Genomic DNA, 70,455 nt, shown 5'->3' with positions numbered 1-70,455 from the left:
GGCAAGGGGCCGATCAGGCGATTGGAGGGTGATGGGGGTCTACGCCTCTGGCCGAGGCATCAGGCCTGGGCAAGGGGCAGAGCCAGCAATCGGAGGGGTCTGGGGGTCCCCTGCCCAGGCCTGACGCCTGGGCCAGAGGCATTAGGCCTGGGCTGGGGACAGAACCAGTGATGGGGGAAATGAGGGTCCCCTGCCCAGGCCTGACGCCTTTGTCAGAGGCGTCAGGCCTGGGCAAGGGGCCGATCCTGCGATTGGAGGGTGATGGGGGTCAACACCTGAGGGCTCCCAGTATGTGAGAGGGGGCAGGCTGGGCTGAGGGACACTCCCCCACACACACACCTAGTCTAGGCCCCTAGTCTATACATATAAAAGGCTAATATGCTAAGTGTCCATCTGACCTGTAGCTATGATGCCCACTGACAACCAGGGGGCAGACACTCAATGCAGGAGCTGACAAGCTGCAGTGACTTGGCAGCGGCGGTTCTCCAGCACCCACCCCGAAACCAGAGAGGAGGGAGCCTGATTCCTCGTGGGGCCATGGTCCTGGGTTATGTTGTTGCTGGGGCACTGTTGGCCCAGATTCTGGTTTACTGCACACTTGTGTTTGCATTCCACACCCTGTACAACAGCAACTTTGCACTCCAGGACCCCTTGGGGGATGTTGGAGAGCCGGTTTTGGCCTGATCCCCGCAGGCCGGGCCAAGGGACCTCACCTGCCAGAGGGACCCTGCTCACTCCTGAGTCGCCCTTTGAGCCGCAGCGCCACCTCAGGTGCAGCTGGCCAGGAAGGGACCATGGGAGGTTGGCTCCAGGGTGTGTCCAGCCCACCTCACCCAGTCCCGTCCTGCTGGCCACCTTCTAATTAATTTCCTTTCAGTGTGCATGAATCCATGCACCAGGTCACTACTATCTATATAAGTCCTTTGGTTAATCTCTTCCTACCCTCCCCTCTTCCCTCTGAGATTCTTCACTCTGTTCCATGCTCCCAGGTCTCTAGATCTATTTTGTTTTTCAGTTTATTTTGTTCATTAGATTCCACATATAAGTGAGATCATGTGATATTTGTCTTTCTCTGCCTGGCTTATTTTGCTTAGCATAATAATCTCCAGGTCCCTCCATGTTGTCTCAAAGAGTAAGAGATTCTTTTTTTATAGCTGCATAGTATTCTAGCATATAAATATGCCACAGCTTTTTTTATCCACTCATCTGATGGGCATTTGGGCCGTTTCCAGATCTTAGCTATTGAAAATACTGCTGCTATGAATATAGGGGTGCATATATCTTTTCTGAATAGACTAATAAAAACTAAAGAAATTGAAGCTGTAATAATAATAAAAGAAAACTACCAGCAAACAAAAGTCCTGGTCTGGATGGCTTCACAGAGGAGTTTCACCAAACATTCAAAGAAGAACTAACACCTATCCTCCTCAAATTATTCCATAAAATCCAAGAGGAAGGAACACTTTCAAGCTCTTTTTATGAGGCCAGCATTATCCTAATTCCAAAACCAGATAAAGACACTACAGAGAAAGAAAATTACAGGCCAATATCCCTAATGAATATAGATGCCAAAATCCTCAACAAAATATTAGCAAATTGGATCCAGCAATATATCAAAACGATCATACACCATGACCAAGTTGGATTTATTCCAGGGATGCAAGCTGGTACAATATTTGTAAACCAATAAATGTGATACATCACATAAACAAATTGAAAGACAAAAATCACATGATCCCATCAGTAGACACAGAAAAAGCATTCAACAAAATCCAACACCCATTTTTTAAAAAATATTTTTATTGATTTCAGAAAGGAAGGGAAAGGGAGAAAGAGATAGAAACATCAATGATGAGAGAGAATCATTGATCAGCCACCTCCTGCACACTCCACACTGGGGATTGAGCCCACAACCCAGGCATGTGTCCTGACCAGGAATTGAACTGTGATCTCCTGGTTCATAGGTTGACACTCAACCACTGAGCCAGTATGGCTTGGGCTCCAACACCCATTTTTGATAAAAACTCTCAGCAAAGTGGGAATAGAGGGATCATACCTCAACATATTAAAGGCCACATATGACAAACATCATACTCAATAGACAAAAACTAAAACTATTTCCCCTAAGAACAGAGACAATACAGGGATGTCCACTTTCACCACTCTTATTCAACACTAGAGGCCTGATGCACGAAATTTATGCAAGGGTAGGCCTTACAGCCCCAGCTGCCTCGCAGCCCCAGCCTCCAACCCTCATCGATCGCCCCGCTGGCTGGTGGCCTGGGCCTCCCTCTGCGGGGCGATTGTGGGGCGATGGCGGTCCCACCCACCCACCAATTGCATCTCATTCACCTTGGCTGGCCTGGCACCAGTGTGTGTCATAGCATGGTCATCTGAATGGTTGTTCTGCTGTTCAGTTGATTTGCATATTATGCTTTTAGTATTATAGATAGTACTGAAAGTCCTAGCCACAGTGATCAAACAAAAAGAAAAAGTAAAAGGCATCCAAATTGGAAAGGGGGAAGTAAAACCATCATTATTTGCAGATGATATGATATTGTACTGGTACATAGAAGACCCTAAAGACTCCACCAAAAAACTACTAGATTTAATAAATGATTTTGGCAAAGTAGCAGTATACAAAATTAACATCCAGAAATCAATGGCATTTTTTATACACCAATCATGAACTCTTAGAAAGAGAAACTAAAAAAAAAAAATCCCACAATGGGGCAGTGAGGGCCTGGGGCAGAGGACGGGGGCAGGCTGGACAGAGTCAATGGGGGGGGAGGGGGTGGAAAGGAGACATATGTAATACTTTCAACAATAAAGAATTATTTTTTAAAAATCCCATTTACCATTGCAACAAAAAAAATTAAGATACTTATAAATAAAAATAACCTGAAGCATCCATCTTATATAAAAACTGCTGTTTGAAATTTTAACCCTGCTATTTTGGCTCCTGTAAATGCTTGCTGGCTTAAATAAGGGAAATAAGACTACTCCCACTCCAGAGAGGCCAAAAACCTTCCCCAGACAAAGTTATCAGTGTTGGCGCCAGGCCAGGCCTTTGGTTGAGGTCTCAAAGCCCTAGCACATAGGGCTCTTTAAGAACTTGCAAACGGGACTGCAAAACCCCATATTTGGGAGACAAAGAAGGTAAAAAGATATAAATAGGGAAACTTCCTCCAAATTGGGGCCCAGAATTTGAAATACAGTTTTCTCTCAGCCCACGTGCAATAATAATAATAATAAGAAGAAGAATAAAGTGTAACTCCATCTCTCTAAGCGTTGCTTGGTTCTTCTCCGGTCTTCTGTAACAAACCAAGTAAAAGACCCATACTTGGAAAACTACAGGACATTGAAAAAAGAAATAGAAGAAGATACAAACAAGTGGAAGCATATACTGTGTTCATGGATTGAAAGAATTAACATCATTAAAATGTCCAACACATTAATATTTTATTTTTAATATATTTTATTGAATATATTTCAATATATATTTTTTTATAGAAAGGAAGGGAGAGGGATAGAGAGTCAGAAACATTGATGAGAGAGAAACATCAACCAGCTGCCTCCTGCACACTCCCCGCTGGGGATGTGCCCGTAACCAAGGTAGATGCCCCTGACCAGAATCGAACCTGGGATCCTTGAGTCCACAGGCCAACGCTCTATCCACTGAGCCAAACTGGTTAGGGCCCCATTAATATTTTAAAGCACCTACTATGGGCAAAACAATTCTCCAAAGCCTACAGGGAGTGAAGACAATATGACTGGAATAACAAAAGCAGTAAGACATTCTGAAGATGTCTTGGAAGGTAAAACAAACAAACAAACAAAAACAAACTGCAGTAAACCTTACATTGAGTTTTACTCTATTCTAAGGATAGTGACTTTATTGAAAAAACTACTGAGGGATACCTGGCCGGCATGGCTCAGTGGTTGAGCGCTGACCTATGAACCAGGAAGTCACGATTGATTTCCGGTTGGTGCATATGCCTGGGTTGTGGGCTGGATCCCCAGTGTGGGGTGTGCAGGAGGCAGATCAATGATTCTCTTCATCATTGATGTTTCTTTCTTTTTTTAAAAAAAAAATTGTTTTATTGCTTAAACATCATTGATGTTTCTATCTCCCTCTCCCTCTCTCTCTCCCTTCCAGTCTGAAATAAAAATATATTTAAAACACACACACACACAAAAAAACGTTATATTAAGTGAAAGGAGCCAGATTTTTCAAAGTGTGTATCTTTTGATTCCATTTATATGAAATGTCCCAAATAGGCAAATCCGTAGAGACAGAAAGTAGGTCAGTGGTTGCCAGGGGCTGAAGGAAGGGAGGGTGAGGGAGTGATGGCTAAGGGGTTTCTTCCTGAGGTGATGTGCTAAAATTGACTGTGGCATGGTTTTTCATAACTGAATATACTAAGAACATTGAATTGTGCTCTTTAAATGGGTGAATTATATAGCTTGTGAACAACACCGCAATAAAGCTGTTAAAGTCACTGCACTGTAGTCGCAGACATGGAAAGATGGTCAGGTAAATTACTCACACCCTATAAAACAGCAAACCAAGCCAGACCCTCACGACTCCCAGGAGCCATTCTGGGACAGGCCTCCCCCAAGCCTCGGCCTGACACCCGCCATCGGGCACCTTAGCTCCTCCTTCCGCTCACCCCCTCCAGGCATTCTGCGCTCTGTGGGTCGCCTCCGCGTCTGCAGCTCTCGCCCGAGAATCGGTTTGAGTAGGTTACCCATAAATGAGCAAAAACGGGCAGCGCGAGCCCGAAAGGCTTCACCGAGCGCCCCCAGGTGGCTGCAGGTCTCTTGCGTTACGTCCCGGCCCAGGGCCTTCCGCGCCTCAGGCTCCCACACCCGCCGTGGCCGCAAGCTGTACAGCCCCGTTCTCCTCGGCTCAGGGCCCAGCTCTGGGCTGCGACGGAGCGGGCGCGGGGCAGGGGCAACGCTTCGGCCTCTTTCAGTCCCAGGGCCTATGTTACAGCCCCAGGGCCTCTGTCTCTAACGGGCTGAGGAGACACTGCTCCGCGGGACCCGGAGTCCGAGCCGCCCGGACCCGGCTCCACGTGGGGCCACGCTGCGGCCAGAACCCAGGAATCACGGCGTCGCGTCGTGGGTCACTCGGACGCTGAGGGGAACCACGGTACCGGAAGATGCCCAACAGAATAGGGCGGCGACCTGCCTTCACGACCCTCGTCACTCGTCCCCTCCAGCTGATCCTATCAAACCAGAGTCCGCTCCAAATCGGGGCTCGGGCAGTGACAATCCTTAACGCTCATTTGCTGCTCGCGGCGATTGGCTCGAGGACGTGGCTTCCGATCGCGCCCAGTGATTGGGTTGCTCTCATCACCGACACAGCGACGTCCGCGCTGATTGGCCTCTTGGGCCAGCCTCCGGGACGCTGTTGCTAGGGAACGCGTGACAGGGGACCGCGTCCTTAGAGCCGGACTAGGCGTTCCGAGGGGTTTACCGGGCAATGAGCCGGCCTTGGCGCGATTCTACCTCGGCTCCTGTTCCGCTGACCCACAAGGCCCCCCAAAGCGCGTCCTGGACACAAAATGAACGGTTCCTGTCCTTAGAGGAGGCATTTCTGGGAGGCTGAGCACATGTATGGCATTTTTTACATGATAGAATCCTCTAACCCTGAGCAACGCTCCACACGAGGTGGGCAATGTGGTCCCTATTTAAGAAGAAGAAAATTGAGACTGGCTGACTGGTGCCCGCCTCTCTGGCTTCAAGTCCAGTGCCCTTTCTACTCACCTAATTAATCAGTAGAAGTTTCCCTTCTGAGCCGCACGGCCTCGGAGGAGCTCACAAACACTCCCGGATAAAAGGCCCTGACCACCGGCAGGACTTCACTGACTCACAGAAGCGCCCTCTTCCCTTTTCTCCATCGTCTTAAGGGCTGAGCACACAGCCAGAATCTTATTCTTTGTTGCTCCCAAGCATCTAATAACTAGTCATAAGAAAAAAAAACAACTCACACAATGTGCTGGAAATTGTGCAAAACTCTCCAAATGCATTACCGTTAATTTAATGCTTGAGGCAGATCCATGAGGCTGATCATCTCACTTTCCCAATGGGGGCGCTCAAGCCCAGGCCAATAAGAAAACTCTGGCAGTAACACAGCTTAATTGAGCCGGCAATAGAATCCAATGTATCTGACTTTGAAGCTCAAATTATCCTAACATTACACATACAGCTTCTCCTCGGCACAATTATTGTTCCAAAATAAGGAATGAAAAATTTTTCTTTGCTTTCCCCTTGCCCCTGTGTTCCAACCCTAACCTCCAAGTAAGAGACTCTCATTCCATAATTAACTTCCTTTACAATTATGAGGTACAGGACCTGTGAGCTCAGGCCTTGAAGTCAGGGGAAACTCTACTTCATGGTACCTGTATAATGCAAGCATGCTTCCTCACCTTGCCAATGTAGGTTTCTTCGTTTGTAAAATTGAGGTCATATTATCTACCTCACAGACATGTCATTGAAGTTTAAAAGAGTTAACTGTAAAGTGTGGGGCCTATGGTTGTTAATTCAAGGGTTATTGTCTGAGAGAGATGGAACTTAGCTCACAAGAGGGGTGCTGTTGGTTTGCAACCTGGGGAATCTGAAACTGGTTCCCATACACCGAGGGCAAGGAGAGACCAAAGAAAGAGGCAGACTACTCTAGACTGGTAGGTGGCAGGTTTAACAAGCCAGGGGACTTACATATAAGTCTTGTCTTGGGTGGCCACAAGCAGATCTCCTCCCATGCCCAACAGAGTCTTAAAAGTTTATATAGAGGCCTTAATAGGGTTCGGTCATGTAGATGTCAAGATGGTCTCAACAACATGTTGCTCCCTCAAGTCTTCATACTTGAAAATGGCTCCCATTGTGGGACCAGTGCGCAGAACATACATTTCAAGGATAGGGGAGGGGGGAGGAGCCGCCCAATTGCCCAGGTTGGGCTCACAAATCAACCAGTAGTCATGTTCTCTTGATGACCTCCTCCAACAGACGCTCCCTAGCATGTTCTATATCTTGAAGCAGTGATAAAACACCATAAGTATATCATTTTTATTCTTGGAGAAGTCTTGAAGGTTGGGGTATGGTTTTCAACCCCACCCTCTTCTGATCCTATCCCTTGGATAATCAAGTATCTTTTTCTTCCATATCCCTGGTGCCGGGGTCCCTCACTCTCCCAGGCTGACTAATCTAGACTTATGGGAGGATCTGGGTAATGCGTAACTTCTGGATCTAAGAACTGAGACTCAAGCCTGGAAGTGGCCTGGTGGCTGAGAGAATGGAACTGACCTAGAAAAGGTACTGAAATTGCAGTGGGTGCCAGGCCATGGTTCTTTGTCTCAGGGTGAGGCACCTGCCGTGGCACTGGTGTCTCCAAAGCCCAGTGTTTCTCGACTTTTGGTCCCTTCCCTCTGCATCTCTTCCCCTTGTTTTCTGCTAGAAGAGGTTAGGATCTCAGGACTTGGGCTGCAAGCAGTTTTAGTCCATGAGGCTTTTCACGGTTCTTAGAGGGTGAGGATGAGGGCAATGGGAAAATTCAAAGACATGAGCCAGAGCTCCCCTGGATAGTTGAGTAAGAGAGGCCCTCAAGTCCCCACAGCTGGCTCTTAGCCCCATAGCATCCTAGGAACACTGGCCCCTCACGAAGAGCCCATCTTGTGCATGGAGTCTGAGAGAACGCCTGTCAGGGGCTTTGTTCCTCACCTGTGATAGACCTCCCCCCTACTCCTTGCAAACAACAGGAAACCTCTAGGACAGCGGTTCTTAACCTGTGGGTCGCGACCTCTTTGGCGGTCAAACGACCCTTTCACAGGGGTCGCCTAAGACCATCCTGCATATCAGATATTTACATTACGATTTGTAACAGTAGCAACATTACAGTAATGAAGTAGCAACGAAAATAATTTTATGGTTGGGTCACAACATGAGGAACTATGCAAAGGGCCAGAAGGTTGAGAGCCACTGGTCTAGGAGCTCCCTGGGATCAGCTCAGGGGAAAAAACAACAAAAAAACAGGACCTTAATATCTTCAACCTGTAGAGAAGCTACTCTGACATTCTTTATATTTCAGGTTTATAAGGGTCCAAGATTAGTAACACATGAGTATTACTAAGAGTGTAGCTGAAAAGCTAAGAAATAAGGAAAAGCCCACTAGATTTGAAGCTCTTTTAAAAAAATGTTTTTATTGATTTCATAGAGACAGTAAAGGAGAGGGAGAGAGAGATAGAAACATCAACGATGAGAGAGAATCATTGATGGGCGGCCTCCTGCACACCTCCCCACTGGGGATTGAGCCCGCAACCTGAGCATGTGCCCTCAAGGTCGATGCTCAACCATTGAGCCACACCAGCTGGGCCTGAAGCTCTTTTTAATGAGTGGCACATTAAAACTCTGATCTTCACCTTGAAATGATTATGAATGTCAACCAGCCTTGCACTCTCCCACTCCAACCAAAGGATATGTACCCCGAGCTCCAACACTTAAGTCATCTTTGGGCCCCTTTCCAAAGAGTTCATGTTTTGTTGAGAATTCCCATTTACGAAGCACTTTGATCCTTTGCCCCTCATTAGCAAGGGACTCAATCTCTCTGCCTTAAATTTCTTACATGTTAAATGGGGGAAATCATTTCTTCCTCTTAGGGATTTTGTGAAGATTAAATGAGATAACGTGATTAAAAGTCCTCTGTAGAAGCAATGAGGTTCAGTATGTGTTGAACAAAATTTACTTCCCTTCTCTACCCCCACAAATGACACTCTCTCTCCATAGCATTCACAAGAGAAAGAATGCTCAAGGGCTATTTTTAGAAACCTGTGGTATTATACTCCCCAAACCTGGAAGTAGCCTGGTAGCTGAGAGAATGGAACTGACCTAGAAAAGGTACTGAAATGGCACTGGATAGTTGCTGCAGAGAGAGCTCTCTGTAAGTGGTGGGCCCTTGAGGCCTTTCAAAATAGTCTGACTTTAGGCCGACACAGAGTTGCCTCATCTCAACAGACTCTCCTGGGCCCTGCCTTCTCTGTGGGATCCCCAGCTCCAGAGGATCACACAGGTCTACTTTTTGTTTTATCCAAGAGCCAAAGGTGCTTTCAGATTCTGGGGAAGAAGCAATGAGTCAGAGATGGTGTAGGAGTCTGGAAAGGGGGCAGGGCGCAACTCAACAAGGTGTCATTAGAACCATTTTATGTTAAGGAAACCGAGGCTCAGAGAAATTAAATGGTTTGGCCAAGTGCACACCACATGGAAGGGATGGAGGCAGAATCCGCATCCAAGCCTGCCTGACATCAATCCCTAAGCACTTAGTCTGGACCCAGCCACCATTACCAGACCTCACCTCACCTTGGCTTTATGTACTACTTTTCTCTTATAATTATTTTGTGAATAGCACAATTATATTGCAATGGCTTTTGTGTTAAAAGTATCAGTTTGCTAAACGCATGTAAAACATACCATTGTTTTAGGGTTCTGTCTTTTTCATTTTTAAAAAATATGATGGCAGCTTAAAAAAACACACAAACCAGACAAAAAGGTAATAGCGAGGCCCTCTCTCACCTTTATAAAAGGCCCATGTCGGCCTCGGGCGGGGGTGAATTACTAGCATGTCGCATGTGCCTTACTAAACCAGGCACAGTAGAGCGCCTCTCCTTGGCACCCAGGCCCGCCCTTGGTAAGCTGGGTGCTGGTCCCCACAGTTGCGCTGGTGGATTGGACATTTCCAGTCAATCGCCTAAGCCAGGCGCGGTGATTGGGCCTGGAAGGGCGAGGAGGTTTGAATGGCGCCTGCGTGGGTGTTACCTGCAACCGAGCCCTTAGTGAATCTCATGGGGCAAGTGACCTGGATGCCAGGAGGAAAAGCCAAGCAGGAAGGCGCGTTCGGGGGAGCCTGCAGGACTCCGTGTGCGAGTTTGGCACTGACAGATCCTCGATAACAGTCAGTCTTCTCCTGTAAAACAGGGGTGTTGATCCCCCAAGAGCATTGTGAAAAACACCTACAAAGACTAATCCTTGGGAAGTCAAATAAAAATGTGTGAAAGTGTATATGGAATGTCCAGAATAAACCAATCTGTGGACATAGGGCCAGGGAAAGGGCCCCATGGGGAGTGACTGCTATGGATGTGGAATTTGTTATGGGGGTGATGAAAATGTTCTAAAATTAGATTGTAGTGGTGCTGATATACAAAAGGCCTTTGAATTGTACATTTCGAATAGGTGAATTATGCCCTATGTGAGCTCTATCTCAATAAAACTTTTAAAATGTGTGAAAGTTCTTTGTAACCTCACTAAAAATTTGGGGAGCTCTACATATCACAAAATTTCCCCATGTATTATCCGATTTTGTCCATCCAATCCTTTGAGGTGATCATCATTAGAAAGGAACACACATAATTGCAGGGCAGAAGGGACAGTGAGAAATGCCCTAGATACAGTGGTTCTCAACCTTCTGGCCCTTTAAATACAGTTCCTCATGCTGTGACCCAACCATAAAATTATTTTCGTTGCTACTTCATAGCTACAGCTATGTTGCTACTGTTATGAATCGTAATGTAACTATCTGATATGCAGGATGGTCTTAGTGTGAAAGGGTCATTCGACCGCCAAAGGGGTTGCGACCCACAGGTTGAGAACCGCTGCCCTAGACGATTAGGAGAAGAGACAGGAGATTCCACTTGAGCTGGGCCTTTAAGGATGGTAGAAACTGGACAAATGGAACACAATGATGTCCTAGAAGATGGGAAAGCATCGGATATGTATCACTGTAATAATTAGATGTCTGGCTCTAGCATAGAGCATTTGAGGAAGAATTTTCACAAATGTCTGTTTGGGTAAGGTCATGCTATACAAAATGAACATGATACCTGACAATCCAACTCTGACGTTAATTAGCATTAGTAAATCACTAACATCTCTGAGCCTCAGTTTAATTACAGTTCCTACCTTGCAAAGTTGTTGTGATACTTAAATAGCACTGTTAGGGGTTAAACTGTGTCGCCATAAAGACATGTTCAAGTCCTAACCCCTCGTACTCTCTGAATGTGACCTGATTTGGAAATATGTCTTCATAGATTTAATCGAGTTAAGATGAGATCACACTCAATTACGGTGGTCGCTAATCTAATCCGACCAGTGTCTTTGTAAGAAAGAAAAGGAGACACACAAAGACAGACAGGAGGAGAGCACCAATGACTACAAAGGAAGAGAATGGTGTAGCCAAGGAATGCCGGGGACTGTTGGCTACCACCAGAAACTAGGAAGAGGCAAGGACGGATTCTATTCAGGGTCTCAGAGGGAACATGGCTCTGCTGGCACCTTGATTTCGGACTTGCAGAACTATGAGAGAATACATTTCTGCTGTCTTAAGTAATCCAGTTTGTGTGCTTTGTTATGGCAGCCCTAAGAAACACATACACTTAGCATATGGTAGGCACTGATACATGTTTCCCTGAGAATTGAACTAGCATTTTGGTCTGCACACTGTAGGCAGCAGGGAGATAGTAGGTGTTCTTGAGCAAGGGAGTTATATGATTTTAAGATTTGGAAGAGGAGAACCTGGAGGTAAACATAGGGGTTTGGCCCTGGGTGGGTGGATCAGTTGGTTAGAGCATCGTCCCAATATGCCAAGGTTGCGAGTTCGATCTTCCATCAGGGCACATACAAGAATCAACCAGTGAATACATAAGTGGAACAACAAATCTCTCTCTCTCTCTCTCTCTCTCTCTCTTTCTCTCTCTCTCTCTCTCTCTCTCTCAAAAATAAATAAATAAATAGATAAATAAATAGAATAGGATTTTGCTTTAGTTCATCCACTTGAGAGTAAACAGGGGGTTTTATCTCAGAGTAAGTATTAGAAATGCACAGGAAGGTCCTTTCCAGAACCTTCTGTAGTCTACTGTGTTCTAAAGGAATGACATGGTCTGAGAAAATTCTTTTATATCTCAACCCAGTAAGCCACTCTCTTGAAATTAGTCTGGGGAAACCAAGAGTTGGGTCCTAGATCCTATTTCATGGTTTTCTCCCACTTCATTTGCACTCTGCCCTGGCCAGGTAGCTAAATCTCTCTCACTCTCCCTTCCTCTCTCTCTCTAAAAATCAATATAAATACATACATACAGCCGAAACCGGTTTGGCTCAGTGGATAGAGCGTCGGCCTGCGGACTGAAGGGTCCCAGGTTCGATTCCGGTCAAGGGCATGTACCTGGGTTGCGGGCATATCCCCAGTGGGAGATGTGCAGGAGGCAGCTGGTCGATGTTTCTCTCTCATCGATGTTTCTAACTCTCTATCTCTCTCCCTTCCTTTCTGTAAAAAATCAATAAAATATATTTAAAAAAAATACATACATACATACATACATACATACATAAATAAGTTTCTGCTCCTTTCCTTCAACTAACTTCCTTCTCAAGATGGAAGGATGATTGATACTTTGTCTTTTCCAAGACTCTCCAGGGCTGGAGAATGCAGTGGGGGGTACAATTGCTCCCTCATTTCTCCTACACCTCACCCTCTGCTTTGATTCTTTCTCACTGCCTTGACTTCGTTGTTCTATCTGTGCTTCATTGCTCTGCTGTCACTGGTTACTTGACTGCATCTGATTTTTCATCACCTGTCCCACCTAGAATGCAGCCATGTGCCCTGGCTCACACAAACACACTGCAACCCAGCTTCTGTCCCTATATTCCACTAAAACAACTCTCTCCGAGTCCTGCGAACCTCATTAAAACACTGCTACTTTCTTCCGATGGCTTCTGAATCTTTATTTATTTTGTTGATTTTGGTTTTTGTCTTTTTTATTACATCCCTCATTTTTTGAAGTGCATTTCCCCAAAGTTCAGGCATTCAACCTCTTTCCCTTGGTTTCAACTGACATTATATCCCCTAGGCCAGCGATTCCAGACGGGCAATGTCGAGAGACACTCTTTGGTTGGCACAAGGAGCGGGCAGGGGAGGGGGACAGGGTGGGGATGTGAGTGTGCTATCGACATCGTATAAGCTGGGGATACTTCTAATAAATATCTTGCAATGCACAAGACAACTCCTCACAACAGAGAATTGTCTGGTTCAAAATATCAATGGTACTGAAACCCTCCTCCTGGCCGACAACTCTAACTGGCTGCTAATATTTTCATATGGTTGTTGAACTGCAAGCTTGCTGTTTTTTCTACATATTTTAAATGACTGTTAACTACACTTCACTCCTGTTACTGGTTTATCAGACCTAATGCCTGTTATCTGAGTCCTTCCTTTTCCTGGCTTTCCCCTGCCAGTCCCAACAGTCTCCCATGCACTAGTAGCTTAGGATAAGTCAGCTAAAAAAAAAAAAAGGCAAAGATTCTCTTTTCAAGAAGCTTACATTCCAAAGGGGAAGAATGAACAATTTCTAATAATCATAGATACAGTGAAACCTTAGTTCTCAAATTTAATGCATTCTGAAAGTCTGTTCAAGAAATGATTTATTAAAAAACTGATTCATTTTTCTCCATTAGAAATAATGTAAGTTGAATTAATCCATTCCGGACACATAAATGATTCCGTTTTAACCTTTCTTATATACAGTACATCTCTAGTGTACTGTTTAATCTATAAATAAACACTTTAAAAACAAAAAGGACATGAAATGTAAATGAAAATTTAACCAAAAGGATATCAAATGTACAGTAAAATAGGAAAATGTATGTAAACACCAGAACTTACCTTTAATGTTGAGAGCTATTGATGACTGACTATGAAGAGGAGAGATGGAGGGATGTTATCATTTGGAAGGGGAGTCCCCTTCTATAAACATGTCAGATAGCCCAGCCGGTGTGGCTCAGTGGTTGAGTGTTGACCTATGACCAAGAGGTCATGGGTTGATTCCTGGTCAGGCACATGCCCAGGTTTCAGGCTCAATCCCCAGTAAGGAGCGTGAAGGAGGCAGCCGATCAATGATTCTTTCTCATCATTAATGCTTCTACTTCTCTCTCCCTCTCCCTTTCTCTCTGAAATCAATAAAAATATATTTAAAAAAAAACAACATGTCAGGCAGCTGTTCTTCTGGGATTCTTTCTCTCTTTTGTCTCTTTGGTCCACTTGCTTCAGGCTCACTGGGCCTCTGTCTCGCTAAAAACCTATCTAACGATGTTTGTTTTGCCTGCATTTTGACACCTGCCTGAAGTGAAACACTGCACTGTCATTGAACAAGTTTATTGTAAGGTTTGCTACTTCTTGTCAGGGTGATATTTCCCAATAAAACTTGGCATTTCTCCCCATTTCCCAGGCATTCCCTGGATTAGCGAAGTAGGAATATCTGCCCTCTCCTCCTCCTCCTCCTCCTCCTCCTCCTCCTCCTCCTCCTCCTCCTCCTAAGAGTGCTCCTCAGCCGCTGTCGGTGGCTGCTCCCTCTGAAGGTCATGAAGTTCCTTGGTGGTCAGCTCAGTGCTGTGGTCCTCATCAACTCCGCCCCATCATACATACCCGCTCCCAAATCCATCTTGCATAGGAGTTGCTAAATCTTCACAAAGGATCATTTTAATTTTGTCTTGTCTTTCCTCAAAAACATTTACTATGAAACACAGGGGCTGACATGTATGTAAAGGTTACCATTGAGGCATTGTTTATAATTCTGAAGGATAGAAAACAACTTAAATCAATAGGAGAGTAATTAAAGGAACTATAGTATAGCCACACAAGGGAAAACCTAGGCAGCTGTAAACAATGCAGAAGTGCTCTATACACTGCTAAGGAACGAGTTCCTAGATATAGTAAGTGCAGAGCAGAGCACTATATGTAGAATAGTATACCTCCTGAACATAAACCAGCCAGGGAGGAGAACGGATATGGGTATTTGCTTTTCTATGCCCAAAGAAATTCTAGAGGATAGGTAATAATCTAATAATATGATTTCCACCCTAACCGGTTTGGCTCAGTGGATAGAGCGTCGGCCTGCGGACTGAAGGGTCCCAGGTTCGATTCCGGTCAAAGGCATGTACCTTGGTTGCGGGCACATACCCAGTAGGGAGTGTGCAGGAGGCAGCTGAATCGATGTTTCTCTCTCATCGATGTTTCTAACTCTCTATCTCTCTCCCTTCCTTTCTGTAAAAAAATCAATAAAATATATTTTAAAAAAATATGATTTCCTATACAGGGCCAGGACTGAATAGAAAATTGTTTTTAAAATGTAAACCATATAACTTTATTACATAATAAAAATTAAATTTTAAAAGCCAATATAGCCCTCACAGGTTGTCGGCCTGTAGACGGAAGGGTCCCAAGTTCGATTCTGGTCAGGGCACATGCCTGGGTTGCAGGCTCAATCCCCAGAAGGGGGCATGCAGGAGGCAGCCAATCAGTGATTCTATTTCATCATTGATGTTTCTCTCTCTCTCTCTCTCTCTCTCTCTCTCTCTCTCTCTCTCTGTCTCTTCCCCTCCTCCCTTCCTCTCTGAAATCAATAAAAATATATATTTTTAAAAAGCCAGTATAGTTTCTTATTTCCTGCAACATACATTCACTCATTTGCTTACTTATTCATTTAACAAATCTTTATGGAATCAAGCCCCCACTCTCCCCCACTATAGTACTTTTTCCTCTTTGTTAGCTGACCCTCACTGAGCCTGAATAATCTTTTCACCTCCCATTTATTTTTTTAAAATATATTTTTATTGATTTCAGAGAGGAAGGGAGAGGGGAGAGAGGGATAGAAATACCAATGATGAGAGAGAATCATTGATTGGCTGCCTCCTGTACGCCACAATCTGGGTATGTGCCCTTGACCGGAACCAAACACGGGACCTTTTAGTTTGCAGGCTGACTATCCACTGAGCCAAACCAGCTAGGGCTCCCATTTCTTTGATGATCCCTCCCCAGTTGCTGAACTGAACTCTATGCCCTAAATCTATGGCCCCAAACCTATGGCTTTTCTCAAACTATTCCAAAAAATTCAAGAGTAGGGAAAGGTGCCAAGCTCATTTTAGGAGGCCAGCATTACCCTGGTTCCAAAACTAGACAAAGACATTACAAAAAAATTATAGCCCAATAGCCCCAATGAACATAGATACTAAAATCCTCAACAAAATGTTAGCAAACTGAATTCAGCAATACATTAAAAAGATCATAGAGCATGATCAAGTGGGATTTATTCCTGGGATGCCAGGTTGGTTCAATATCTACAAATTAATTAATGTGATATACCACATAAACAAAATGAAGCACAAAAATCATGATATCAATAGATGAATAAAAAGCATTTGATAAATCCCAGCATTCACTTACAATAAACCTCTCAGTAAAGTGGGAATAGAGAAAACATACCACAACATAATAAAGGTCATACATGACAAAACCACAGCTAACATCATACTCAATGGAAAAACGTTAAAAGCATTTTCAGGAAGAAGACGAGGATGTCCATTTTCACCACTCTTATTCAACATAGTACTGGAGGTCCTAGCCACAGCAATCAGACAAGAAAAAGAAATAAAAGTTATCCAAATTGGAAAAACAGAAACTGTCACTATTTGTAGATGACATACTATAGAGAAACAATTATAACTAATAAATTCAGTAAAGTAGCAGGATACAAAATTAATATTCAGAGATTGGTTGCTCTTATTTTATTTTATCTTCACCCAAGGATATTTTTCCATTGATTTTTAGAGAGAGTGGAAGGGAGGGGGAGATACAGAGAGAGACACACATCAACTTGTTGCTCCCGCATGTGCCCTGATCAGGGCCAGGATGGAGCCTGCAACCAAGGTATGTGCCCTTAACTGGAATCGAACCCAGGACCCTTCAATCTATAGGCTGATGCTCTATCCACTGAGCCAAACTGGCTAGGGCTGGTTGCACTTTTATATAACTAGAGGCCTGGTGCTCGAATTTGTGCATGGGTGGGGTCCCGCTGGGCTGCCCCATTGGGGTTGATTGGGGGCAGGGGCCGAGGGTGGTTGGCCGGCCAGCCCCGCTCCCATCATGGTTGGGGGGGCATATCAGGGAGCAGGGCCGGCCGGGGGAGGGGCCTGGAGAAGACCCATTGAGTTGGAGCTGAGCAAAGGCCCCAGGCTTCCCAGGGAGGATGGCTTCAGCAAGGAAATAGAAACCACCAGAAGGCTCTGCAAACAGGCCCTGAGCTCCCTTTGGCCAAGTGGACTCAGAGCTGGTGTCTCTGTGTGCACATTAGACACAGCCTGGCACTCACCTTTGTCTGTTGGTCAAACCCATTGTATGGAAAAACTTGTTTCCCTTCTTCTCTTTGGGCCCTGACAACAAATACGGGCCAATTGGAAGACCCAGGCCCCAGTGGCAGAGCCAGGCCCCACAATCACCCGGAATTTAGGCCTAAAACAACTGGGTAGCAATCTCCATGGAACAGAACACACTGTTTTAGAGTCTTAATTCTCCCCTAAAATGTGCCCAGCTGCTCCTCTTTAGCCGGGATAGACTGAACTAAGGAACCAAAGACCGAGTTTCCTTTGAGGTGGGATCCACTGGGAGCCGGCTGGTGGCAAGGCCCCTCACAGGCGGCTGCCTTCCCCCCAAGCTCAGTCTGCTCTGAGCCTGTCTGTTTCTGATGGTGCTGGGTCCTGGGCTGCTGGTCAGGTGGCAGGTCCACAGGGGTTCTCTCTGCCACCTTCCTGGCCTCCGGAGCAGTACCCTCTGGCCCAGTGCACCAAGCGACTGCCACTAGAGCCAGGACTCGGAGAGCGAAGGAGCTGGTCCACGCCGAGAGGGACCCACAGGTGGCCAGGCCATGCCTTCCTACCCTGCTTCTCAGTCTCGCTCATGTGGATCAGGCCAAAGCCCGCTGCCTGAGACTGGAGTCATGTGGGGAGGGTCGCAGCGGGGAGAGGGATGCCCTGACCTGCCAGCTTTGGTGACGATCATCTAGGTGCCCAGCTGATTGAATTCATCCCACAGAGCCTTCATCTCAAGCTACACACTCACACTGGTCATCTTCATGTTCTTCTTTACCAGGGCCTTGCTGGTAGCCTCGCAACTGGCCCTGGGCCCTCAGGCTCTATAGCAGTGCTGGTGGCAGCCCCCGTGGCCGGCACATCATAGCAACTGGTTGTTCCAATCATTCTGCTATAATGGTTGCTGGGCTTTTATTATATAGACTAGAGGCCCAGTGCACAAAAATTCATGCACTTGGGGGGTCCCTCAGCCTGGCCTGCACCCTCTCGCATTCCGGGACCCCTTGGGGGATGTCCACCTGCCGGCTTAGGCTCACTCCCCAGGGGATCAGGCCTAAGCTGGCAGTCAGACATCCCTTTGGCAGCCTGGGAGCCCTAAGGGGATGTCCAACTGATGGCTGGCCTAAGCCACAGTTGGATATCCTTAGCGCTGTCGCAGAGGTGGGAGAGGCTCCTACTACTGCCACTGCACTCGCTCGTAGCCATCAGCCCAGCTTGTGGCTGAGAGCTGCTCCCCTGTGGGAGTGCACTGACCACCAGGGGGCAGCTCCTGCATTGAGAGTCTGGGCCCTGGTGGTCAGTGCACATCATAGCAACTGGTCGTTCCACCATTAGGGTCAATTTTCATATTGCCCTTTTATTATATAGGATAGCAAACTATCAGAGAGAAAAATTAAGAAAACAATCCTAGCCCTAACCAGTTTGGCTCAGTGGATAGAGCGTCAGCCTGTGGACTGAAGGGTCCCAGGTTCGATTCTGGTCAAGGGCAGGTACCTTAATTGCGGGCACATCCCCAGTAGGGAGTGTGCAGGAGGCAGCTGATCTATGTTTTTCTCTCATCGATGTTTTTAACTCTCTATCCCTCTCCCCTCCTCTCTGTAAAAAATCAATAAAATATATTTAAAAAAAGAAAAAGAAAACAATCCTATTTACAAACCTACATCAAAAAATAAAATACCTAGGAATAAATTTAACCTATACTTGGAAAATTATACAACATTGAAGAAAGAAATTGAAGAAGATACAAATAAATTAAAGCATATACAGTACTCATGGATAGAAATAATTAGCATTGTTAAAATGCCCTTACTGCCCTGGCTGGTGAGTAACAGCCTGCACACTGAATGGTCACAGGTTTGATTCCCAGTCAAGGGCACATACCTGTGTTGCAGGTTTGATTCCTGGCCCTGGTTGGGGTGTGTGCAGGAGGCAATCAATCAATGTGTCTGTCTCACATGGATCTTTCTTTCTCTCTCCCCCACTCCTTCCCTTCCACTCTTTCTAAAAACCAATGGGAGAGGCCAAGATGGCGGCATAGGTAGACACCAGAGAATGCTGCCTTGAACAACCACTTCAAGGATACAACTAAAAGACGGAACGGACATCACTCAGAGCCACAGGAGGGCTGGCTGAGGGGAGGTTCTACAACTGGAAGGAAAGAGAGAGGCGTGCCGAAACTCAGAGGAGGCGCAGTACGGAAGTAAAATATTAAGGTGCAGAGGTACGTGCGGAGCGGGTTGGCGGCTGAGGGCGCAGTTGTTGTTTTCAATCAGGAGGGAGTCTCAGGCTCTGGGCTCCAGTTCCAGGCGAGTCTCTGGGGACCCAGACTCAAATGGGAGAAGCGGGACTGTCTGGCATCGGTCAGAACACGAGGGCAGCTTTCTCCCCGAGGTACTTGCAGCGGTCGCTGGGACACTGAGAGGCAGAGCCTCTGGGGACAGGGCTGAGAGCAGCCATAACTGCTCGCTCCACCCAACCTGTTGATCCCCTGGGACCCGCCCCGCCCAAGCCCTGCACAGAGGAATTTGCTGGTTAGCCTCAGGCAAAGGCTAGATTAGCACCTCCCTAGAGGACAGAAGCTCTCCCACTGCAGACACAGCTGATTCTCACAGCCAGTTGGCCTGGAGGTCAAATACCCCCCAGTGTTACCTACAACAATCAAGGCTTAACTACAACAAGACTGCGCACAAAGACCACTAGGGGGTGCACCAAAAAAGCATAAAAAATACGGAGACAAAGAAACAGGATAGAAATAGAGGAAGGCAGAGAGAAACCAAGATGGTGGCATAGGTTAACGCCGGAGATTGCTGCCTCGAACAACCACTTCAGAAAAACAACTAAAGACGGAACGGATATCATCCAGAACCACAGGCAGGCTGGCTGAGTGGAAATTCTACAACTAGGAGGAAAGAGAATATCATACCCAGACTCAGAGGAGGCGCAATGCTGAAGTGAAATACTCAGGTGCAGAGTGCGCGCGAGCGGGCTGGCGGCGGAGGGTGCGGTTGTTGTTTTCAATCGGGAGGGAGTTTCAGACTCTGAGCTCCAGATCCGGGCGAGTCTCTAGGGACCCAGACTCAAACGGGAGAAGCGGGACTGTCTGGCTTCGGTCGGAACTCCCTCTCCGAGGTTTGCAGCGGTTGCTGGGACTCTGTGAGGCAGAGCCCCTAGGGATGGAACTGAGAGCAGCCATAACTGCTCGCTCCTGCCCGCCCTGTAGATCCCCAGGGACCCGCCCCGCCCAAGCCCTGCGCAGAACCATTTGCCGGATAGCCTCAGGTAAACGCGAGATTAGCACCGCCCTAGAGATCCAGCACAGAAGCTCTTCCACTGCAGACACAGCGGACTCTCATAGCCAGTTAGCCTGGAGGTCAAATCACCCCCATATTGCCGACATCAATCAAGGCTTAACTTCAACAAGACTGCGCACAAAGACCATTAGGGGGTGTACCAAGAAAGCATAAAAAATGCGGAGACAAAGAAACAGGACAAAACTGTCAATGGAGGATATTGAGTTCAGAACCACACTTTTAAGGTCTCTTAAGAACTGTCTAGAAGCCGCTGATAAAGTTATTGAGATCCTCAAGAAATCTAATGAGACCCTCGATGTTGTGATAAAGAACCAACTAGAAATTAAGCATACACGGACTGAAATAAAGAATATTATACAGACTTCAGCACTGCGCCTCCTCTGAGTCTGGGAAATAAAAGTTTGGAATAAGACTGAAAGTCGTGAGAACCCAGATGGCGGCATAGGTTAACGCCAGAGTTTGCTGCTTTGAACAACTACTTCAAAAGTGAAACCAAAAAACGGAAGGGACATCACCCAGAACCACAGGAACGCTGGCTGAGTGGAAGTCCTACAACTAGGAGGAAAGAGAAATGCATACGGACACTCAGAGGAGGCGCGGTGCTGAGGTCAGGTTCTGAGGTGCGGAGTGCGCGGAGCGGGCTGGCGGCGGAGGGCGCGGTTGTTGTTTTCAGTCGGGAGGGAGTCGCAGACTCTGGGCACCGGATCCGGGCGAGTCTTTGGGGACCCAGACTCAAACGGGAGAAGCGGGACTGTCTGGCTTCGGTCAGAGCGAGTGCAGCTTTCTCTCCGAGCTTTGCAGCGGGTGCTGGGACTCAGAGAGGCAGAGCCCCTTGGGACAGGACTAAGAGCCGCCATAACTGCTCTCTCCGGCCCACCCTGTTGATCCTGTGCGACCCGCCCCGCCCAAGCCCTGCACAGAGGTATTTGCCGGATAGCCTCAGGCAAAGGCTAGATTAGCACCTCCCTAGAGGACAGAAGTTCTCTCACTGCTGACACTCATAGCTGATTCTCATAGCCACTTGGCCTGGAGGTCAAACCCTCCCTGGAATTAGCTACAACAATCAAGATTTATCTATAAGACTGCGAACAAAGACCACTAGGGGGTGCACCAAGGAAGCATAACAAAATGCGGAGACAAAGAAACAGGACAAAATTGTCAATGGAAGAAATAGAGTTCAGAACCACACTTTTAAGGTCTCTCAAGAACTGTTTAGAAGCTGCCGATAAACTTAATGAGATCTACACGAAAACTAATAAGACCCTCGATCTTATATTGGGGAACCAACTAGAAATTAAGCACACACGGACTGAAATAACAAATATTATACAGACGCCCGACAGCAGACCAGAGGAGCGCAAGAATCAAGTCAATGATTTGAAATGCGAGGAAGCAAAAAACATCCAACCGGAAAAGCAAAATGAAAAAAGAATCCAAAAATGCGAGGATAGTGTAAGGAGCCTCTGGGACAGCTTCAAGCGTACCAACATCAGAATTATAGGGGTGCCAGAAGATGAGAGAGAGCAAGATATTGAAAACCTATTTGAAGAAATAATGACAGAAAACTTCCCCCACCTGGTGAAAGAAATGGACTTACAGGTCTAAGAAGCGCGGAGAACCCCAAACAAAAGGAATCCAAAGAGGACCACACCAAGACACATCATAATTAAAATGCCAAGAGCAAAAGATAAAGAGAGAATCTTAAAAACAGCAAGAGAAAGAAACTCAGTTACCTACAAGGGAATACCCATACGACTGTCAGCTGATTTCTCAACAGAAACTTTGCAGGCCAGAAGGGAGTGGCAAGAAATATTCAAAGTGATGAATGCCAAGAATCTACAACCAAGATTACTTTATCCAGCAAAGCTATCATTCAGAATTGAAGGTCAGATAAAGAGCTTCACAGATAAGGAAAAGCTAAAGGAGTTCATCACCACCAAACCAGGATTATATGAAATGCTGAAAGGTATCCTTTAAGAAGAGGAAGAGGAAGAAAAAGGTAAAGATACAAATTATGAACAACAAATATGCATCTATCAACAAGTGAATCTAAGAATCAAGTGAATAAATAATCTGATGAACAGAATGAACTGTTGATTATAATAGAATCAGGGACATAGAAAGGGAATGGACTGACTATTCTTGGGGGGGAAAGGGGTGTGGGAGATGTGGGAAGAGACTGGACAAAAATCGTGCACCTATGGATGAGGACAGTGGGTGGGGAGTGGGGGCGGAGGGTGGGGCGGGAACTGGGAGGAGGGGAGTTATGGGGGGGAAAAAAAGAGGAACAAATGTAATAATCTGAACAATAAAGATTTAATTAAAAAAAAAAAGAATATTATACAGACTGCCAACAGCAGACTAGAGGAGCGCAAGAATCAAGGCAAAGATTTGAAATGTGAAGAAGCAAAAAACACCCAACCAGAAAAGCAAAATGAAAAAAGAATCCGAAAATACGAAGATAGTGTAAGGAGCCTCTGGGACACAGCTTCAAGCGTACCAACATCCAAATTATAGGGGTGCCAGAAGATGAGAGAGAGCAAGATATTGAAAACCTATTTGAAGAAATAATGACCGAAAACTTCCCCTACCTGGTGAAAGAAATAGACTTACAGGTCCAGGAAGCGCAGAGAACCCCAAACACAAGGAATCCAAAGAGGACCACACCAAGACACATCATAATTAAAATGCCAAGAGCAAAAGACAAAGAGAGAATCTTAAAAGAAGTAAGAGAAAGAAACTCAGTTACCTACCAGGGAATACCCATACGATTGTCAGCTGATTTCTCAACAGAAACTTTGCAGGCCAGAAGGGAGTGGCAAGAAATATTCAAAGTGATGAATACCAAGAACCTACAACCAAGATTACTTTATCCAGCAAAGCTATCATTCAGAATTGAAGGTCAGATAAAGAGCTTCACAGATAAGGAAAAGCTAAAGGAGTTCATCACCACCAAACCAGGATTATATGAAATGCTGAAAGGTATCTTTTAAGAAGAGGAAGAAGAAGAAAAAGGTAAAGATACAAATTATGAACAACAAATATGCATCTATCAACAAGTGAATCTAAGAATCAAGTGAATAAATAATCTGATGAACAGAATGAACTGGTGATTATAATAGAATCAGGGACATAGAAAGGGAATGGACTTACTATTCTTGGGGGGGAAAGGGGTGTGGGAGATGCGGGAAGAGACTGGACAAAAATTGTGCACCTAGGGATGAGGACAGTGGGGAGGTAAGGGCAGAGGGTGGGGTGGGAACTGGGTGGAGGGGAGCTATGGGGGGAAAAAAAGAGGAACAAATGTAATAATCTGAACAATAAAGAATTACTAAAAAAAGAAAAAAAAAGAAAAACGAATCCAAAAATATGAAGATAGTGTAAGGAGCCTCTGGGACACAGCTTCAAGCGTACCAACATCCAAATTATAGGGGTGCCAGAAGATGAGAGAGAGCAAGATATTGAAAACCTATTTGAAGAAATAATGACAGAAAACTTCCCCCACCTGGTGAAAGAAATGGACTTACAGGTCCAGGAAGCGCAGAGAACCCCAAACAAAAGGAATCCAAAGAGGAACACACCAAGACACATCATAATTAAAATGCCAAGAGCAAAAGACAAAGAGAGAATCTTAAAAGCAGCAAGAGAAAGAAACTCAGTTACCTACCAGGGAATACCCATATGACTGTCAGCTGATTTCTCAACAGAAACTTTGCAGGCCAGAAGGGAGTGGCAAGAAATATTCAAAGTGATGAATACCAAGAACCTACAACCAAGATTACTTTATCCAGCAAAGCTATCATTCAGAATTGAAGGTCAGATAAAGAGCTTCACAGATAAGGAAAAGCTAAAGGAGTTCATCACCACCAAACCAGTATTATATGAAATGCTGAAAGGTATCTTTTAAGAAGAGGAAGAAGAAGAAAAAGGTAAAGATACAAATTATGAACAACAAATATGCATCTATCAACAAGTGAATCTAAGAATCAAGTGAATAAATAATCTGATGAACAGAATGAACTGGTGATTATAATAGAATCAGGGACATAGAAAGGGAATGGACTGACTATTCTTGGGGGGGAAAGGGGTGTGGGGGATGCGGGAAGAGACTGGACAAAAATCGTGCACCTATGGATGAGGACAGTGGGTAGGGAGTGAGGGCGGAGGGTGGGCTGGGAACTGAGAGAAGGGGAGTTATGGGTGGGGGAAAGAGGAACAAATGTAATAATCTGAACAATAAAGATTTAATTAAAAATAAATAAATAAAATAATAAATAAATAAATAAAAAATAAAAACCAATGGGAGAAATATCCTTGGGTGAGGATTGTTTTTAAAGTCTAACAGAAAGAAAAGGCAAGGCAAGAAAAGAAGAGAAGAGAAGAGAAGAGAAGAGAAGAGAAGAGAAGAGAAGAGAAGAGAAGAGAAGAGAAGAGAAGAGAAAAGAAAAGAAAAGGAACCATACTACCCAAAGCAATCTATAGATTCAATGCAATCTCTATAAAAATACCAATGGCATTTTTCACAGAACTAGAACAAATAATCCTAAATTTTACATGGAACCACAAAAGACCCCAAATAGGCACAGCAATGTTCAGAAAGAACAATAAAGTTGGAGGTATCATGCTACCTGATATCAAACTATACTACCATGTCATAGTAATCCAAACAGCATGGTTTCGGCATAAAAAGACACATAGGTCAATGGAACAGAATAGATGCCCAGAAATAAACTCATGCCTATACGGTCAATTAATCCATGACAAAGGAGGCAGGCATATAAATGGGGCAAAGACAGTCTCTTCAATAAATGGTTTTGGAAAAACTGGACAGATAAATGCAAAAAAAATTAAATTAGACCACTTTTTCACACCATATACAAGAATAAACTCAAAATGAATTAAAGACTTAAATGTAAAACCTGAAACCATAGAACTCCTAGAAGAAGATATAGGCAGTAAATTCTTTGACATTGTGTTATGGGTTGGCTCAGCGAGATAGACCACCGACTCAGAATTTAAATTTAAGAGCCTTTATTAAGCTGGCCAGCTGACCACAGCGCCTATCTCCCCCTCTGGGAGCTTCGGAGCATGTGGCAGAGATCAAGGGTGCAGTATGATCCTTTATAGCAAAACAGTGTTAGAAAAAAATAGAAAGCATTCCATTAGCTGTTCTTTAGAAGTTCACAGAAAGTTCATAAGCACAAAGGGGGTAAACAGAGTGACACCTGGCTGGAGCATATCATAACACATTGTTTTTCTAAGACAATCTAGTAATTTTTCTTCTATGGTTCCTAACCCTGACACAATCCTCCATACGTCAGTCCCCCATCCCAGCACATTCTGTAACATTCTGTAACCCTTCCATGCCGCAGTCCCTCACCCTAGCAATTGCTCTTAATATTTTTTTTTCTGATATATCTCTGTGGGCAAGGGAATCAAAAGAAAAAAATGAACAAATGAGACTACATCAAACTAAAATTTTTTTGCACAGCAAAGAATGCCATCACTAAAATGAAAAGACAACCTACCAAATAGAAGATGTTCACCAAGGATACATCCAATAAAGGGTTATATCCAAAATATATAAAGAACTCATACAATTTAACACCAAGAAGACCTGAATAGACACTTCTCCAAAGAGGACATACAGATGTCCAGTAAACATATGAAAAGATGCTAAACACCACTAATCAGCAGAGAAATGCAAATGAAAACCACTATAAGATTTCACCTCACATCTGTCAGAATGGCTATCTTTAATAAACAAAAAAACAAAAAGTATTGGCAAGAATATATGTGAAGAAAAGGGAACCCTTGTAGACTGTTGGTGTAGTCGCTATGGAAAACAGCATGGAGATTCCTCAAAAAATTACCCAGAAATGAAAAAACACACACACAGTAAAAATAGAATTACTTTATGACCCGGCAGTTCCACTTCTGGATATTTATCCAAAGAAATCCAAAACACTAATTCAAAAATATATGTACCCTTATGTTTATTGCAGCATTAGTTAACTGACCAAAGATGTGAAGCAATCTAAGCGTCCATCAATAGACTATGGGATAAAGAAGTGATACATGGCCCTGGTGGGGTAGCTCATTTGGTTGGAGCATTGGCCTGATACACCAAGGTTATGGGTTTGACCCCCCCCCCCCCAGTCACGGCACATACAAGAAACAAGCAATAATGCATGGATGGGTGAAACAACAAATGATCTCTCTTCTCTCTTCTCTCTTCTCTCTTCTCTCTTCTCTCTTCTCTCTCTCTCTCTCTGCCTCAAATAAATAAAATGAGTGGTACATATACAGAGTAGAATATTGCTTAGCTATCAAAAAGAATGAAATCTTCCCATTTGCGACAACATGGATGGACCTAGTGAGTATTATGCTAAGTGAAATGTCAGACAGAGAAAGACAAATACCATATGATTCACTTATATGTAGAATTTTTAAAAAATGAACCAGCCCTAACCGGTTTGGCTCAGTGGATAGAGCGTCTGCCTGTGGACTGAAGGGTCCCAGGTTTGATTCTGGTCAAGGGCATGTACCTTGGTAGTGGGCACATCCCCAGTAGGGGGTGTGCAGGAGGCAGCTTATGGGTGTTTCTCTCTCATCAATGTCTCTCACTCTCTATCCCTCTCCCCTCCTCTCTGTAAAAAATCAATAAAATATATTTTTAATAAATAAACAAACAAACTAATAAAACAGAAACAGAATCATAGATACAAAGAGCAAACTGATAGTTACTTGCCAGTAAGCTACTTGTCAGTTACTTACTTGAGTTTGGGAGGCTGGGTCATAAAGGTGAAGGGATCAAGAAGTACTAATTGGCAGTTACAAAACAATCTTGGGGATGTAAAGTAACAGCATAGGTAATATAGCCAATAATATTGTAATAATTATTTATGATACCAAGTGGGTACTAGGCTTATCCAGGGAATCATTTTGTTAATTATATGGATGTCTGACCACTATACTATACATCTGCAACTAATATAATATTGAATGTCAACTAATTGAAAAAGAAAAAATTTGTCCCTTGTCCTCCATTTTCAGAATGCCCCATGGACATTCATGTAGGTGAAAACAGGTTATCTGAATACAAAACCTAAATTCATGTTATATATGAACACAAACTTAGAAGTCCAGTTTTAAGCCTGACCTCTTCCAGAAAGATGGCACCTGTACAATGAAGGAAGACTGGAACTTTACCAAGAATTATTAGTCATTTTGGCAAAGCATGACACAGAGGCCACACTTGAGTGTGAATCACCAACACAACTCATCTGTGACAGTCTGCATTAGTAGCTGCTGTATTCAGGAAATCCTATATGCAGGTGAAAACATATGACTAATTCAGTGTGACCACTTCACTAAACCTTAGGGCAAAGCCCTGCCCAAGCATTTACATATTGAGATAGAAATTTTAAAAACAAATGTGATACAGAAAAGTGTACAAATCCTAAGCATTAGCTCAATGAATTTTCACAAAATGAACACACTCACATGATCAGTACCCAGATCAAGAAACCAAAACAGCTGAACCGGTTTGGCTCAGTGGATAGAGCGTTGGCCTGCAGACTGAAAGGTCCCAGGTTCGATTCCGGTCAAGGGCATGTACCTTGGTTGCGGGCACATCCCCAGTAGGGGGCGTACAGGAGGCAGCTGATCAATCTCTCTCATCGATGTTTCTAACTCTCTATCCCTCTCCCTTCTTCTCTGTAAAAAAATCAATAAAATATATTAAAAAAAAAAAGAAACCAAAACATTTCTAGTATCCTAGGTTCTCCTCGTGTGCCTTCCAGTCACTACCCTTCCCAAGGACAGCCACTAGTCCAATTTCTAACGTTATCATTTTGCCTCTTTTTTGAACATAATGCAAATGGAATCATAAGGGGGGTGTGTGTGTGTGTGTGTGTGTGTGTGTGTGTGTGTGTGTGTACACACATTCTTTTGTGTCTGGCTTATTTTGCTTCTTAAAATTCATTCATATTGTTACCTGTAGTTGCAGTTTTTATTCTAAGATATGTATAATATACTATTGGTATGCATTTTTAAATAAATTACTTTATTTGTCCTTTAAATCATAGTAAGATCTATATTGATTATTCTTTTTTAAAAAATTATTTGAGAGAGAGAGAGAAAGAGAGAGAGAGAGACATCCCTGGACCTCCCAGGGCACAGGATGATGCTCCAACCAATTGAGCCATAGTGGGGCCAGGGCAAGAGTTATGTTGATTTCTTAAAAGTAGGACTGTAGATGGTTACTTCACTATTCATTTTTTCATAATAGTAAAAGTAGCATTCAGAATATTTATTCTAAAAAGCATGCATTAGTTCTGATAGGTTGATGGACAAATTACATGTATTTGAAGCCTCCTGAATTTTGCCCTCTGAACCTTTGCATGGTTATGATGACCTATGTAGTGCCCCCCCCCTCCCCGCCTCTGACCTCCTTTCCTTCAATTATCAGATGATTCTTCACTTTCTCTGGGAAGTCTTCTCCTGTAACTCTGCTTATGTGCTCTTTTGTGAAGCCAAATATAAGTTGAGTTTAACATTTCTCTCACTACACAGTCGTTTCTCTCTGAAAACAAGGACTCTCACTTGTCTTGTTCACCATAATATTTTGCCTGTCATATTATTGAAGTTCAACAAATGTGTTGAACAAAAAATGGACGCCTCAGCCCATATTTAGAGCCTCCTTGACCACCCGGAGCCTTTGCCATCCCACATGTAGCCCTCTTTCTCTGCACAAAAGGTCACAGCTGTGCGTGTTTTGTGTGTGTCATGGACCTCCCTGCCCCAGCCCTGCCACTCCAGCCCTGAGTACCACTTCCCTCTGCCTTCCCAGCCTGTAATATTAGACACAGTCACTTCCAGAAAACTCCACCTGGACTTGTTTCTGAGTGTTGTCTAGAGTTGGCCTCCACTTGAAACCATACACATCAGGAATTGCCTTTAGGCAACATGGAATTTGTCCAGCTCAACTTCTTCCTCTTCAGTCAAGCCAGCTGTCTTCACAGGCACCTCCTGCACTCACTTTTTATTCTTTCTCAGGTATGATAGAACATCCGAATGCCTTTAAGGAATATGTCTGCAATGTAGACTTTAGTCCTCTTTCAAAAATGGCTTACTTCTTAAAGCTCTTCATAGCAATTGGGGTAGGAACTTTCAAGATTCAGATATTCCATTTGATTTAATGCTGAAACACAAGTATTTTTGTTGGTAATAGTATAAGTCTAGGTCCAGTCAGAAGAGAGAGAACCTATATAGTAATTCCAACAAGGACAAGTTTAATACAAAGAATTATCAGCTATAATAGGTAATTAGAGAAATGAGGGATTGGGTTGTGTATTTGTTTCTTAGGGCTGCTATAACAAATTACCACAGGTTGGGTGGTAGCTTAAGACCACACAGATTTATTTGCTTGCTGTTCTGGAGACTAGAAATCTGAAATCTATGCATCAGCTGGTCATGCTCCTTCTGAGATCCTGGCTAGAATCCTCCCTTGCCTATTTCTACTTCTGGTTGCTGGCAATCTCTGGCAGTCCTTGGTTTGTAGATGCATCACTCGGATCTCTGCTTCTGTTGCCACACGGCATTCTTTCCATATGTCTCTGTGCTTGTCTTCACATGGCATTCTACTTTCTACATGTCTGTGTCCACATTTTCTTCTTCTTATAAGAACACCAGTCACTGGAGTAGGGCTCACCATAAACCAGTATGACCTCATAGAATACATCTGAAAAGTTCAGCTTTATTTACAAATAAGGTCACAGCCACAGGAACTGGGGATTAGAACATATCTTTTGGGGTACACAATTCTGCCCACTACAGATAGGAGGAAGTAAAGAGAATTCTAGAGAATACAGTAATATCATATATAGGAGCAGCCATTACCCCCCCTGCTGAGATATAGCACCAAGAAAACGCCTCTACCTGGGCGTCCCTAGGGCTGAGATCCAGATCTTTTTTTTAAAATCCTCACCAGAGGATACATTTTGTTTTGTTTGGGTTTTTTTTTTAATTTCTTTTTAGAGAGAGGAAGGGGGAGGAAGCAAGAGAGAAACATCGATTGATTGTGTCCCACATACACCCTGACTGGGGATTGAACCCACAACCTGGATATGTGCCCTGAATAGGAATCAAACCTGCAACATTTTAGTGTACAGGATGATGCTCCAGCCAACTAAGCCACCTGGCCAGGGCAGAGATCCAGAACTTTTTGGAGAGAAGACAGGTATCACGGAAGTGCCACTCCAGTGTAACTTGCTGGAAATCTTCCCTCTAGGGCAGGGGTGGGGAACTTTTTTTTTTTTGGCCAAGGGCCATTTGGATATTTATAACATCATTCTCAGGCCATACAAAATTATCAATTTAAAAATTAGCCTGCTGCAAGAAATAAAATAAAGATTAACCTGCTATATCTGGTTAAACATTTAACCACCTCACCCCTAATGCCTTGGCAGGGCCAGACCAAATGATTTCCGGGGCATATATGGCCCGTGGGCTGGATGTTCCCCACCCTGCTCTAGGGTGTCAGGGAAAGCTGTTAATGGAAAGGTGTCTCACCAGAGGCACCCACCACAAAAGTGTCCAAGGGGAATACCAGGGGGAGCTGCTAGCCATTGGGTGCTGTTGGCCACTACGCCCTGCAGGAGCCTGGGACTGGAGAAGCTGCCTGCACTGCAGAAGCTGGGGCCTGGGGAACCCACTTGCACTGCAGGACCTGCCAATAGGGCTCACTGGAACCAGGAAGCAAAACCCTTTCTTCCAGCAATGTCTCCCTAGCTGACAAAACTTAATGATTCCAGCTAGTGAAGAAAAAAGTATTTAAAGGGCCCAGATCCATTTGTCACAGAGAGGCAAAAAGAATAAATTCAGCCGAAACTGGTTTGGCTCAGTGGATAGAGCGTCGGCCTGCAGACTGAAAGGTCCCAGGTTCGATTCCGGTCAAGGGCATGTACCTGGGTTGCGGGCACATCCCCAGTGGGAGATGTGCAGGAGGCAGCTGATCGATGTTTCTCTCTCATCGATGTTTCTAACTCTCTCTCTCCCTTCCTCTCTGTAAAAAATCAATAAAATATATTTTAAAAAAAAGAATAAATTCAGAGTTGAGAGATAATAAATTGATAACCGGCACAGTGACATATCACTGTTTCAGATAAGCAGCTCCCTTCACCCTGCTTGACTTTTTCTCCAATCCTTCAAACCTTCTCCCCTTCCCCAACATCCTCACTTTACCAGTTCCTCCAAACTTGACCCTGGCCTATCACATTTCTCCCCCACCCCCCATAAAAATGAAGGCAAAGACGGAACTGGTGGTGGGCTCTCTAGACTGGGGAAGAGACAGCGTTAGACCATGGGTAGTACTAGGTTTTTCAGATAAATTCTAACAATTCGAAGTAGCTGACCAGAGTAACTGCCCAAGGGTGGGTCTTAAAAGCTCCTCAGGCCCTGGCCGGTTTGGCTCAGTAGATAGAGCGTTGGCCTGGGGACTGAGGGGTCCCAGGTTTGATTCCGGTCAAGGGCATGTGCCTTGGTTGCGGGCACATACACAGTGGGGAGTGTGCAGGAGGCAGCTGATCGATGTTTCTGACTCTCTATCCCTCTCCCTCTCTGTAAAAAAATCAATAAAATATATTTAAAAAAAAAAAAAAAGCTCCTCAGGCCATAGCTGGTTTGGCGCAGTGGATAGAGCATTGGCCTGTGGGTCCCGGGTTCAATTCCGGTCAAGGGCACATGCTTGGGTTTTGGACTCCATCCCCATTAGGGAGTGTGCTGGAGGCAGCCGATCAATAATTCTCTCATCATTGATGTTTCTATCTCTCTCCCCCTCTCCCTTCCTCTCCGAAATCAATAAAAATATATTTTAAAAAAATAAAAGCTCATCGGCAGAGGAATTAAATTGGGCAGGAATGTGCTGACACCTGGCTAGGCTGAGTACTTGAGGATGGAGAGGGCTGAAGCTGAGGTAATCAACAGAGCTAATGGCACTTTTGTATCTACACTAATAAAAGACAAAGATGTAAATTGACTGTCCCTTTGTGACGCCCACAAGCCAATCAGGAGTGAGTATGCAAATTAACCTGACAAAGATGGCAGGCCTGTGGGCAGTGCACACACATGGAGCAGCTGGGGGCGGGGCGAGACGCTTGTGTCGTCACCATGGTGATGACATGGGCATCTCACACTGCACCAGCCGCTCCGGGCCTCTGGACAGTGTGGGAAAGGTGGCTCTTGGGCCACAGCGAAGGCGATGCAGGCATCCAGGGGAAGGAAGGCCTATTCTTGCATGAATCTTTGTGCATCAGGCCTCTAGTAGCCTATATAATAAAAGAGAAACATGTAAATTGACCGTCCCTTCGCTATGCTCACCAGCCAATCAGGAGTGAATATGCAAATTAACCCAACAAAGCTGGTGAGTTAATTTGCATACACAGGTGCCAGGCAGAGTGAAGTGGGAGAGCCGGCAGCTTGGAAGGACATGGCTCCTTCGGTCGCTCCCTTTGGGGGACGTGGCTCCCTCGGTCGCCAGGCAGAGAGCAGAGCAAGAGAGCCAGAGGCTTGGGGGGCCGTGGCTCCCTTGGTAGCTCCCAGCGCGGGGAGCACCAGGAATTCTGGGAATGGTAGTTCTGATGGCAGCCCCAGGACCAGAAGTGGAAGCCCAGAGCATGGGGAGCACCAAGAATACTAGGAATCGTAGCTCTGGTGGCAGATGAATCTCCTAGACCAGTGATGGCCAACCTTTTGAGCTCGGCGTATCAGCATTTTGAAAAACCCTAACTTAACTCTGGTGCCGTATCACATATAGAAATTTTTTGATATTTGCAACCATAGTAAAACAAAGATTTATATTTTTGATATTTATTTTATATATTTAAATGCCATTTAACAAAGAAAAATCAACCAAAAAAATGAGTTCGCATGTCACCTCTGACACGTGTGTCATAGGTTCGCCATCACTGTCCTAGACACTAGAGCAGGGGTGGACAAACTTTTTGACTCGAGGGCCACAATGGGTTCTTAAACTGGACTGGAGGGCCGGAACAAAAGCATGGATGGAGTGTTTGTGTGAACTAATATAAATTCAAAGTAAACATCATTACATAAAACAGTACGGTCTTTTTTTTTTTTAGTGTTATTCATTTCAAATGGGCCAGATCCGGCCCGCCGGCCGTAATTTGTCCACGGCTGCACTAGAGCAAAGTGAGCCTGGAGCAAGTTACTGTTGCGGTGGGGGATGGAGGAAAAGCAAAGGTGAGAGACATAAGAGTGTCTAGGGAAAATTAAAGGGAAGATATCCTAAAACTTCCAGAAAATCTCCACCAATGAAGCAAAGAAAAAAAAAATGCCTCTATTATTCTGTGAGCAACAAACCAAGCTGGGTTAGGGGTCTCAGACAATTCACTCATATAATTGCAAAGATAGACAGAAACTACCAGATTGGAGAGGGCTCCCCTGAGGGCTCCCAGATTGGAGAGGGTGCAGGTCCGGCTGAGGGATCCTCCCCCCCACCTCCGTGCAGGAATCTTCATTCACCAGGCCCCTAGTAGGGATATAAATGCCAAACTCTTAGGGACAGGTGAGAGAAGTTAGCTTGAAATGCAGGCACACAGGGCAGGGGTCCACTGGGAAACAAAGGCAGGTGAAACATAGGCAGGGGCAGACACAGCAGTGTGAGCAGCCTAATCACAAAAGCCAACCAAGCAGAACTAATAACATTTTTCTGGACTCAAAGTGGGAGGCATAGGAATCCAGGGAGGGTCTGCAACAATAAGGTGAACTGACTTATAAGAACAGGGAAAGTTCAGGTCCATTGCTGGGCAAGAACAATTGAGGGAATCAATTAGGTGACGACAAGGGTAGATATAGAACAGACTTGTAGCAAATATATACCCTAGACAAGGCTTTAACAGGCAGCCCATTATTGCCCACCCCCTACTCATGTGGGGAGTGTGAATCTGCTGGTAATAAAATTTCCACTTTTGCTTAAATCTTCTGGTCCATGGAGCTCATTCTTGGGAGTGGTGAGACACGACCCCAGGGGGATAGGGGGGACCTTGGCTCACCATTCTGGTTATCACAGGCACTTATCTATCCCCAGGACATAGCATATAGGAGGCATTGACATTTTGTTGCATGGTTGATGCAAAAAAGAGCAGCAACCCAAATTCATCTCAACACCCTAAAGCCACATCCTAACCAGCCCACCCTAGCTGATCTGGAGATCAGGCTAGAGCAGCGGTTCTCAACCTGTGGGTCGCGACCCCTTTGGCGGTCTTACAACCCTTTCACAGGGGTCGCCTAAGACCATCCTGCATATCAGATATTTACATTATGATTCATAACAGTAGCAACATTACAGTTATGAAGTAGCAACGAAAATAATTTTATGGTTGGGTCACAACATGAGGAACTGTATTTAAAGGGCCAGAAGGTTGAGAACCACCGGGCTAGAGGCTTCTGTAGAGAAACGTACTTAGCAGAGCAGCCGGCTTGGGAGGACAAGGCATAGGACACTCTGAGAGGGAGAATAGGTGGTTTTCATCACCCTCTTTTTACCTGTAGCCTGAGACTTAACTTATTTATCAGGCACACTGAGATGTGTCTTCTCACTTGATCTTGATCTTCCAAGACTATTTTGAAATAAGGCATGGCAGGGTTTATTGTTCTCATTATACTGAAGCCAGGGAACAGTTAAGCAGGTGGGAACCCAGTCTAAAGGGGCCCAGAGTTTCTGAAGAATGATACACTTTAGTGCCGACAGCCAATATTCAGCCACATCGCCTGGCTGCTGGAGACTGTGGGGCCTCTGGCTACACCGTAGAGCAGTGGTTCTCAACCTTGGCTGCACATTAGAATCACCTGGGAATCTTTTTAAAATCCTGATTTCTGGGCCTCATTCCCAGGTGATTCTAATGTGCAGTCAAGGTGAGAACCACTGCCGTAGAGTGTGTACACAGGTGATGGGTAAGATAGTTGTTTTTGAAATGGTAGTCACAAAGAGGGCCCAAATAAGATCTTGAAGCTATGAAGGCTGGTAATTGTGGGCCTGGGCTGGGAGCCAAGACACCAGAGTCTACTTTAGACTTCAATTTGATGAACTCCAGCACCCCAGTTAGGGTTATAGGGCTGTGCCCTACCTACCAGCTTACTCAGTCCCAGGCCCTTTCTTTAAGACCACCTCCTTTGCCCTTGAGTTCTTCAGGAGATGTAGAGAATGAAAACTCAGACCTGGCAACTTTTCTTGCCTTGGGGCCTGGGAAGTACCTATGTGTTTAAGCAATTAAGTGAGAGAGAAGGATCTCCGAGCATCACCAGACTGCCAAGGAACATCCTCTGGTACTATGCAGCCAGTCTCGATCCAGGGGGAGAGAACACTTCTAGCTGAAAGAGCTGCCGCCTACTTCTACCAGAAGCCTTAGAATGAATTCCAGAGGGCCCAGCAGGCCATTAGAGAGCCGCCATAGTCCTGGAAGAGCTACTGACGAGTCCTTGATTATAGAGTTGGAGAGCTTTCACTTTCCACACCAACTCTCGCTAATACTGCTCTTTCTGTGTCATCTTTTGTCCAATTACTTTTATCATTAAATCCCATAAGAGAGAATCCTGCTGAGATGGGGAGGCACCTCAGGGCAAGAGAGCGTAGGCTTCAGGCTCTCTTGTATAAAGAAAATCAGGCCGGGCAGCTCGGCTGGTGAGGGCCTCCTCCCCGTACATCAACCTCGCAGTTTGATCTCTGGTTAGGGCACATACAAGGAGCAACCAATGAATGCAAAACTAAGTGGAACAACAACAACAGAATAGGTGTTTCTCTCTCTCTTAAAAAACCGATTTTAAAAAGTGTACTGGTTTAGACAAGGGAGTCCTGGGAAGGAGAACTAGGGGAGGCACTGGCTTTGGTTAGGCGGCGAGAACGCCTTCACAATGCAAGGGCCAGGACTTACCCACCTCCTCCCCATCACCGGCCCGCTCGGGACAGAGGTTCTATGGTGCAGCCTCTCCAAGCAGCGGGATTACCTCCCCGATCCCTTACTAAGAGCCATGTGCACGCCGCCTCGGCCGGGCCCCTTTTGAAAGAGGGCTCACGGGAGCCCGGTCCTTAGAGGAAAGAGGCCAGACCCCTCAGCGCACGCCCAATAGGTCACTGGTCTCCTGCAAAGACGCCCCTGTCCGGAGCCCTCTGCGCGGGCCGCAGAAACCCCTTTTCCTGAAGAGGTGCACAACACTCGGGTAAATTAAGCTCAGCGCCCCCAGTCTCCGCCCCACTTTGGCTCAGCTCGGTCTCTCCAGGACCCCGCCGAGCAACGGAGCCGGAAGGGGCGCCCGTCCTCGTCTCCGGCCCTCACCACCTACTCCAACCTCTTCCCAGCGCCGTGAGAACCCGGTTGAGGGACCCAGGATGGGACCAAACTGGCCTCGACGAGCCTCTCTAGGAAACTGGGAATTTCACCTATCGTTCGCACTCAGTTCACATTGATTGGCCTAACAGCGAAAGGACCGGAAGGTGCCCTCAAAAAACGTGGCGGCCAGCTAGCTTCGCTACGGTTGTCTCACTGTCTCAAGAAACCTGGCATAGGCTTCCGCCACCGCCTGGCCCTCAGAAGGTGACGCCACGCGGCTCACTCTGGTTCCTCGAGAACGACGAGATCTGCCCTCGAACACAAAAGCCGCGCTGCCACGTTTGGCTGCGCACCCCGGGAGGTGATGGCTTTCAGGTGGCTTCACGGGGTTTCTCACCACCCAGCAAGGCGCGGGCCGGCGATTGGGCAGTGCCCGGGGCTCCGCGAAGAAGGCCCTCGGCGATTGGGCGGCACTGGGTTAGGCTAGTTTTAAAGGAGCCGCAGGTGGGTGCCGTCGAAGACCCGGGTTCGGCGGGAGGCGGCGGTAAGCAGTGAGCGGGGGAGGGCACCGAGCGGCTGCAGAAAGGGCGGGAGGAGGGAGGGAAGGAAACTTTTGAACCTTCTGGTCCGGGGCTGGGGAGAGAGCTGGGCGGGGACCCGGGGAGGGGGGAGGAAGGGGGGAGGGAGGGGGTCTGTGGGCGGGACCTCCGGGATTGGAGTGGAGGGGCATCTGCTGGACAGCGGGTCCCCGGGGATCCTCACAGAGCTGGCGATGCTCAAGTTCGGGCCGCCCTGGAGTGGAGCTTTGCTGAGCCGAAGCTCCCGGGGCGAGGACCCTCCCGCGGCGTCTGATTGGAGGAAACGCGCTGTGGGATTCCTTCCGCTCGGATCCAGTGGAGGGATCTGGTGGGAGGGGAAGCGTCGGTGTGTGGGAATATTGCTTCGGAGTCCTCGGCCACTCGCTGGCTGTGGCTGGGGATCGGGAGGAAACAGCCGCTCCGGACAGGATCCCAGCTGACCCCGGGGCGGAATGGGGGTGGGGGCCGTTCTCGGGGCAGAATCTACGGGGACAAAGGCCCCGGGAGGCTCGCGCCGTGGGAGAGCTGGGGCCGCTACAATCCAGGTTCTGGCGGCAAGTGCCTAGCAGTGATCCTTTGACTGCGGCGGCGGCGGCGGCGGCTGTGGGAAGACGGACGCTCCGGACGGCCGACTGGGGGCGCTTTTTCGCGCCCCAAGTCTTCAGCCCCGTCGGCTACCGAGAACTGCTTACTACCATGAAGGGCGGAGCCCCAGGGAAAGGGCTGGCCCTCACTCCCCGTTCCCCCGCTCCCCACCTCCCACCCCAGGCTGCAGCCTGGGATCCCCCAGGGACTCCCCGGAGCCGCCGCTTCCCCCATGGACTTGCCCGGGGACTCCAGGTGAGAGCGAACCCTGCCAGCGTGCCTTGAGCTCGGGAAACGGGGAGCCTGGTGACCGTACAGGGGAGACCACGAAGCCAACGACAGGCTCAGCGGCTGTCCTCCGCTTCTCTCGTCCTGCAGCCCCCCTGGCCAGCCGCGCCTGTGCCGCCAGCCCCTGACTCGAACATCATGGGGAGCCAGAAGCCCGAAACGGCCGAGGCTACAGCTCCCCGTGGCCCCTTCACCCCTGGAAAAGGCCTCTCGGCGGGTCCTAGCCGTGGTGCTGGAAGATGTCATGGCTGCCCATATGGTGAGCCCCTTGAAAGGGGAGGCTCCCCTCTCCCTGGGGTCCCTTCTCAGTACCATCAAGCCAGCTCACCAGTGAGGAGGATGGAGGCGCAAACACCTCTTTCTCACACTCATTCATTGCTCAGGCAGCCTCCCTAATGCTAGAGTGTGCTTGGCTCTCTAACTCCAACCTCAAGATGGGCAGGGTCTCCAGGGCCCATTCCCCACCACCAGCCAACCCCGTTGGGCTGGAACCACCTCCCTACAACTCTAAGAGTGATAAACCCTCCTGCTTTCTTCCGAGCCCGACTTCTAGGCAAACCTTAGGCAGCAGACAGATCATTTGCTCCACTGCACAGAGGAAAACTGAGGTCCCAACAGGGCAGTCACTCGCCCAAGATCACTCTCTTTTTTTCATTTCTTTAAACAGCTTGGGTGAGGTTACCTAGATCCCACACCAGCAGCTCAGAACACTGATATTTGGGCCCAATTCCATTTAACTTACCTCTTTGGAGCTCTTGAGTGAATATTAGCCACAACCTCTGTCAGCTTTGTGGCATAGGACACTGCCAGGCACAGGGAGGCCCTGTCCAGTTCAACCTCATTCCATCACCTTGCTCTTGGTGTGTGTGTGTGTGTGTGTGTGTGTGTGTGCTTTTAATCCTCACCTGAGGATATTTTTCCATAGATTTTTTTTTTAAAGAGAGAGACATATTGATGTGAAACACATTGATTGGTTGCCTCCTGCACAAGCCCCAACCAGGGCCTGGGCCGGGGAGGAGCCTACAACCAAGGTAGGTGCCCTTGACTGAAACCAAACCCAGGACCCTTTGGTCCGCAGGCCGACGCTCTTATCCACTGAGCCAGACTGGCTAGGGCCATCACCTTGCTCTTGACACCTCCTCTCTTAGGTCCCCCTGGTGCCCCAAGAGGAGAGCTCCACCCCACCACACCGCAGCAACCATTGGGATGCTGTTCACCACCAGCTGCCTGCCTCGCCACCCCAACAGGCGATGTGGTCATCGCAGGCCAGGTGAGCAAGGCAGGATGGGGTGAGCTGGTGACGTAGCTGAACCGCTCTGACCTTTGTGGTCCCTTTCTAGGCCGGCCTATCCACTGCACTTATGCCGAGAGCCCTTGAGCCGCACCAGCCGGCCTTCTCCCACCCTGAGGTGTCCGTCAAAGACAACCTCTGGCCCAGAAGAAGACCCTTCCCAAGAGGTGGACCGGGCACCCCAGCCTACTCTGGTGGTGATGCTGGAAGACATTGTCGGTCCCAGACCCCCAGCTGAGGTATGGGAACGTACTTCCGGTAAGGATGCCAGGGGTGCGGCTGGGGCAGGCGCTCCAGTGAGGGTAGAAGACAGGAGAGTTGAGGCGGGGGTAGATTTTGCTCAGAGAAAAGAGGACAGCATTTTAGGTGGAAGATACTGCTTGAGCAAAGACCAAATGGAAAAGTCTTTAGTGTAACCCAGGCAGGCATCTGGAGGCTGAGAGTTGGGATGTGGGAAGCTCAGGAGGCTTCCCTGCCTCCCCACCAACATCCCATGTTTCTATCCAGGACTTGGCGGACAAGACTTCCAACTTCATCGTCCCAGCGAGAAGGTGAGAGGGCTGGGGAAGGAATTATTAAGATACCCAGACAACAACCATTATACAGGCAGCCAGAACTAGGGTATTAGCATTTTCTTGTTCAGTAGTTCCATGTAGCACCCTCAGTAGCCTTAAGGGACAGGGGAGGTGCTGGCGAGGTGGGATCTGGATCTGGGAGCTTCCCCAGCCTTGACCTTGCCCCTTCACCCCAGAGCTGAGTCCATGATGATGATTCACCAGACAAAGCCTCCGGCCAGGGACCTGGAACCCCCCTTCCAGCCATCTGCCCTGCCTGCAGACCCTCTGGAGAACCCATCAGCAAGTAAGGACAGAGACAGGGATGAGGTGTGGGGCTCTGGAAAACCCTAGCTGAGCTTCTCAGAGGGGCTTCACCCCCTCCCAGGGCAGAGCTTGGTATGTGAAGAAGGGATTTTGACCTCAGAGGCCTGTTGTCCAACTCCTAAATGTAGGGGTTTTTTAGGAATAGGCTTGCTCTGTGGGCAGTTTGGTGTTTGGGGAGGGGCCGAAGTTACTAAACGGGTTTAGACACCTGCAGCTGAGGAATGCCCACCTGTGACCCTCTCCTTTCCTCAGCCCCAGATCCGGCTCTGGAAGCCCCGTCGACCCCACCGCCGTCCAGCCTTTTACGCCCTCGCCTCAGTCCCTGGGGCTTGGCTCCCCTCTTCCGTTCTGTCCGCTCCAAGCTAGAGAGCTTTGCAGACATCTTCCTCACACCCATCAAAGCCCCACAGCCCCCACCCCCCTCACCCCCCATGAAGTTGGAGTTGAAGATTGCCATCTCAGAGGCTGAGCAGTCCAGGGCTGCTGAGGATACTGCCTTTGTCAGTCCCCGCCCCCCTATCCGCCAGTGGCGAGCCCAAGCCCACAATCCCCCAGCGTCTCCTCCGAAGCCATCTCTGGGCCGAAGCCACTCCTGCCCTGACCTGGGGCCTCCTGGCTCAGATACCTGCAGCTGGCCCCCTGCTCCACACCACCCAAGCCGGCCCCGGCCTCGACGGCACACTGTGGGTGGTGGGGAGATGGCTGGAGCCCCGCCACCCCCTCGACCCTGTCTCCGGAAAGAGGTCTTCCCTCTTGGAGGAGTGGGAGGCTCTCCTCCCCTCGGCACATCTTGTTCGTCCTCTGCATCCACTTCCTCCTTCTCTGAACCTGCAGAACCCAGGTAGTGCTCTCAGTAAGCCCTTCAATCCCTGGCCACCGCCTGGGCCTAGCCTCCTGCCCTGGTGTCCCATGGGCAGGAGATGGGGATACCGCTATGAATATTTTCTGTCCCTGAGCCTTCATCTTCTCTGTAGGTTGGGCTCGACCAAGGGCAAGGAGCCACGGGCCTCAGAGGACCAAGTGCTTTCCGACCCCAAGACCAAGGTAGGTGTACAGATGAGGGGGAGGGGCTAAGTGGGAGCCTGTGCCCATACTGCACTCTTACCCTCTGCCCCGTTTTTGCAGACCATGGGAAAGGTTTCTCGATTTAGAATACGCAGGACACTGGCCCGTCCTCAACTAAACCTGACACCAATGGGGCTGCCTCGACCGATCAGGTGAATGCTTACTGTATATGGAGCTGCCTTGGCCAAACAGATGTTGACTCACATTCCCTCAAGTGTGGCTTTGTCTCCTCCCAGGGAGCACAGTCCAATCTGGTGGTTTGTGCTTAGAACTGTCTGTCTGCCTCAGGCAGTTCTCCTGGCATCTGACATGTCCCGGAAACTCAAATACAGACCAGGCCCTGCTTCTCCCTTCTCCAGGCGCCACTGGTCCCAGGTTTTTCAGTGGCCTCTGCTCTTTGCTCCCAGGTTGAACAAGAAGGAGTTCAGCTTGGAAGAAATTTACACCAACAAGAATTATCAGTCACCTACAACCAGGAGGTGAGAAACGGTGAAGGCTTGGGGGTGACAGAGGGAAGGCTCGAACCAGAGGCGTGCTGGTAACCAGCACCTCTCCCTGCCTGGTCCAGGACATTTGAGACCATCTTTGAGGAACCCCGGGTGCGCAATGGGACTCTGATATTGACCAGCTCGAGGAAGCTGCGGCGGGCTATGGAGTTTCGGGACAGCAGCCTTCCTCGATCCCGGCGGCCGTCTCGTGGGGTCCGAGCTGCTGCTGGCAGGACCCTTGCTCCCAACTTGGCCCCCGGCCCAGATGTGGGACCCCTGCTGCAGCAGCGGCTGGAGGAGCTGGATGCCTTGCTCCTGGAAGAGGAGGAAATGGATTAGGAAGCCGCCCCATCTGACCTAGGAGCTCCATCTGTTTATCTGTACATCCATCCTGGAGGGAAGGGAAGCCTCTGAGACCATTTTATTTTTTTCTCTCTGTATTTCTAGTAAAGTTTTTGGTATGTTTCTGATTGCTTTGTATGTTCCGAGTTGAGTCTGAAATTGATTGGGACTATTGGCATGATTGGCACTACTTCGGCTCTCAGACTGGGAAATGGGGAAGGTGTCAGGGAAGGCAGTGAGGGTTAGACACAGGGAGGGGGTGGGGAACGGTCGCTGGAGATGCTTGATTTCCTGGCGTGTATTCCTGTGAGGAGGAACACTTCTGAACCTGCTCCAGAAGACAGATCAGGGGCCCTGGTCAGGGCTGTTCCAATTCACTTACAAGCAAAGAGGAGACTGCAAGTCCCAGAGGGGACCGAGGCCTGGATCGAGATGGCCCCGAATTCCTCTTCACATGCAGGCGGCCCCTGCTGCTGGTTCAATCAACTGAAGCAGCACCGACAGCAAACTGTCGGCGGTGCTCGATGCGCAGTAACCCGTGAGGGGGTTTGTGCCCATTTTGTAAGAGGGTAAGCAAGTGGAGTGGATCAGTGCCGTGTCTACACAGAGTGACCAGCCAGCCAGAGGCAAACGGCGGCGGCTGAGAGCACAGGCCAGAGACCCTGGGCTAGGCCGAGTACAAATCCCGGCTAGGGAACCAAGTATTGGTGGCCGGTCCCCATCCCTCTGTAAAATGGGGCTCGTAGGAGTATCTTCCTACAAAAATTCTTACTACCCAGCGAGTCGATACGCGAGGAAGTGCCCGGCCCAGCGGAGCCAGGGGTTTCTTTTCGTCCGCGCGCAGAGCACAGGCCCGCACCTTCCCGCGGAACCGAGAGGACAGGCGACGCGGCCTCCTCCCTGCGCGTCCGGCGGTCGCCACCAGCTCCACCGCGGAGCTAACGCTGCCGAGCTGCCCGCCGACGTCAGCGCCGCGGCGCGTGCGCGCGCAGCCAGGCGGCCTGTGGGCCCGGCCCAGCGGCGGAAAGGGAGACGGCGCCACTGGGGGCCGACGGGGAGCTTCCGCAGCCGCGCCGCCCAGCGGCCAACCGCCCCCAGGCCTCGCGCAGCACCACCGGACTCTTGGCCTTGACGCCGTCAGATGGTGGGCCAATGAACGGAGACCGGGAAAAGGCGGGACCCTCTGCAGGACCGCCCAGGCACCTACTCCGAGCCAGTCGAGTCACGAGACTCGGTGGAGGACGGAACTAATCTGACGTACGTCCAATCCGGAACTTGAGGGCGGTTACAAATTACCCACTCCCCGAGTTTGACTCCGCCCCCTCCCTGACGTGCACTTTTCCACCAATCAACGACTAAGCCTGCGGAGGGGTGAGGGGAAGGGGGCGAAGAGTGGGAGGAGGCAGAGAGAGGAAGGAGGCGTAGGCTGAGGAAGAGGGAGGGGGGTAGGGAAGTCCTGGCGGAGAAGAGGCCCAAGACTCCAAGGGAGACAGCAAGAGGGTGCGCTGGAGCTCCCCCGCTGACCAACGGCTGTTTCGGATCCCTTAAGGAGCGCGTCATACAGAGACGAAGAAAGGAGGAAGAGACTTTTATGTCGGCAGACAGAGAAGCTCTACCCGTCACTGTTGCCTCACATCCGGGGCTTTGGAGGGCTGGCCCCCGCGGCCCCGCCCCCCCCTCGCGCCTTTCATGGCGACTGGAGGCGGAGGCTGGAAGAGCTGGGACTGGAGGAGGCCCCTTTAAATCTTCTTAAAGGGGTGGCCACTGAGTTCGGCAGACTACAACGCCAGCCTTAAAGGGGAAGCCGCCGAACAGGAGCTGACAAATTGAAAACTGCTGTTGGGAGAATTGGAGCGAGTGAGGATTCTTACCTCCTCTTCCTCCCCACTCCAGAAAGTCCTTTAAATTCAGCGTAAAGGGGAAGTGGCCGCTTGTGGAGGACTGGAAACAAACTCTCGAGCCTTTCAAGCGGCGGCCTGCTGTTTTGAGGACCCAGGATTCCTTAAAGGGGTGGCCTCTTTTAGCCGGAGGACTTGAGACACTTTTAAAGGGGAGGTCTGCGTTTCGGGGAGAGCTTTCGGTCCCTTTTAAAGGGGCGGCCCTTCCTCTTCTTTGGGGAGACTAGTCTCGACCCCCTGGCAAGGGGCGGCCACCGCACTAGGCCGGCCGGACACCGTCTGGTCGTCTTAAAGGGGCTAGGGGCTGGACAACTTGAGATTTCGCCTTAAAGGGACGGCCGCCCCGTTTTCGCCGTCTTGGCCCACCGGCCCCACTTGGGGGGTGGGGACCCTCGGGCTTGTCGCCCCGGGGGCGGCGCCGGCTCCCCAGGCCTTGGCCTTGGGGCAAGCTCAGGGCCAGCAGATCCTGCTTTAAAAAGGAAGCCGTGGCCCTCTCGTCCCTGTGCAGCCGCCAACGCCGCGCCTGCGACCCTGGGCCTGCGGACAGGCCGCTTCGGGCCCCGTCGCCTCCGGATGCGGCACTGAGGGCGGTCGCCATGGAGACGGCCGCGGCTCCGGGCCCGGGCTGGGCCGCTGAGGGAGAGCGGCGGCGGCGGCGCTGCTCGCGCCGAGACCGAGACCGGGAGCAGCAGCGGCGCCGCCGAGGTCCTGGCGGCGACGCGCCCCGGGCCCTGTTGGCTGCCCCGCGCGGCTCCTCGTCCTCGTCATCGCCGCCGCCGGCCGCCAGGCCCTGGTCGTCGGCTTCGTCTGGAGAGCGGCCCGGAGGCCCGAGACGGCGGCGGCCCCGTCCCAGGCCTCGGCCGCCGCGACCCCGAGCTCGGAAGCGGCCTGCGGGCTCCGGCAGTCGCGGGGAAGAGGAGGAAGAGGAGGGGGGGTGTGCGGACGACGGCGAGGCCGAGGAAGAGCCGGAGGAGGAGGAGGAAGAGGAGGAGGACTTGATCGATGGCTTCGCCATCGCCAGCTTCGCCAGCCTCGAGGCCTTGCAGGTGGGGCCTGAGGGCCGGGTCCTCGGGGGCTTCCCAGGGGCCGCGGGGAGGGTCCGGTGCCCGGGTGGGTGGAGTTGAGGGGGAAGGTTGGCACCCCGAACCAGAGCAACCGGCTCCTCTGGCCAGGCCTCTGCCCCGCCCTGGGGTGGGAGGCGGTCGGGCCGGTCTCCAGGGACCGGCGGTGGTCCGTGGGGTCCGGAAGCTGGCGGCCGCTGAGCCCGGAGCCGCTGGGGGAGCCTGGTCGCCCCCGGACGGCCGGAGCCTTCCTTTCTCCGTCGACTGGAGCCCCACTTCCTCCTCCGCAGAAGGATGCCTCTCTCCAGCCCCCCGAGCGCCTGGAGCACCGGCTGAAGCACTCGGGGAAGCGGAAGCGGGGCGGCTCCAGCGGGGCCGCCGGGGAGCCAGGGGACAGCTCGGATCGGGAGCCCGGCCGGCCCTCCGGGGATCGCGCCCGAAAATGGCCCAATAAGCGGAGAAGGAAAGAGGTGCGTGTGTCCTCCTGGGCCCTGCGCTTTAAAACTCTGGGCGGAACACCCTTCCCTAGACCCGTTTTCCAGTGACCACGCCACTGCCCCGCACAGCGGTGGCATCTCCCGGACACAGATGAAGGCAGCCACGGGAGCCCTTCTCCCTCCGGGTCCACAAGGCCCTGCCCCAGGCCCGCCTGCTGCTGCGGCACAGCTCGGCCTCAGCACAGGACCCGTTGGGTCATAAATGAATGAGATCTGTCTCTGCCGCCTCGGGGTGGCAGGCTAGTGGGAAGGAAACCACCTGCAGGCAGACACCTATACCGAACCCAGGGGCGCCCAGGGGCGCCGGGGAACCAGGGGAGGAAGCCGCTCCATCTGCCCGGGCCGGGACAGGCTGTGGTTGGGGAAAGCCCCCAGGACATCTTAGTCAGGCCGTGAAGAATAGTCATAAGTTTTGCTCAGAGGAGAAACCAGGCGAAGTTGTTGTGGACAAAAGCACAGATAGGAGAGCCTGGTACGTTTGGACAATGGCCGGAGCGTGGGGAACGGGTGGGCAGGAGCGGCCGAAGCAGCTAAAAGGAAACGGAGAGTACGAGGGGCCCTGAGTGCCTCGCTGGGGAGATCAGACCTGCCCCAAAGGCCTCCCAGGCAGCTCCCTCACCTCTGGACTCTGGTCTTCTCAGGTCTCCTCCCGTCACTCTCTGGAAGCCGGATACATAGTAAGTGCCTCCACCTGTGCCGTCCCGCCCCTGGACTCTCTGAAAGCCCCACTCCGCTTCCCTTCTGTGACTCCTGTCTCTCTCTCCCCAGTGTGATGCGGAAAGCGATCTGGACGAGAGGGTGAGTTGGGCTAGAACGGGTCGGGTGGGCGGTGGTGCGGCCTGTGAAACGAACTGCAGCTTAGCGGGCTGTGTGCAGCAGATAGCCTCCCCTTGAGTGGAAGGATGAGGTAGTTGAGCCAGGATTAGATCTTTGGGGTTGAGAGAGTCAATGGCTTCTTTTCCTTGGTGACTAGAGCCAGGTGACCAGAGAGTAGAAGGCCCCTGCCTTGCGCCATCATTTCTGAAGCCCGCAGAGAGACCCGTGGCTCTCCACCGACATTGAGCGTGGCTCCGGAACAGGCTGGTCCTTCCTCCTGGCCATTGGTCTTTAATAACGAGAGTCTCAGCAGAGACTGTGGCCATGGCATTGAGGCTACTAAACCATTGTGGTCAGTGTAGGGACACGCACTATAAAGGTGTATTTCAGTTTATTAATAAGGCTGATCTGCTTATTTTGAAATAGTGGATCCTAGCAGTTGGGACTCTACCCCTATAACTAACTAAATTTGTACTCCCTGACGTGTCTTGTTTTAATTTTTAAAGTTGGCTGGACAGGGACTGTGATGAACCAGAGCGTTCTCATCCATTTAAAGGGGGCGGCCACTATCTAATACTAGCTCACTGTTGCCATGTGAGCCCAGGGGCCCATTCTCAAGAGAAGCTGCAAGTCTGAATTTTTATGAGGAATCTGGATTTCTAAATACCAGCAATGAGTTTGTAATTTTTGCTAAAACTTATGAACCAGACAGATAAACCAGGTAGGCCTGTTGGCCAGCAGTTAGTGATACCTTTTTGTTTTTATTTCCTTGCTTCTTTGCTTTTTTTAGTGCTGCCGCCATTTAGGCCTCCTGGTCTATCAGATTCTTAGGCTCAGCTGCTCCACCCTTTTTCCTCAGGCATAGGCCCCCTAGGGCAGCGGTCGCCGACAGGTGGTCTGCGGACCACTGGTGGCCCGTGAGGTCCGAAAGGTTGGCGACCACTGCCCTAGAGTATAGTCTCCGGTGGATTTCAGCTGAGGTGAGGGAATAGACTCACCACCACTGCCAGTTCCTAGTAGGCTCAGAAGTTGTTGGCCTTCCTGGGTAAGGGCTTGGCCTGACCAGAACCTGACCGTGTCCCCCCCCCTTCTTCCCCAGGTCTCCGACGATGACCTCGACCCATCCTTTACTGTTTCAACCAGCAAAGGTTGGTTCCCAGGGCTGGGGCTGGAGACATGGGGGACTTAGGGTAAGCGCGGGTCTTAATCGAATGTTCGCTGTCCTGCCCTCGCAGCCTCGGGCCCTCATGGCGCCTTCAATGGGAACTGTGAAGCAAAGCTCTCCATAGTCCCTAAAGTGTCGGGCCTGGAGCGGAGCCAGGAGCAGCCCCCAGGGCCCGATCCGCTGCTAGTGCCTTTTCCCCCGAAGGAACCACCACCTCCACCAGCCCCTCGGCCTCCTGTCTCACCCCCTGCACCCCTGCCGGCCACCCCCAGTCTGCCACCCCCACCCCAGCTGCAGCTTCGGGTCTCGCCCTTTGGCATCCGCACTTCTCCCTATGGCAGCAGCAGCCTGGACCTCAGCACTGGCAGGTGAGTGGGTAGGGGTTTGGTCTGGTCTGGAAAGGCCTGGTCCTTCTGGCAGTAACCCCTGCGTTCTGTGGCTGGGACATGGGAGAGTACCTTGGGGATATGATTTGAAAAAGGATTCTGAGACTGAAAAGTTTGAAAGACACCGGGTGACACAAACTTGAAGAGATGACCACAGAACTCATCAGAACGCGTTACGCATTCACATGCAGGGGAATCCAGTTTGTGCCGTTGCTCAGTCTATGTGCTGGTGAGACCTCTTTGCAAGGCACCTCCGCTGGAAATAGTGTTCTTAGGACATACTTTGGGAAATGCTGTCATGATGATTAAGAGGGCTGGCGTTGGTGTCAGTCGGACCTGAATTCAAATTCTTGCTCTGCCGCTTCCTGGCTGTGTGATGTTCGAGAAGTCACTTAACCTTTCTGAGCCTCAATTTCCCCTTTCTGTAAAATGAAATAATAATAGTACCTTCATCATAAAGCTGTTGTGAGAATTGTGAGTTAATGCAGTGTTTCCCAAAGTGTGTTCACTCGTCATTAGTGATGTGTGAGAGAATTTCAGATGTCATGTGAGCACATTTTTTTCAGTTTGTATGTGCTTTAGAAAAATATGACTAGTATCTCCTTGATTTCACACATTGTGGCTTGGGTGAAGCTAAGTTAAAAAGAAAAACTGAGTTATGTTAAAGAGGTAAAAGGTACAGGTGGTTACATGGGTGCGGCAGCGATTGGGAAGGTGGTAGGAAATGTTGGAGACTTGGATTAGCGTATAAAACAAGTGACGGCACTTGGCCTACAGTAAGTGCTCACTGAAGGGTAAGAGTTATTGATACTATTATTATTCACGCTATCTCTGTTATTGTCATCAATGTTATTTCTTTTCTTATTGAGAAAACTAAGGCTCAGAGAGGGGCAGTGACTTGCTCAAGGTCACCCAGGATGTTCATGGCAAGCTGGACCTAGAACTCCTAGGTCAGGCCAGCAGGGTGCTGCTTCCACTGTCTTAGGAGGGTAGGGACCCAGGTGGCCTGTTGTAATTAAGCGTCAAAGTGAATGATATGTTTTGTGCTGTGGTTGAATCAGAAAAGGGAGGGTCATGTGGCCAAAGACATCAGAGGCAGCTGTGTGGAAGATGAGCCCTAGAGAGGGGAGAGGGGGTTGTCGGTTGTGGGAGGTACCTCAGTCTGAGGATGGGTTCCTTGGCGGGGGTGGACATCCTGGGGGCCGGGTTCTACCACCTTCCATGTTGGAGAACCAGGGTCAAGGTATCGCCCAGGCTTCTGACCCACTCCTGTCAGAGCTGGCACCTCCCAACCCCTCACTCATTTCCCCACTTCTCTCCCCAGCTCTTCACGGCCGCCCCCCAAGGCCCCGGCCCCTCCCGTGGCTCAGCCTCCCCCCTCATCATCCTCTTCGTCCTCTTCCTCCTCATCTGCCTCCTCCTCGTCCGCGCAGCTCACCCACCGGCCCCCGACGCCCTCACTGCCCCTACCTTTGTCCAACCACAGCTTTCCTCCCCCTGGGCTGCGGCCCCCCCCACCACCCCACCACCCCTCCTTGTTCTCCCCTGGCCCCACCCTGCCCCCACCCCCACCCCTGCTGCAGGTGCCAGGGCACCCTGGGGCCTCAGCTGCTAACGCCCTTTCTGGTGAGTTTGGGGTCCTGGCCGGGGGGTGGGGGGCAATGACCCTGGGCTTGGGCCCGGTCAGCTTTGGGGCATTTGGACCTTAGCAGACTGCAGGGCTTGAGGAGGGAGTGGCTCAAGGCCAGAAGGGAAGGCCAGTCACCCGGGCCCAAGGAGGCTGACAGGTGGCGACAGATGTTAAAGCCTTCTCCCCCTCCCCTCCCACAGAGCAGGACCTGATCGGCCAGGACCTGAACTCTCGCTACCCTGAGGTGGTGGGGGCAGGGGGCTCAGCCCGGCCCCTGGCCTTCCAGTTCCACCAGCACAACCACCAGCACCAGCATACCCACCAGCACACCCACCAGCACTTCACCCCTTACCCCCCAGGCCTGCTGCCACCCCACGGCCCCCACATGGTGAGCTCCTCGTTGGGCCGGTGATAAGGCTCAGAGGCTTGGGGGGAGGGTCTGGCTTCAGGGGAAGGCCCGGGTCTCTGGCTAGCAGCTTACTCTTCCCTTCTCTTCCCTAGTTTGAGAAATACCCAGGAAAGATGGAAGGCCTTTTCCGGCATAATGTGAGTGCGTGTGTGTGGTGTGTGGGCGTAGATGCGTTAGTGCGTGTGACCCTAACTGTTGGGGGTCCAGTCTTCAGCTTCAAAAGCAAGAGCCTTAAGCTCCCTGGGGGGCTTTAGGGTGGAGGCCAGAGGACTGATGGGCAGACCAGACGTGGGCTGCACCTCCACTCCCAGTTTGGACCAGCCCCATTCTCTCCACAGCCGTACTCGGCCTTCCCTCCCGCAGTGCCCGGCCTCCCTCCGGGCCTCCCGCCGGCCGTCTCCTTTGGCTCCCTGCAGGGGGCCTTCCAGCCCAAGGTGAGCTCCCAATCTAGACACTTTCACCACCCCCCCCTTAAAACCCAGCACCTCCAGCTCCACATACCTTCTTCCCATTCTCCAAACCATGCCCATCTGCCCTCCCCGTGTGGCCCCGCTTCCCTAAAGCCATCGTTCCTCCCTGTGCCAGTCCCCAGCTTGGTGCCAGACCCCTTTCTGCCTAGTGCCAGCTCTCCTGACTGTTCTCCACTCCCCTTTCCCAGAGCATGAACCCCGAGCTGCCACCACGACTGGGGCCAATGCCAAGCGGGCTTCCCCCAAAGGGGACACAGGTGAGGGGGCCAAGGCAGGTCCTGCTGGAATTGGAAGGTCTGTTGAATAGACAGGGTTGACCTGAGTGTGAATCATTGACTGATCCCTCCTGTTGATACCTGTTGGGGGTGTTCCTGAGAATATGATGTGAGAGAATTTATGTAAATGACAGGATTTCCCAGGCATGAGGAATGGGAATTTCATGAACTTGCCCGAGAAATAAGATTATTAGGGCAGTGGTTTCGATTTTTTTTTTTAAGTTAAAAAACTTTTTCTCCCCCAAATGACATCATACCAGGAAGTTCTGTCTATAAAACAGTGAAAAGATAAGCTGTCCCTTTGTGAAGTGGCACGAGGTGACCAAGCCTTCCCTCCCACTTAGGGCCCAGGGCTCTGGGAACCGTGAAAGAACACAGGATGTGTTTCCTAAAGGACAGACTAGACCAGAGGTTTTCCAGACTCCCTCACAGGAATAAAGGCTTTTCTCTAAAGAAAGCTTCAACAGGCCCGCACATAAAGCTACTAACAGGACAGCTGCTTCTGCTGAGAAATCATTCTGCCTGCCCACTAACCACTCCCAGTCTCCCAAGCAAAGCGTCTTCTTGGAGCCTGGTTCAGGGCCTTGGTGCTGGAGGGGAGAGGCTCAGAGTGGGAGAGGTAGGGAAGGAGTCGCAGCACCAGCAGGAAAGGATTAAGGGTGCCACACAGGGTCTCCAGGAGATGTTTGGGGGCGGATTTGGGGGCTGCGGAGATGAGATGCCAGGTCAGTAAACAGGTCTGAATCGCCACCAATCTGCTTTGCCATCCCCAGATCCCTGACCATTTCCGGCCACCTTTGAGGGTGAGTGTGGTGAAGACCTCAGGCTGCATGTGGCTGGGGCTGGTGTCAGGGTGTTTGGCTGCGGGGTGGGGAGGTCATGCTTGAGAATGAGTGAGAAATCCAAGACATGGAGGCAGCCAGATGTGGGACAGCAGAAAGAGAAAGGACTGTAAGCCAGAGACCTGGGTTCAGATGTAACTGGTCATGGGACGTTGGGCAAGACAGTTCATCTCTCTGAGCCTCAGTTTCCTAGGCTGTGAAATGGACTTAGTCACCCTCATTTGTAGGGATGATAAGAGGAGGTGATGTGTGGCAAGTCTGGGCCCAGGGCCAGGCCTGGAGTGGGTGACGAGTGAACATTCTTTCCTTCCCTTTCCCTTTGGTCATCCTTCTGGGGCGGCAGAAACCAGGGAAGTGGTGTGCCATGCACGTGCGCGTGGCTTACATGATCCTGAGACACCAGGAAAAGATGAAGGTACTGGGGCCGGAGGGCTGGGGAGAGCGGGCCTGCCTGAACTCCGGGGGTCTGCCTTCTGCAGAGCTTGGCAGAATCTTGGCCAGAAACATCCCATCCCATCTCTGGTCGCTGCCTTAGCACTTCCGAATCAGCACTAGGCTCTCTGGCTAACTAGACGGTGGTCAGAGAAGGCACTCCGTCCCCATCTTGGCGCCAGGCAGCCCTCGGAGGGGGTGTAGGGGCAGAAGAGCAAGAGGACAAATCTGGCTCCTCACTGCCCTCTCCCTGTCCCACGCAGGGCGACTCCCACAAGCTTGACTTTCGGAACGACCTCCTGCCCTGCCTTCCGGGGCCCTATGGGGCCCTGCCCACTGGCCAGGAGCTCTCCCACCCGGCTGCCTCCCTCTTCACTGCAACTGGTGAGTCTGGCCAGCCCTCTCGGGGCCTAAGGTTCCCATATATAACCCAAGGCCCACCTTACGCCCACTCAGCCTCATCAGAATCTCCCACCTCTCTGCCCCAGGTGCCGTCCACGCTGCAGCCAACCCCTTCACGGCAGCTCCCGGGGCCCATGGACCCTTTCTGAGCCCCAGCACCCACATTGGTAAGAGCCAAGGGCATGTTGGGCACCTCAGGCCGTATCTGTGACTTCTAGGAATTCTCAAGCTGGGGATGGAAGTTAGACCCGAAAGGCAGCTGAAATGGGGGTAGATCTGGTTCCACTTGCTCTCTGACCTTGGGCAAATTACTCTACCCTCTCTGAGCCTTGATTTCATTGCCTGTAAAATGGGATAGGAAAGGGCATAGTGATTGCTCATCTCTGCCAGCCCAGATAGTCTCTGAAAGAACAGCCAGTGGTAAAGGGTATGTGCCACCTGCGAGAGGAAGGTGGGGGAAGGCTGCACAGCCCCAGGAGAGCAGGGCCGCTGGTTCCTAGCCATCTCGGGCAGGCTGTTGGGGGAGATTTCGCCTGGGTTCGGGTGGACAAGGAAGGAGGATTTGAGCCTGACGGCATAGGGCAAGGTGTTCCTGGAGGAGGAATTGTGAGGTCCCGTAGGGGTAAGGTTAGTTGTTCTGACTGGCGATGGGACATGTGCATGAAAGTAGGGTCAAGCTGGGAAGGGCTCTGCATGTCAGGTGGGAGGAAGCGGCGGAGGTTTTCAGGTAACCGGCTTGCTGTGGAGCTGGTGTGGGTGGCTGGTGTGGGGCGTGCGGGGTAAACGCTTGACCTCTGGAGTCAGAGAGGCCCTGGGTTGACTGTTGGCAAGTCACTTCAGCTCTCGGAGCTTGTTTCATCACCTGTAAGTGGGAATGATCCGAGCTGCCTCATCGGGCTTGTGAGGTTAAACAATACTGTGCATGTCAGAGCTCACTGCCTAGCCTGCCCCGAGGAAGTGCCGAGCACCAGGTTGTTAAGGTTAAGACCGAGCAGCCCAGGGCTTCGGGGCCTGCTTGCTGATCTGCCTCTTCCCTGTCAGTTCTTGGGGGCTTCTCAGAGTGGGCGGCCCAATGCTCTGACCGTCCTTTTCTCCTGCAGATCCCTTTGGGCGTCCCACAAGCTTCGCCTCCTTGGCTGCCCTCTCCAACGGGGCCTTTGGAGGCCTGGGCAGCCCCACATTCAGTGAGTCCTGGGCAGGGTGGGTAGGAGGCTGTGGCAGTGGGTTAATGTGCTCAAGCAGGAGGGGGCGGGGTGCCTGACTGGGGCCTCCCGCTCCTGGCTCCTGTCACTCTCTACTTTGCCCTCTGTCTAGACTCCGGCGCCGTCTTTGCCCAGAAAGAAAGCCCAGGGGCCCCACCAGCCTTCGTCTCCCCGCCAGACCCATGGGGTCGCCTGCACCGCAGTCCTCTGGCCTTTCCTGCCTGGGTCCGGCCCCCTGAGGCCGCCCGGACACCAGGCTCAGACAAGGAGCGGCCTGTGGAGCGGAGGGAGACTTCTATCACCAAGGAGGAGAAAGACAGGTATGCTTTCCGAAAACTGCCTGCGCCCCCCCCCCCCCCCCCCCGCAGCCTGCATCTGACCTCTGACCTCTGGAGTACCTTTATTCTCTCCCCCCACACCTGCCCCCAGGGACCTCCCCTTCTCACGGCCCCAGCCCCGAGTATCTCCTGCTACTCCCAAGGCCCGGGCTGGTGAGGAAGGGGCCAGGCCAGCCAAGGAATCGGTGCGGGTAAAGGAAGAACGGAAAGAGGAGGCCGCCGCCGCCGCTGCCGCCGGGCCTCAGGGCCTTCACCTGCTGTTTGAGAGGCCCCGGCCACCCCCCTTTCTGGGCCCTGGTCCTGCAGAGCGCTGTGCTGGCTTTCTGGAGCCAGCCTGGTTGGCAGGGCCCCCTCGCCTTGCAAGGCCACCCCGCTTCTATGAGGCGGGAGAGGAGCTGACTGGACCAGGGGCGGTGACTGCTGCCCGCCTGTATGGTCTAGAGCCTGCCCATCCCCTGCTGTACAGCCGCTTGGCTCCTCCACCGCCGCCTACTGCGGCCCCAGGAACCCCTCACCTTCTCAGCAAGACCCCACCAGGAGCCCTTTTGGGGGCACCGCCTCCACTTGTGCCCGCCCCCCGGCCTAGTTCCCCACCTAGGGCCCCTGGCCCGGCCCGGGCCGACAGGTGAGGGGAGGGGAGGGGCAGGGGCAAAGCTCCATCCCCCTTTCCTTTCGATAAGATCCTAGAACTGAGGTTTTAAGCCAGGGCTGGAGGGCAGAGGTCGCGACCTCACCAGCCATCTCTGAGGTCATGGAACCTGAGAACAGAGCCCCAACCCCCATGAGATCAAGCATCAGATGAACCTTGGGGTCATTGGGAGGGCAGAGGTCACACACTTCTAGAGAGGGGTGTGATTGTGTGTATGTGTGTGTGTGTGTGTGTGTGTATGTGTATGTGTGTGTGTACACATACATGAGAGTGGGGGTCATTTCAGAGGTCATAGCTCATAGATCTCCTGAGGTGCACCATCGCCCCCTGAGGGCCCCTAGGCCCTTGGCCTGCCTCCCCAAGGGCTCACTAAGCCAGAGGCCAAAGTGCCCCCCTCCCCTTCACCTACCACCCAAGTCCTCATGCCCTCTCAGGGTTGGGGGAGGAGGGGCTAAAGGAAGGGGAGTTCCATGTACATATTTATCTCCCCTTCCACATAGCCCCCCAGACCTTTTGTACATTTTTACAGGGGTGCCCCTCCCAATAACCCCCCTTCCTGGTTAATTAAATCCTCAGACTGGTGCTGTGTTCCTAGCCTCTGGCCTCTCTGTGGGGGGAGGGGAGATGGCAGGGGGAGGAGCTGGGAGGGGACAGGCAGGCCCAGGGTTTATCCCTAGGAATATGGGATCCAGCAGGAAGTGGACCAACAGGGGAAGGAACCTGGTACCTAGGCTGGAAAGAAGTGCAAATGCTTCCTGCTTGGCTGACAGCCCAGGTTCCCCCCCTTGTTCCTGTGACCTCTGTGTGCCCCAGCCCCAAAAGGCTCAACCTTTAAGCTTCAGAGTCTACTTCTTTCTTAGTGGCTCAGTCCCCCCACTCCATTTCCAAGTGCCCCCAGGACTCCTGGGCCCTGCTCTCTAGAGCCCTGTGCCCAGAGCCCTGCCCCAGGCTACGGAGGGCCAGAGAAGGTCACCATGTACCACACACCAAAGAAGGGGGTCAGCTTGGGGTGGGCCACACAGGCAGCTTCCTTAGCAGCCTCTGGGCAGCAGCCTCAGCCTTCCCAAAGCAGCAGGTGCCCCCAGGCTGGGGCCCAGCCTAGAAGGCGGGGGGCCAGTTTAACAAAAACATAATGTTGACTTTTTTCCCAGGTGGGGCTTATTCTGTAACATGACTTGCGGATATTTATATAAAAATGAGTGTTACAATGAGGCCCCTTGGCTCCTCTTTCGGTGTGTGTCACCTGGGGTTGGGGATTGGGCTGGATCCTGGAGTCAGGGTGGGGGGTGGTTGTGAAGATAATACTGTCTGTGTCCTGACAAAGGTTTTCCCCTCCCTCCCATCTGGGAGAGTTCTACTTCTGGATGGACGGATGGATTAGGGTGTTGGGCACTGGAGTTTTTCACTTTGTTTTTACAACCCAGGAATACATGTTAAATAAGATTCAAACACTACGAAAGAGACAAAACCATTTCCTATACATCTGCGAACCCACACAAGCCCCACACGTCCAGCAGTAACCACTGTCAACCATTTGGTATATGTTCTTTAGGCACCTTTACTATGAGTTTCCCTGCACATATATGTGCATACATGGTTATGTCAGAAAATACCTATGTTTTTAAAAATTTTTAGACGTGATCATTATTAATTCAAACCCAGAAATACATAGTACCAAGGGAGAGTGCCTCATAGTCCCACCCCTCAGAGATGCCGCTGTTGATAGTTGGGTATATTCCTCCAGTTCTCTCTAATATATGCTTAAAATGGAATCCTGTCAAAGGTACTATTTTGTAACTACCTGTTTACTCTTAACATTATTCTTTGATGTAATCATTAAAAACAAGTGACTAAGCTGAGAGGCTGGCTCCCATTCAAGCCACCCAGAATAGGCTTGCTCCAGGTGAACCCATCTCCGTAGAAAAGATGCTTCTATCTAATATCTCTGATCCACTACACATACCCTAGACTTTTAGGGTAGACTCAAGCCTAGATTGTTGCAACAGAAATCAGAAACAGGTGACCAGGAGAAACTTGGCCTTCAGACAAGGTTTCACATGGCAACCCTTTTTTTCCGTTTCTGAAAAAGCTTGCCTGCTTCCCCTATGACTGTCCCTTGTGGGGCACGATCTCTCCAGATGGCCACTGTCCCATCCACTCCATTGTCACTATTCAGGGTACTACCCTGGTGCCTATACGCACTCAGTGAAACATCTGCCTGTGTGTACCCACCCTCTCCTAGGTCTCTCCCATGAACCTCAGATATCCCTTAGACCTGGAACTGTGCTCCCCACTTCCATCTCTGAAAATGTTACCAGCTCCCAAGTCGGAAACCTCCCTGTTAACTCACCCGATTCACTGAACTGCCCTTAATTATTTCAACCATTGTTCACTTCATCAAACCAGGACCTGAACTAGTGGCTGGGGATACAGAGGCAAACAAAATAAAATTCCAGCTTTCCTGGAGCCTAAAAGCTACTATGAGAAGAGCAACAAAGACATACTGTGAGAAGAAAGAGGGAGAGGGAGAAGGAAAAAAATCCGAAGGGCTGCCGCCTTAGGGCCTGTCCTTGCAGCCACTATGTTCCACTGGTTCGTCTCCACGCGTTCTGATCCTAATGCAGGCAGAAGTCAAAGAAAAGTCTGGAAATGACTTCCATCCTGGGGGAAGCAAAACCAAACCCAAATCATTCACCATCGAGAGGCTGCTATTTGGAAGTGCGTTTCTTTCAATGAGCTCAGCAAAGTAGCTATGTACCCTTAAGCAATGTGCTTATTTCTGTGCCGTGGTTTATTTGTAAAATGGGTTTTTAAAAAGCAGCTTTATTGAGATCATTCATTCATAGGCCATACAATTCACCCAATCTTTTCTGACTGGCTTCTTTCACTTAGCTTTGTTTCAGGGTTCATCCATGTTGTAGCTTGTATCAGTACTTAATTTTTTCTGTTTATTTGTTTTGCTTTATTTTTGTTTGTTAATTCTCACCTGAGGATATTTTTCCATTGGTTTTTAGAGAGAGTGGGAGGGAGGGAAGGTGAGAGAGAGAAACATTGATGTGAGAGACACATAGGTTGCCTCCGGCAGTCTCCCTGACCGGGGCTGGGGATTGAACCTACAACTCAGGTACATGCCCTTGATCAGGAATCGAGCCCACAACCCTTCGTGTGAGGGCCAATGCTCTAACCACTTAGCAGCACCGGCTTGGGTGGTACTTAATTTCTTTTTATTGCTAAATATTCCATTGTATGGACAAGACCACATTGTGTTTATCCATTCTTCAGTTGATGGACACTGGGTTGTTTCAACTATTAAGAATAATGCTACTGTGACTATAAGTGTTTGTACGAATGCATGTTCTTAATTCTCTTAGGTATGTACCTTGGGATGGAATTGCTGGGTCATATGTTTAACATTTTAAGGAGCTGCCAAACTAATTTCCAAAGTGGCTGCATTCCCTCCAAAATGTATGAAGATGGAGTTTTAATGGTTTCTCCTAGTATTGCTGTATGAATTCACTAAGTTTATAAGCACAAAGTTCTTAGTACAGTGGCTTGCACAGACTAAGTGTTCATGGAATTATTGCTGTCATTACTGATGATGCCTTCCTCATCAGAAAGTCGAAGAAGCAGATCTTAAGAGCTCCATTAGGGAGAATGCTTACTTATAAGCAGTTTGGGGAGTATGCATCTTTCAAAACTGGCTCTGAGGTGGGCAGCATCTGTCTATGGGCATAGAAGAAGAAAGGAGGAGCCTGAGCCAGTGAAAAACAGAGGTTTAGAGCCTTTCCTTTACACCAGACAGGCCAGAGTGAGTTTGGCCTTCACTAACCAGCTCTGTGACTTTGGTCTAGTCACAGCCTGTTTCCATGGTGGACAAACAGGGAACATGGCAATCCCAGCCCACAGGGTCATTGTGATGGTCACACGGGATAATGCATGAAAAGGGTGCTTAGCACAGAATTTAGTACCCGGTGGAAATTCACTAAATTAGAGAGTTGTTACTGATTGTAGTTGGAAAGATTAGAAATAATCCCCCTATTCCAAAATAGGCAAATTGAAATTCAGAGACGTCAAGTGACTTACAGAGTCAGGAGAAGAAAGGAGACAATTGGGGAGGAAGTTAAAAATAAGCTTTATTATTTAGGACAGTTTTAGATTTCCAGAAAAATTACAAGGATATTATAAGAGTTCCTGTATGCCTCACACCCAGTTTTTTTCTATCAACATCTTGCATATGTTACAGTTAGTATTGATGCATTGTCATTAATTTAAGTCCATACTTTATCTTGATTTCCTTAGTTTTTACCTAATGTCCTTTGTCTGTTCCAGGACCTGCAAGGACACCGCATTACATTTAGTCATCATGTCTCTTTAAGCTCCTTTTAACTGAGCTTTCCAGACGTCCTTTGCTTTTTATTATCTTGCCAGTTTTGAGTACTGGTCAAATATTTTTATTTAATGTATTGGGGGTGACATTGGTTCACAAAACCATACAGATTTCAAGTGTACAACTCAGTAAAACATCTGCACATGGCATTGTGTGCCCATCACCCCAAGCAAAGTCTCTTTCTGTTGCCTGGTCAAATATTTTCTAAAATGTCCTTTACTTAGGATTTGTATGTTTTTTCTTAGGATTAGACAAGTTATGGGTTTGGGGAGGAAGCAAAGGTAAAGTGCCATTTTCATTACATCATTTCAAGGGTATGTACCTTCAGGACGATTTATCACTGTTGATGTTGACCTCAATCACCTGGCTGAGGCAGTGCTTGTTAGATTCTACTGCAAAATTACTCTTTCCCCCTTCTTTCCATATTCTGTTCTTTGGAAGGCAGCCACTATGCACAGCCTATACTACAGGAGTTGGGAAATTATGCTCCACCTCCTTGAGAGCAGAGTATCTGCATAAATTATTTGGAATTCTTCTGCATGACAAATCTGTCTCTTCTCTGTTTGTTTATTTATTCAGTCACTTATTTAAATTATGACTCTTCATGGATATTTATTTTATACTTTAGGTTAAACTCCAGTACTACTTTATTACTCCAGTTTTCAGGTAGTTCCTGTGTCCCTTTGACATACCCCCATCATTATGGGGTGGGTTTTTTTGTTTATTTGGTTTTTTTAGCAGAGACTAACTTTTTACTGCTTATCCTTTTACTAGAGGCCCGGTGCATGAAATTTGTGCATGGGTGTGGTCCCTAGGCCTGGCTGGCAATTGAAGCGTAAGCATCTGGTGTGGAAGGGCAGGTCCCAGCTGACCTCTGGGCCCTGGGCAGCACCTGGGCCCCTGGGCCCCCGCTCTGCCCCCTCTGCCTGAGTCATCGGGCCCCCGCCTGGCTCTCTCAGCCCCTGGGAGCTGGGCAGTGGCCCGGCCCCCAACCGCCGCTGCTGGTCGCCATCTGCTGGGCAGTCAGCGGGGTGATCAGGCCCCGCTCACACCTGCCCTGGCCTGGCACTGCCCGCTCACCTGCTCCACCATCTCGCTGCAGTCCTGCTCTCATCAGGGCCTATCCAGGCCAGCAGCACCTCCACTGCCGCCCGCTGCCAGCACTGCATCACCCACCCCTGCCATGTTCCACACTGCCCCCTGGTGGTCAGCGCACATCATAGTGAATGGTTGAACTCCAGGTCGAACGGTCAAGGGGACAATTTGCATATTAGGCTTTTATTATATAGGATATCTCTGGGTTTTTCTCTTATGTGCTATTGTTAAAAGTTAAAAACAGCAGCTAGCCCTAACCGGTTTGGCTCAGTGGATAGAGCGTCGGCCTGCGGACTCAAGGGTCCCAGGTTCGATTCCGGTCAAGGGCATGTACCGTGGTTGTGGGCACATCCCCAGTGGGAGGTGTGCAGGAGGCAGCTGATCAGTGTTTCTCTCTCATCGATGTTTCTAACTCTCTATCCCTCTCCCTTCCTCTCTGTAAAAAATCAATAATATATATATATTTTTTTTAAAAACAGCAGCTAATGTAATTAACAGTAAAAGTTCCTAGTTGTCTGGTTGGTGTGGCTCAGTGGTTGAGTGTTGGCCTATGAACCAGGAGGTCACAGTTCGATTCCCGGTCAGGGCACATGCCCAGGCTGTGGACACAATCCCCAGTGTGGGGTGCGTAGGAGGCAACTGATGAATGTTGCTCTGATTCTCTGTCATCACTGACGTTTCTGTCTCTCCCTCTCCTTCCTCTCTGAAATCGATGAAAATATTGTTTTTAAAAAGTGCCTAGCTTGTAAAGAAAGGTAAAGTCGCCTTCTTTTCCCTGATTACTCCTCCCCTGCTGCATTCCCCCTTCCCAGAGACACCATATTGATTTCTTGTTTGTTTCTTCAGAGCAATTCCTCTTTCCTTCTTTTAAACAAATGTTTACATATGGTGCACACTATTCTGTGTATTGCTTTTTCATGTAACTATTTCTTGTGGGTAATAGCATTTTATTTTTTAAAGATATTTTTATTGATTTCAGAGAGGAAGGGAGGCGGGAGAGAGATAGAAATATCAATGATGAGAGAGAATCATTGATTGGCTGCCTCCTGCTTGCCTCGTACTGGGGATGGAGCCTGCAGTGAATACCCACATATTTGTATACTTGAGCAAATAAATCTGCAGAATACACTTATACACATGGAAATGCTGAGCCAAAGAGCATACTTTTAAAATTCAGGTGCTGCTAGCCCTTGCAGTGTGGCTCAGTTAGTTCGATTTCAGATCCAGGCATATGCCAGGGTTTTGGGCTCCATCTCCGGTCGGGGGCATGCAGGAGGCAGCTGTTGATGTTGCACTCTCACATCAATGTTTCTGTCTTCTCCCTTCCTCTCTCTCTAATAAATCAATAAACGATTCTTTAAAAAAAAATAAAATTTAGATGCTGCTAAATTGTCTTCGGCAAACCTTTCACCATTTTCACTCTCACCAACATTGTAGGAGAGGACCTATTTCTCCACATGCTTGCTAACGCGGAGAAGTGACAAGTTTTTTGATGTCTGCCAATGCGATGGGTGAAAGATGGTTACTCATAGAAGTTTTAATTTGCACTTCTTTTATTATTATGAGTGATGCTGAACATCTTGCCTGATTTTCAAACCATTTGTGTTTTCATTTTCTGTGAATTGTCTATTCAGATCCTTTGTCCATTCGCCCTTCCCCCAGTCTTTGGATTTTTTATAACTTTTGTTTATAACTTTTGCCAATGAAAGTTATTTATTCATTTATTCCATCCACAAATATTATTGATCACCTACTCTGTACCAGACTGTTTTAACAACATGTCAGTGAACAGAAAGGACAATGGCATTTTTCTCTAGAGATTAAAATTCAGACAGAAAGTGAAGAAATAAATATACATTGATTGAAGAAAATAAGGTATGGGCTAGATACAGGGGTGGGCAAACTTTTTGACTCGAGGGCCACAATGGGTTCTTAAACTGAACCGGAGGGCCGGAACAAAAGCATGGATGGAGTGTTTGTGTGAACTAATATAAATTCAAAGTAAACATCATTACATAAAAGGGTACGGTCTTTTTTTTTTTTTTTTTTTAGTTTTATTCATTTCAAACGGGCCGGATCCGGCCCGTGGGCCGTAGTTTGCCCACAGCTGGAAGTTCCAGGATGCTGTTTTTTTGTTTTTGTTTTTTTAAAATATATTTTATTGATTTTTCACAGAGAGGAAGGGAGAGGGATAGAGAGTTGGAAACATTGATGAGAGAGAAACATTGATCAGCTGCCTCCTGCACACCTCCTACTGGGGATGTGCCTGCAACCAATGTACAAGCCCTTAGTCGGAATCAAACCTGGGACCTTTCAGTCCACAGGCCGACACTCTATCCACTGAGCCAAACCAGTTAGGGCCAGGGTGCTGTTTTATACAGGGGCATTAAAGGAGGCTTCTCTGATGGATGAAAGGGAGCAGAGATGGGAATGAGATGAGGAAAGGAACCATACAGTTACCTGGAAAAGGAATGCCGTAGGCAGAGGGAGAGCAGTGTGCAGTCCTTGAGGTGGGAATTCACTGGGTGAGCTGGAGGACCAGCCAGGGGGACCATGTGGCTGGCGCAGGGTGAGAGGGAGAGGGATGGGAGATGAGGTCGAAGAGGTGATCAGGGACCAGATCAGACAGGGCCTTGCAGGCCTTTGAAAGCTCTTTGGTTTCTACTGTGAGTGAGATGCTGGCCATTGCAGACTTTATTTATTTTGGCTGTACTTTTAAAAAAATTTTGGAGAGTTTTGGAGCAGAGGAATGACATTCCTTGATTTAGTTTTTTTAAGGACCACACAACAGCATGATCTGTGAAATGAGACATTACAGCACACATGTTGTTGGGGCATTTCCCACCTTTAGCATGTTCTAATTGGAACCTTTAGGGGCTTGGCCTGATGGAAGCAAATCTAAATGTGTGAAAATCCAGATGGATCTAATTTTCTCTAATGGACAGTCATTGCCATGGGCATGTGCTCAGTGTAGCATGAGTAATGTGGTGACTCCAAGCCTCGAGGTCCAGGGCTTTTGATTGTGGGTGATGAATGAGTCTCCCTTTTCTCCTTTTGGAAAGAATCATCTCCCCAAAGCTTACCCACCACATCCCTGGAAATGCCACCTGTTGCCAAAGTCATACAAGCCCATAAAGTGTGTGTTCAAGAATGTCCCCAGGCCCTGGCCGGTTTGCTCAGTGGGTAGAGCGTTGGCCTGCAGACTGAAGGGTCCTGGGTTCGATTTTGGTCGGGGGCACACGCCCAGGTTGTGGGCTCAATCCCCAGTGGGGGGCATGCAAGAGACAGCCGATCCGTGATTCTCTCTTATCATTGATGTTTCTATCTCTCTCTCCCTCTTCCTTCCTCTCTGAAATCAATAAAATATATTTAAAGAAAAAGAATGTTCCCAGAATTAGATAGTGTAATAGTTGTACAATACACTTGAAAACCCTGAGTTATATTCTTTAAGAGTGTGAATTTATGGAACATTAATCATAAGTCAATAATAATAGTAACAATAATAATGAATGTCTCCAGAAACCCTGTTTGTCAAACCAGGGGAAACCTAAATGCTTATCCACAGGGAGCTATTAAATAAACTTGGTACAGTCATCGATGCATAAACACCACGGAGCGGTCCGCCTGCATTTGCAGATGTGGAGCAGAAAAAGCTCTGTGATGCAGTGTTCAGTTAAAAGTTAAGGTGAGAACTGTGTGTGCATAGTGTGCTGCCATTTGTATTGGAGGAGCATATATACATGCACATAGAACATGTCTAGAGAGATATCTGAAATTTTCTTAACAGGAACTTCTAGGGAGTGGACAAACTTTAAAAAAACAAATATTTATATGTATAATTTTTATTAAAGCATAGTTTTAAATTATCATAACAAAAATTTAAAATGCCAAAATAAAAAAACTGGGGGGAGGAATGCTTTAGGCAGAAGCAGCAGCAGTGCTGGGTGAGCTGGAGGACCGGCCAGGACAGGAGGTCAGCGTGGCCATTGCTGGCTGTTGAGTGGGGAATAGACTGTGAAGAGTGCTTGGGGAGCACTTTCTAAATGCCAGGCGTTTTGTTAGGCTCGGGGTGGCTGGGGGACAGTGGTAGAGAAGGCTGACCCAAAGCTCTAAGTTCCTCCCAACTCCTCCTAGAGGTGGGGGGCCCTGCCCTGAGTCTTGGAGGGAGCCCTCTCTGCCCTGTCACCCTCTCCCAGCGTACTGCCAGGACGGTCACATCCAGAGCAGGCAGTGAACCTGGGGCAAATGACTTCACTTTTCTCAACCTTACTTTCCTCATCTGCAAATGAGCATAAAAACAAGACTTCCCTCAATGGAATTATTGTGAGAATTATTGGTTCTAAAAACGGTTAGAATTATTACTAATATTAGTTTGCCTTCAGCACTACTAATGAAAACATAATACTCAGTTATGCAGCGAGACAGGAGAAACTGGTAGGACTATCCCCTGTCATGCACAAGTAAACCCAGGCACAAACATAGCAGGGCTCATCCAAACTTAGCGAAAAATTCAAGATGGGCAGCGTTCAGGGTCAGACAAATAGGGGTTTGAACCCCTGCTCTGCCAGCTGACTGCTTTGCGATTTTAGGCTGTTACCTACGGGAGCCTGCGAGTCCATCACACCTACTAAGCAGGGACAGGCCTTGGACTTCACTGGACTTTGGGGATTAAAAGTGGCTGCAAAAGAAAAAGGCCTCCGCAGTGCTCGGAGCATGGTAGATGCCCGGGAAATGGCGCCTATTAGGGTAATTGTACTGAAGATAACATTTATAGAGCGAGGTGTCAGACCCGTTGTTCGGCACCGAGAGCAGATGAACAAGAATCAGGTCTTCTGGCCTCCTGGCCACTTCACCCCCTCCCCAGTGCCAGCTTCTGCCCTGCTGAGGTAGAGGAGAGGCGGCCCTCCGTGATGCAAATGAATGTTGACTTTCATTAACAAAACAATGAGCCGTTTAGGACTCTGAAAGGAGAAAAATCAGCTAACAAGTGTTTGTTGATGTACTCACACCCCACTCTGCTTACCAATAAACATTTCCTATAGCCCGCTGGGACAACCCCAGTTTGGAATCCAGTCGAGGTCTCTAAAATGCTGTGTGAACTAGGGCCTCACAGTGTCTCCAGCTAAAGTGGGAATAATTGTCAGGTAAAGATGCTAACTAACCTCTTAGGGTTGGTGGTGGCTTTGATGAAATGTATATGAAGAGCTTGGCTCCATTAGAAACAAAGCAATTTTTTCTTATCTGAGGCTATCGGTTTACTTTAGCGCAAACCTCTCCTCTCCTACTTCAAGGGAAGCGATTGTGACTCCCTAGGAGGTCCTGACCCCAACCGGGGGTATCACAGAGCTACTGCCAGCCTCCTGGGGAATACATGAGGCACAAGGCCTGAGGCCATTGTACTGGGTGCAGAACAGGTTACTTAAGAGGGCAGTAGAGAGAGAGTTTGAAAAAAACAACAGAAAAACAAAACAAAACTGGCCCTGGCCCAGTAGCTCAGTTGGTTAGAGTGTCGTCCCAATATGCTGATATGCCAATGTTGTGGGTTCGATCCCTGGCCAGGGCACATACAAGAATCAAGCAATGAATGCATAAGTAAATAAGTGGACAAATTGATGTTTCTCGCTTTCTCAAGATCAATAAAATTTTTAAGAACAATCTTAAAAAACAACTATTTTTCATATACACTGTGTGTGTAGCCACCAAAGTATTGTTTCTGAGCTAGAGAACAGGAACAACTCAAGTGTCCAAAATAGGGGTTTGACAGTCACACAGTGGAATACAAGGGCCTTTAAAAATATGAGGTAGATCCCAATGTTCAGATCTTCAAAATTTATTATTAATACGTAAGTGGAGATATCTTGTGTGCATGGATATCGGAAGACGCAGTATTGTAAAGATAACAATTCTCTCCATATTGATCTGTAAGAGTTAATGCAATGCTAATAAAACTTACCAATGGGCCCTGACCAGTTTGGCTCAGTGGATAGAGCGTCGGCCTGCGGACTGGAGGGTCCCAGGTTCGATTCCGGTCAAGGGGCATGTACCTTGGTTGCGGGCACATCCCCAGTGGGAGGTGTGCAGGAGGCAGCTGATCGATGTTTCTCTCTCATCAATGTTTCTGGCTCTCTATTCCTCTCCTTTCCTCTCTGTAAAGAATCAATAATATATATATAAAAGAACACTAGAACTATATATAAAAAAAACTTACCAATGGGATTTTTCATGAAATTCAACAAGCCAACTAAAAAGTAACTAGGGAGAACTAAAGGACTAAGAACAGGAAGAGCGAAGACCTGCTCTACCAGAACTCTTAAACTAGAGCAACAAAAATAAAGTGGTGTTGGTAGAAAGAGAAATTCACCAAAATCAACTCATAAATATATGGAACTTTTAAAAATATATATTTTTATTGATTTCATAGAGATAGAAAGCCCCCCACTGGGGATCGAGCCTGCAATCCGGGCATGTGCCCTGGCAGGGAATTGAACCGTGACCTTTTGGTTCATGGGTCAGCGCTCAACCACTGAGCCACACCGGCCGAGCATTGATAAATGACAGGTGGCATGGCAAATAGCCAAGTGGGGATTATTCAATCAATGGAGCTGGGGGGAAAATGATCATCCATATGGGGAAAAAATGAAATCAGATCATTGCTTCACATTATACACACAAATCAACTTTAGATATATAAGGACTTAATTATCAAAAACAAAACTTTAAAACTTTTAGGAGAAAATATAAGGGTATTTCTTCCTGAACTCGGGGTAATAAAGAATCTCTTGCCCTAGCTGGTTTGGCTCAGTGGATAGAGTGTCGGCCTGCAGACTGAAGGGTCCCAGGTTCAATTCTGGTCAAGGGCACATGCCCGGGTTGCAGGCTTAATCCCCAGTAGGGGGCATACAGGAGGCAGCCAATCAATTATTCTTTCTCATCATTGATGTTTCTGTCTCTCTCTTCCTTTCCCTTCCTCTCTGAAATCAATAAAAATATATTTTAAAAAGGAATCTTTTAACACAAAAGGTTAATTATAAAAGAAAATACTAATAAATGAAACTATATTGAAATTAAATTGTAAGCTACAAATTTGAAGATATGTGCAAACACCTGTAACCATTTAAGGATATATATTGCGATCATCTAAAGACCTACAAATCAACAAAGGACAATAAACCAGTAAAAAATGGGCAGAAGACTTGAACATGCATTTCAAAGAAGAGGAAACGTGGCCAAAAAGCTCATGAAGAAATACTCAGCGTCATTAGTAATCAACGAAATACAAATCAAGATCACAATACGATTCCAGTTTATACAAAGCCTAATGCAAAAATTAAGAAGTAGAATAACGCCAAGTGTTGAGAAGAACAAATGTCTTCTACACACTGCTGGTGGAAAAGAATATATCCATACGGCCACTCTGTTTTTATTATTTTATTTTATTGTCAATCCTCACCCGAGGATATTTTTCTATTGATTTTTAGGGACAGACGGAGAGAAACATCGATGTGAGAGAAACACATCGACTGGTTGCCTCCTGCATGCGCCCCAACCAGGGCCCGGGCCGGGGAGGAGCCTGCAACCAATCGAACCTGAGACCCTTTGATCCTCAGGCTGATGCTCTATCCACTGAGCCAAACCGGTTAGGGCCATACAGCATTTTGGAAAATAATATATCATTTTCCTGTAAAGTTTTACTGATGTTAAAATCCAACAGTTCGGCTGTTGGGCAGATACCAGGAGCAAATATTTTTTAATATTTATTAATTTTAGAGGGAGAAGGAGGGGAGAGAGAAACACCGATTTGGCGTTCCACTTATGTATGCATTCATTGGTTGCTTCTTGTATGTGTCCTGACTTGGGATCAAACCTGCAACCTTGGCGTATGGGGATGATGCTCTAACCAACTGAGCTGCCAGTCGGGGCTTCGGGAGCAAGTCTCGCACAAAGGCTCTGGGAGACACGGACATGAGTATTCTTAACAGCAGCCAACAAATGGCAAAACTAAAACAACCAAAACAACCAAAAAAGCGAGAGGGGAAAACACACAAAACAAAACAGAAAGAACCCGGAATGCCCTTCAACCGGAGACTGGATAGGTACCCTGAGGTACCTTGACAAAATGAAATATTGCACAAGGGTGAAACGTGAATGAACCACAGTCATACTTAACAGAATGGGTGGATTTGGTTAATACAATATCAAGTGTAAAAAAGGAAGCAAGAACCCAAGGACTACCTGCAGCATAATACCCCTTTTCTCAAATTCAGAAAGCACTGAAACTAGACAATAGGTTGCTTAATCGTCTTATAGAGACTAAGATCGCAAAACTAAAGGCAAGAAAATAACAAACACAAAGTTGAAGATAGTGTTTCCTGGTTTGGGGAGGGAGGAAACAGCTTGAATGGATAGAAGATGTGAATTATTGTCAACAGTATTGTAATATTAATAAGTAAGTATGTAGCTCTAACCGGTTTGGCTCAGTGGATAGAGCATCGGCCTGCGGACTCAAGGGTCCCGGGTTCGATTCCGGTCAAGGGCATGTGCCTTGGTTGCAGGCACATCCCCAGTGGGGAGTGTGCAGGAGGCAGCTGATCGATGATTCTCTCTCATGGATGTTTCTAACTCTCTATCCCTATCCCTTCCTCTCTGTAAAAAATCAATAAAATATATTTTAAAAAAAATAAGTAAGTATGTAAATAAATAAAAGCATAAAAGAACAAGTAAATAAATAAAAGGGGGCCATGAACAGAGAATAGCAATATGTCACAGATTAAGGATTTTAATTAATCCAGTTCTTTGTACTGAAGGTCCTATCTGAAAAAAAAGAAGAGAGAGCACATGCCATATGCTACTGTTGGTGTAAAAAACAGTAGTGGAGGCCTCCTGGCAGTGTTGCTCAGTGGTTAGAGCATCGACCCATACACCAGTGGTTCTCACCCTTCCTAATGCCGCGTCCCTTTAATACAGTTCCTCATGTTGTGGTGACCCCCAATTTCAATGTTACAAACTGAACATAATTAAAGCATAGTGATTAATCACAAAAACAATATGTAATTATAGATGTGTTTTCCGATGGTCTTAGGCGACCCTTGTGAAAGGGTTGTTTGACCCCCAAAGGGGTCGTGACCCACAGGTTGAGAACCGCTGCCATACACTGAAAGGAAGGTGGCGGGTTTGATTCCAGTCAGGGCACATATTCAGGTTGTGGGTCCAATCCCCAGGCGGGGCTTGGGGAGCAATCAATTGATGTCTCTCTCTCTATGCCTCTCTCTTTCTCTCTCTCTCTCAAATCAATAAAAACAACATATCATCGGGTGAGGATTAAACAAAACAAAGGGGAAACATTAGTGGAGGAAATGCCCTTTATCCACACATACAAGATTCTCTGTATATAAACAGCTTTTCACTGGGGGCTGGATAGGGTGGGACATCATGAACAGGGAGACACTGTTTTTCCTGTATACCTTTGTGCACTGTTTGGAATTTTTATCTTATTTGGTTTGACCTCACGCATAGATAGAATATCTTTTCAATATGAGTTTGTGTCAAGATAAAATAAAACTTTAATTCAGTACAGTTGATTTTTGCAGCAGATATTTTAAGAACTTGCTAATTAGTGATATTGACGAAGGAGTGGCAGACAGGCCTCTTCAGACCTTGTAGATGGCACTAAAATGGCTGCAGCCCCTTTGGAGGGCAATTTTTAGTAGCATCTTCTATGAAATCTTAACTGCACACCTTCTTTGACCCAACAATTCTCTTCCACTTCCAGAATTTACCGCATAGATTTACTTGCACAAATGGTGTTCATCACAGCATGGTACGAAGTTAGCTACGCATCATGGCAGAGCCACACAATTGACTACTCGGCAGCTATTTAAAAGTAAGACACAAATCTATATGTATTGACCTGGAACGATGTTACACATATATTAAATGTAAAAAGGCAAGCTGTAGAACAATATATAGATACCATTGGTGGGCATGAAAGACACATGATCAACTGTTAACACTGGTCACTTCTGCGAGTGGAATTGAGAAGGCAAAGTGAAGGACAGCCTTTCTGGTTTACACTTTACAATATTGGGTTTCATTTTTTACGAAGAGAAAACAGAGTGCCTCTATAATTAAAGGTCTATTTT

The 70,455-nt window shown here is 48.6% G+C and overlaps 2 protein-coding genes across 5 annotated transcripts; both read left to right on the top strand.

Moving 5' to 3' along the window:
* Nucleotides 1-36,982: 36,982 nt before the first annotated feature.
* On the top strand, nt 36,983-42,490 carry PRR14 (proline rich 14). 2 transcript variants are annotated; one of them, XM_059692255.1, is made up of 12 exons: nt 36,985-37,388; nt 38,191-38,262; nt 38,386-38,554; nt 39,444-39,565; nt 39,636-39,825; nt 40,094-40,137; nt 40,338-40,447; nt 40,720-41,308; nt 41,442-41,511; nt 41,593-41,684; nt 41,940-42,011; nt 42,101-42,490. In XM_059692255.1, the coding sequence occupies exons 2-12, from the start codon at nt 38,240-38,242 to the stop codon at nt 42,357-42,359; spliced, it is 1,740 nt and encodes a 579-aa protein (XP_059548238.1). In that variant the 5' UTR covers nt 36,985-37,388; nt 38,191-38,239; the 3' UTR covers nt 42,360-42,490. The 2 variants fall into 2 exon arrangements, with proteins under 2 accessions (XP_059548239.1, XP_059548238.1); XM_059692256.1 differs by lacking the exon at nt 38,191-38,262 and having other exon boundaries at nt 36,983-37,388.
* A 1,248-nt stretch (nt 42,491-43,738) lies between these two features.
* Nucleotides 43,739-70,209, top strand: FBRS (fibrosin). Of its 3 annotated transcripts, none has more exons than XM_059692254.1 (18): nt 43,739-45,306; nt 45,612-45,791; nt 46,460-46,495; nt 46,587-46,616; nt 47,734-47,782; nt 47,870-48,167; nt 49,510-49,811; nt 50,016-50,203; nt 50,317-50,361; nt 50,563-50,658; nt 50,883-50,951; nt 51,743-51,772; nt 52,155-52,226; nt 52,507-52,627; nt 52,732-52,812; nt 53,746-53,829; nt 53,960-54,167; nt 70,086-70,209. In XM_059692254.1, the coding sequence occupies exons 1-18, from the start codon at nt 44,857-44,859 to the stop codon at nt 70,192-70,194; spliced, it is 2,448 nt and encodes an 815-aa protein (XP_059548237.1). In that variant the 5' UTR covers nt 43,739-44,856; the 3' UTR covers nt 70,195-70,209. The 3 variants fall into 3 exon arrangements, with proteins under 3 accessions (XP_059548237.1, XP_059548236.1, XP_059548235.1); XM_059692253.1 differs by lacking the exon at nt 70,086-70,209 and adding an exon at nt 55,986-56,145; XM_059692252.1 differs by lacking the exon at nt 70,086-70,209 and adding an exon at nt 54,277-56,046 and having other exon boundaries at nt 43,742-45,306.
* Nucleotides 70,210-70,455: the final 246 nt, after the last annotated feature.

Source organism: Myotis daubentonii, chromosome 4, assembly GCF_963259705.1.
Source record: "Myotis daubentonii chromosome 4, mMyoDau2.1, whole genome shotgun sequence".
Taxonomy (NCBI): Eukaryota; Metazoa; Chordata; class Mammalia; order Chiroptera; family Vespertilionidae; genus Myotis; species Myotis daubentonii.
The sequence above is the reverse complement of the archived record's forward strand: the minus strand, read 5'-3'. Positions and strand labels throughout refer to the sequence as shown.

Bases quoted from the DNA above. Each gene is read 5' to 3' on its own strand.
- PRR14 (XM_059692255.1), top strand. From the start codon at position 38,240: ATGGACTTGCCCGGGGACTCCAG. The intron at 38,263-38,385 runs GTGAGAGCGAAC...CTCGTCCTGCAG, and splicing joins GACTTGCCCGGGGACTCCAG to CCCCCCTGGCCAGCCGCGCC. The intron at 42,012-42,100 runs GTGAGAAACGGT...TGCCTGGTCCAG, and splicing joins CAGTCACCTACAACCAGGAG to GACATTTGAGACCATCTTTG.
- FBRS (XM_059692252.1), top strand. From the start codon at position 44,857: ATGGAGACGGCCGCGGCTCCGGGCCCGGGCTGGGCCGCTGAGGGAGAG. The intron at 46,617-47,733 runs GTGAGTTGGGCT...CTTCTTCCCCAG, and splicing joins AAAGCGATCTGGACGAGAGG to GTCTCCGACGATGACCTCGA. The intron at 49,812-50,015 runs GTGAGTTTGGGG...CCCCTCCCACAG, and splicing joins AGCTGCTAACGCCCTTTCTG to AGCAGGACCTGATCGGCCAG.